We start from the raw sequence: 72,089 nt of genomic DNA, 5'->3' as shown, positions 1-72,089 counted from the left end.
GAGATACAAGGGATTTTTGCTCTTTTTTTGCTATTCATTAATGTCTCTTATTTTTTTTCAAATTGGTCTTTTCTTAATCATTTTTACACTCAAGGGCAATGGTAAATGAATGACAAAATCTAATTTTCTGCAATTTTTACTTGTATATCTTGAACGACAAAACTAATAACATCACTCATGCGCAAAATGTTCCTTTTTCTTAACCTACCAGGTTGATAGCCAATGAAATAACCCGTGATGTGGTATATCACACAATTAATTCATACAAAAATCTTTTATGAAAAATGCGTGCTGGAAATTGTGTTTAATTTCTTTTTCTTTCTCTTTTTGTTGATGCTTATATACTAGTAGACATGCGTAATATATACATAAATGTTAATAGTATAATGTATTATGAAATGATTTATATCCATATTGGTCCACTCACCTTATCGGCTAATAAATAAACTGAGAATGCATTATCAAAAGATAGATAAGGTTATCACGTTATCATGTTATTCAGGATTTCTCTTTTTCTTTGGTATTTCAAGGGTTTTTTGTTATTTGCTTGTCCCACTCTATTATGATTTGTCCATGTAACGAAATGCGCAGGAGCTATATTTGTCAACCACATGATTAAATGATTGTTTATGAGTACCGTGGATTGGGATTAGCATAAATGCTTCACTCACCGTATCGGCTTATGAATAACATGAGAATGCATTATCAAAAGATAGATAAGGTTACCATGTTATTCAGAATTTCTTTTTCTTTGGTATTCCAAGGCTTTTTTGTTATTTTCTTGCTCCATTACATTGTTATCAGAAATTAAGTAAATAAAATGATTGTTTTTATCAGTACCTTCAATGGGTATTATATAGCCTTAAAGGCTCACTCACCTTATCAGCTTATTGCATTAGTTAATGCATTATTGAATGATAGATAAGTTCATCATGTTATTCTTGTTTTCTCTCTCTTTGGTATCCCATCAACGAGATTAATTGTTTATGAGTACTTTCGATGGCATTTGCCTAAAAAGTTCACGCACCTTATCAGCTTATGATCTATATGCTTATGTATTACTGAAGTATAAGTAAGGTTATTATGTTATTCTTGTTTTCTCTTGCTTTGGCATCCTTGCTTTCTTTGGTTTTCTTTTACTTCGACCAGTAGGTGAGTGCACGAATATTCTTAATGTGTCTTAAGATGTTTGTATATGGCATCGACCCATTACTTTTGAGTCAGGATAGGAATGCTCTAATCTGTGACAGACTAATATAGAAACTTGGATGTTCCCCATGTATGAAATATTATATATATATATATATATATATATATATATATATATATATATATATATATTGTTTGCTTGTTGAGCTTGGAAGGGCCTTTAACATTTTCATTTTAAAAGTTTCGTGAAAAACTTCCCGAACTGAAATATTGCTTGAGGTGATTTCAAACTGCGTTAAGAACACATTAATGCGGGAATTCACTATCAACTATTTGCGTAGGACAAACAGTGGCGTCACCATTTTTTTTTTTCAAGGGGAGTGAGTTTTGACACCAAATACACGCGCGCGCACACACACACACACACACACACACACACACACACACACACATTACTTAATATAGATAACATATAAACTGATCATCCTAAAGTCCCGAAATCGCTGCCTCTCTTATTTTTTCTGAACCACAATGGATAACACCATCAAATTTACTGTTCTGTTTTGTTTTTCCTCATGAATATTCATTTATATTCATTTGTTTTGATTACCTATAGATTGTAATAATCATCTCAACACATGATTTTATTGACATAATTTATTAGGGTTTCACATTTTCATTAGAAAATATAATGTGTAATGTATTGTAATGTCGATCAGAATCACAAGAAGCCGTTTAGAATTAATGAGACATTTTAAACAAGTCTCAATGAACTTTGGTTGTTATATTTCCAGACACCGAGTATACTAGTATGTGGCTGCTAAAAGGTATCGTGACTTTTTGGTAAATAGGGATCTCTCTATAAAGGACAATGAAAGAAATGATAATAATATCATTTGCACAATAATGAATGATTAGCACATTTTAAGCACATGACTATGTCTTTTGTGTGCATAATCCATTCCAGTGGAGTCGATCCGTTTTATGATGGGGGAGGGGGTGCCAAAACTTGGAGTTGGAGTATGTGGGAAGGAGCGGGGCGACGGAGCGGGAGGAGGGTGTGGGTGGGAGGGGGGCATCCTCCCTCCCACGCAGGGAGATTTGCATTTTTTAGACCTGAAATCCAACGTCGTTCTGGTTGACACTTCCAGTGAATATTTGGGGTTTTTCCTATAAAAACAGAAGGAAAAAGATAACTGCTTGACTAACTCGCGGCATCTCAGCTCTTGTTCCACGTGTGCAACATGAAACTTGACAGTGTGAGAGTGTGGGAGGGAGCGGAGCGACCGATCAAGGGGGGGGGGGGTTGTGGGGAAGGGTATCCTCCCTCCCACGCCATTGAGACTTTGCATTTTTACTAGTAGATCTGAAATTCAATGTTCTGATCCCCACTTCTGGGTTTAGTTTTGTTTTGTTTTGGTTTTTTTTGTGTTTTTTTTTTTGGGGGGGGGGGGCGAGGGTTCTGTAAAAAAAGAGGAAAAATATAACTGCTTGACTAACACGCGGCTTCTCAGCTCTTGTTCCACGAGTGCAACATCACTGTGTATAGACAAAGTGATACATGAAAGTTGACAGGGGAGAGTGGAAAATGGCAAATGGAAGTCATTCGATCGCCTTGTTGGATAATTGTGAACGGATTGATTTCTTTGAAACATTGTTTCAAATATATTTGGAAGATTGTTTTTGTTATAGTTATACATAAATTGTCCGAAATTAAACAAATTCAAATATTAATTTCCAATATTTTATGCTAAAAAAATAGCCGGTCAGTATGGGACAAAAATGCAGTATGACATATGACATGTATGATACGGAGTGATTTCTTTTGTAATAAAATTAATCTATCTAAAAGTGTTTTATATGTATTTCCCCACGCGAGAATACCGTAATTTAGATATAGCAATATGTGAATATAATGTAAGCAGCAGGTGATGCCTCAGTAGAATGGCTAAAAAGCATATATTTAGTTTTTTGAAGATTAAGAGATAACTTATTTGCTTTTATCCACTAGGCAACATTTTCTCTTTCTGAATGTATTGTATTTACAAGGGTAAAAAGATTTATTGTGCGAAAAGAATAATTTTGAGTCATCTGCAAAGAGAATGAAACTGGAAAGAACATCTGATGATCTACAAATGTCAGTCCCCAAATGTGCGTCAAGTTCTATTCTGTCGGTGGGTAGGAACTGAGCGGGGGAAACATAATATTAAAGAGGATGCTGGAGTTTTTGAATATATTCGAATTCAAGTGACAGATATCAAACATGCTTTTTGATGATATATTCTGAAATTTGTCAATCCAACAAGTTTACTAAGTGTATGGATGGGGACCTAACGGAGTGGGGTGGTGGTGTGGGAGGAGTATCCCCCTCCCTCCCACGCGACATAGATTTTGCATTCTAAAAATTAGAATTTAAGAATCCGTTGCACAATGAGTGAAATATTCGGGCATTTTTCTATTCAAAAAGGAAAAGTCTTTTTCCTCATTTCCTAAATAGGGGAACAAAATTACTTTTTTTGCTCCCTTGTCCTCCAGGATTGATGCCCCTGCATGCGAGAAAGCTTTTGCATTTTTAGAATTCAAATAAAAACAGCTAAAAAAGACATTCCTTGAAATTTGGGAAACTCTCAGCTGTCCAAGACTTTTAGTGTACTAATAATATCAAGGGAAATCAAGTGGGAAAAGGGCTATTTGAAAGGATTATCCCCTCAGGCACGACGGAACTTTTGCATTTATATTTTTGAAGTGAAGTGACAGATCTGCATGGTGCACATTTTTTATGAAACATTTGTAACTCTGTCACACAAGGTGTGTTAAGTCCTAGAAAAAAGACCGAACGGGGGAGGACATGGGAAACAGGAAAAGGGTATCCCCTCCCACACGAGAGAGATTTTGTATTATTTCTTAGAACTGAAATTCAACAACCTGGTGCATACTTTGGGTGAAATATTTGGACAGTTTTATATCAAAAGAGCAAGAAAATCTGCTCATCTGGGGAATTATAATCATGTTAGGGGGATTATTATGCTTGCCCCTCCAATATTTCTATGGGGGCAACTTTTTTCTGTCAAAAAAGCAAGAAAATCTTCTCATCTCGGGAATTGTGTGTGTGTGTGTGTGGGGGGGGGGATGATATACTTGCTCCTCCAAAATTTTTAGGGGGGGGGGAGGGAGGGATCGGATCAACGCCCCGGTTACCATACCGGTATACTGTGCATTTTATAGACAAGTAACGTACATGAAGACAGGAGTTGTTTACAGTCAGGCACGCGAGGGCCTGGCAGTAGAGAGGCGTACTGAGGCCTGGTCGCCGCGGGCGCCGCAGCAGGTGAACTGAGGCCGAGGCTCGCACACTGGGCTCGCATTCTCAGTTTACATTGGTTAGAAGTAAAGTGCTGTACATAAACAGGGGCGGCGCAGCCGTGGGGGCCGTGGGGGCTCGGGCCCCCACACTTTTTGTGCACCACACACTTTGGAAAACACTGCGCCGGCCCTGATATAGACCGTACACGTCTACATGTACGTGTTTCATACTGTAGAATAGATATGTATAAAATCAGTGATGCCGAGCTGCGAGTTTGTTTCTTCTAGATTTTTTTTTTTTTTTTTTTTTTTTGTGTGCAGAATATCAACGAAAAAAGATAAGGATTAATTGTGACCGTGCATCACAAAACTAACAAAAAGTTGCCCGGACTGATTTGTGTGAGGACTGAAAATAGGTGAAATGGGTCAACCAAACCGATCTTCACTTTTTCATATTTTCTGGGCCCTGTTGCATAAAACCCTTACCGCTGGACTTACCGCTCCTTTCTAGCGGTAAGTCTTCAAATCAGCGGTAAAATTTACAATCCTTGATGCTGATTGGCTGTGACGACTAATTTTGACGGTAGTTACCATTGAAATTCAACGGTAAGTTTTATGCAACGGGCCCCTGAAAGAGCATTTGAGTTTTCTCCTACATTGTTCTAAAATGTGGGATCACGAAATGGGCAGGAAAGTGTTAGAAGTTTATCTCGAACATTTTTTTTTTTTTTGTAGAATAGTGTGATTAGGTGTGTCTTTTGAGTCCTCTTTTCTTTTCTTACAAAACCTTGTACACACTCTTCACTTTCAACTCTAATAACTTTTGAAGGGATGATGCTACTGCTTTGAAAGTTGGCGTTGGTTATGGTTAGAATGTGTTAATAAGGCATAATTAATTTCACTTTAATCTGGTATCTCTTCATTGTTGTTACTCTGGTGATTTACATCCTGTTTTCTTTTTTGTCCCATTCATCGCACAGCCAGCATAGCTTGGTAAATATATAGCGCTTGAATAGACACTGTACAGTAACTTCAGAGTCTCTTTTCTCAGTTCACACTTTTCGTGAGTGTGTGCTTTCTTTCCAATATTTAGATGCATGTAGGCTAGGAGAGTCCATTTGATTTGAGTTATACATCATTTTAAAGTTCTTTCGGAATATGCTCTTAACTAAAATGTCATGCCTGGCAACTTTCTGTTCGTTTTGTGATGTAGGGTCTTAATTATTTAGCGTCCGGCGTTGAGGTCGCTGAAGATTGATTTTTTTCCTAGGGTCTGAAGGGGGGGGGGGGGGGGGGGCGATGCGTTCGCACCCAACGCACCCCCCCCCCGTGACGCCCATGACAAATGCAGTACCAGAATCTGCTGAAAGTCACGATGAGAATTCCGAGAATACTACCTTTAACATCATTTTTGATCGTCCTTGTAGTGACCGTACAACTCTTTAAGGTTGTGCAAAACAAAACCAAAGGATAATAATGAAACACTGTATGAGGAAATCCTGCCGCAGCCTGTCAGGGATTGATATATTTAAAGTCCGAGCACCCTGTATTAAAATAGAAAAAAAACAACAACATTGATTTACTAGTAGCGCTTTATAGCAGCGCGTTGCCACGTTCAACTTTGCATGAATGGTCGTCAGCCATCGTCTCGGGATCTACATAACAAGCAAAAAAAAAAAAAAGAAAAAAAAAGAAAAGTGAATGTAAAGCCTCGTTAATGTTTCAGCATTGTTCACTCCACCAACCAAAATTTCTGCCCCTGTTGGTCATCGGCATATCAAAATCCTAAAAATTATGACAAGTAACAACAAAGAAGATACGAGATTAACTTTGATAATACATAGTATAAAATCCCAAGATCCTATTGTGGCTTTCTTTGCCATATGTTTAGCGTTAAAGGACAATAATTCACCTTCATATGTGGATAGAGTGAATGCAACAGTATCATCAGAACACATTAGTGAAGGTTTGGGGAAAATCAGACAATACGTTCAAAAGTTATAAATTTTTAAGTCATTTGCACAGGTACTGCTGGATGAGAAAACGTCATGATTACTAGTACCCTCGCCTGTGGATCAGTCTTACACGATATACAAAGGCTGCGGAAGGGGGTGGGGGCTGAAAGGCTGCACAACCCCCCTTCCTTCCCAAGCAATACACACACCATAGTATGTGTTTAAAAGAACAATACGTAGAGATGAAAAAGAACAACCAAAGTTTAATTTCCGAAAAGTTATCGCCCTTCCGTCTTATGGGGGAAGGGATAAGTACCATTCATGACAATAAGTCTCAGATTCTGTGTCACTTTATTTTGTCTATTAGTTTGTTTGTTTGTTTGTTTGTGTTTTAATGGCCATCGTCTTCTTTTGTTTTCTTTCTCTAGAAATCACACGAGAATGAGGGGAAACATACTGTTGGTCTGCCTCTTTATCGGCATGTGCCGGGAGATCACATGCCTACCATTCAAGTGTAAGTCAAATTAATGCTATATGTTGGTACTCTTATAGAGATGTTACTGAGCGCGGACATTCATATCCATTGTATTAGCGCCCCATTATTTTCATTTCTGACTTACTCGCAGGCAAACTTTCTTCCTTTCTTTCTTTCTTTTTGTTTGACAATAAGGCCAGGAGAAGGTGAATTGTTTTAGTATAAAATTGTTTTTTTTGTGTGTGTGTACTTGATTATGTGCATGTTTGTATTTGTATTCTTTTTTATGTGTGTGTATCTGCGTATACATATGTGTGTTTGTAATAGTGTGTCTGTTAATGTATTTGCGTATGTGCGTGTGGATGCATGTGTATACGTACGTGTGGCAATATCTTTGAAAATTGTATGTAACGATGCAATAATAATTGATTATCAATTTTTTTAATGTATATGTGTGTATAAATTTATACAGTTTCTAAAGCTATTATTTCATATTGTACTGTATGTACACTGTACATCTATTTGCTCTTGTTCATGTTCTCAAATTGTTTAACTGATCCTCTTAGTCCTTTACCTTTACCAATAAATAAATAAATAAATAATTGATTAATCAATTGATTAAAAGTATCAACTACTAATCAAGCCAAAGGAATGAAGGAGAACGATTTTCAGTCTACTTTTGTATGTTGTCTTCATCACCCTATTATACATTTGTCGAATTTGATATTCTTTATTAAAAAAAACCAAAGAAACAAACGGAAAAGAAAAACTAACACGAGCGCACACACATCAATACCTTTTTTCTGATTGGTAGTTTAGCAAATGTAATGACCTATGTAGTTTCACTATTAAAATCTGTCCTGGCGATAGAGTAACGTGTTCACAGACCTCTCTTCTTTGTTACTTTGTTTGTTTTTCTTTTTCTCATCCTTCTTGGTACTACAACTATTTCAAATGCTTTAACGGTACACATTAAGATTTATTTGGAAATATATATCATTGGTATATTTTTCTATTTCAAGTGATCTGCGTTTTACAGTCTTCACTTCTCAGTAGACCTTTACTTTCGTAGCATTATTCATTGTTGGTTACTAGTCCAAAGTGTGCTTTGCTTTCACGTTTTATGATCATCAGCACATATTTTGTGTTACATTTCATGACTTGTATTTTCTTTCTATTAAAATTGCTCAACAACATGACCTGACAAATTTGTACTTTGTATTGTTAGTTACTTTCCGTTAGATTTAAATTATACTTAAATTTAACGTGGAATTGAAATGAAATTATCTGAATTTGATTAATACTGTAATACATTTGGAAGGATATGAATATATCTCATTCTTATCATTTTGATGTCAAAACAGCACATGCATAGTGACGTTGTGAAAAGTCCGATTGAAAATGTATGATCTGATGACATAGACGCGTCTGCCACTCACTCGTTGAACCTAAAATCCCATGACTTCCTTTAAAGATTTCATATGATATTCCTTTTTTTCTTAATTTTGTCAGTGCTGTCCCTCTATAGTTTAACTCTTTTTTTCCCAAAAACCACTTGAACATGCAGAATTATTTAATGAAATAGTTTCTAGGTAAAGAGACAATATGTTAAGGACTCGGTCCTGTAACATTATTCTGGGGAAAAACCTGTCTTTCTTCGTCATTCCTTCCCCTCCCTGTTTCTTCAGAATTTATGACATCAAGGGATGTGGTGTGCACCACCGAGGCAGATACATCAAAAGCCTGAAAATAATATGATTGCTGACACTTTCTTAACATTATGCTCGTAAACATTCTGTAATATAGGTAGGCCTACTTGTGTGTGGTTTTTGTGGGGGGTTTTGTGTGTGTGTGACAGAAGATTTGCCCAATAGGATATATACAGCTGTATGATGAATGTGTTAGTCCTCAGTAACTTCTTTGGTTATGTCTCCACACTTGTTTCGCTCAAATTTTGCTAAAATGTCGGATGATATGTATACAGTGCGAGAAGATAAGGGTATTCACGGACGTAACTACTTCAACGTGTAGCTTCTTCCCAAGCTTTCGTTCTTTTAAAGACCATCATCAGGGCTGTGAAGTAATACATAAAAAGACTCACATCATAGCTGCGTCTGTGAGTGCCCTTGTCTTCTCGCAATGAATAAATAAATATTGACGGAGTTACACTGCTCGGTTCTGTACACGGTCGGGACCCCTTGTCGCACCCCCTTCTCTCTCTCTCTGTCTGTCTGTCTGTCTGTCTGTCTGTCTGTCTGTCTCTGTCTTTGTCTCTCTCTATGTATATATTATATATATATATATATATATATATATATATATATATGTTTATATATATTGGTGTTGTTGTTATTCATTGCAGCTAAGGTCGCATGTGAAAATACGAAGCTCGATATCAACTGTGGCTCATCAGAGCGTATCTTGATTCTAAGAGCCATGTTCGGTAGATTGTCAAGGCGTTATTGTGCGGGCAAGCCGACGGACAGAATCAAGTGCTTTGACAGCCGCAAAACCAGGGTCAAAATGTCTCTTACTTGCAACGGTAAACAGAGCTGTACCGTCCCGGCTGTTCGGTGACCCTTACAAGGGAACATCGCAGTACCTTCGCACGATGTACAGCTGCGTGCCTCCATTCAGAGTGCAGAGAAAATACGTCTGTCAGAATGGAAGGCTCAGCCTTAGCTGCCTACCAGGAAAACTGCTGCTTGTAAAGTATGCAACTTTCGGACGCCGACGTATGTCTACCTGTAACACCAGGACGTCATTGCGGATAGCTCCATGCCGATCTTCACGAACGGCTTTTAGTACAGTAAGGGGCTACTGTAACAACCGAAGGTCTTGCTCGCTGACCGCTACAGCCGACTATTTTGATGACCCATGTCTTGGCATTTCCAAGTACCTGACAGTTATAGCTGAGTGTAAGTATCAAGAGACAGTGCATTCATGAACTGAAGCAGACAATCAAATCTCAAAGCCCTGATAAACACATATGCCAGCCTGAGCATCATGGGATGAGCACTATCCCAAATACCGCATATTTAAAAAATGATATTGAATACGAAGTAGAGGAATACTATATACTTTTTTCAATCATGGCACTTTTCACATTTATTCACAATCGTATTTATTCATTCAGTAGAAACAACAACGGTTTAGATTACCATGCAACTGTGTGACAATGGCACCAATCTTTTCTAACATGGGGTCAATAAGCTTAAAGAAAGGACGCGAGAAGGAAAAAAACAGTCAATTACAAGCATGAACATTTTTAGTCTTTAAAAAATAAAAACAGTAACTTCAAAAGCAGCATCTATATAGCATAAAAAAGACACAAACTGCGAAAGAAAATCATACATGAAATTGGTATAATTTTAGTGGTTCATTTGGATCAATCGCATTTTTTTTTTTTGGGGGGGGGGAGAGAATCTTGATTTGACACAAATACCTCACTCAGCATCATTACACTAAGATAGTTAAGAGAGAGAGAGAGAGAGAGAGAGAGAGAGAGAGAGAGAAGGGAGAAGGACTTCAACGCATGTTACTATTAGTCCATGGGCCTGGCCAGATATTGGTACCACCTGAGGTGGCAAAACCTTTTTGGTGTCATTTTGTTTGTCGGGCATAGATATGCTTGTCAAGCTATGGTAGCATTTCCAAATGAGTAGCTTAGTCATAATAAATGAATTTTTAACCAATTTGGTCTCGTTGTTATATCGCTATACTTCTGAATCGAAACTAACCGCTATACAAAGAAGAGCACTGTTTTCTGTATGTTCCATAGAGCTGTAAAATGCAGCTCTATGGTATGTTCACAGGTGTTCTGTTGTAAACGCGGTGCGCTTAGTCTTTATTCAAGGCAGCGAAGGGAATATCCAAAGGTTATTTCATTGGCTATCAACCTGGTAGGTGAAGAAGAAAGAATAGTTTATGCATGAGTGAACATATGCAGTTTTGTCCTTGAAGACATAAAGGTACAAATTGCAGAAATTTTTTCATTCATTTGCCTTTGCCCTTAAAGGTAAAATGATGAAGAAAAAAACAATTTAAAACAATAAGACACATTAAACAAGAGCAAAAAAAAGTACATCTAAATCAACGCGTCTCTATACATTCTATATCATAATACATACACACCAACTCTTCCTCCACGCTTAGTTTTTCTATGATTTTCCTCAAATCTATAATTATCAATATTATACAAAGACAATGGAATATTCTCATGAAACCATGTTTCAGTTATGCCTACAATAGAGGGTTGTGCAGATAGAGAGTCTAAAAACAATGTAACCTCATCATAGTTATGACACAAACTGCGGGTATTTACATGTACACAAAATATCGTATCATGAAATTGTTTGAATTCAAAATTACTGTCTAAAAACTTATCAAATTCATTAATTGTCAAATATCCCTGCGAGAAGACATTCTCCTCAGAGTCAGAAGGAGTTAGATAGTCCTTAAGAATACTTAAATCAACATTGTCAAGGCGCTGAAAATGACGGTAATTATTCTTACTGGACATTACAATGAAACAACGAAAATACACACAAACATAACTACAGAATGGTTGAAATAACTATCACACTATTGGCAAATTGAGGAAAAACAAAGGAAAAACAACGCAAAAATTAGAATGGTATAGACCTAGATCGTATTGTGATTGTAGTCAAGAGCAAAGAAACACCTGGAGAAATCACCATTCAATTATTTCATAAGACACTAGACTTGTGCGATATACATGTAAGTGGTAGTGTTTAAGTTCGGATCGTTTATAAGAAATCAATCATCAGAACCAGGTTTACATAGAATCGGTAATCTATTAATTACTTCATATGTTGGGTGGATCTTCAGAGCTTTTGCAAGTCAATCTTGCTGTAGATTCTTTTTGTGATTGTTTTCCCATTTGATGCCTTCATGGAAATGATGCCCTCATGGAAATGATGATCCTGCCATCAATGGTCCAAGCTTATTTTATTTTATATAACGCACTGATTTTATACCATACATCACATACTGCAATATGGTATGGGCAAATTCTAACAAGACAAAAATTCAATCAGTTCATCTTCTCCAAAAAAGAGCACTCCGCATTTTGTACCAACTCACATTATCTTGCAAATTCTGAACCATTATTTTTTAAATTGAAAATCCATGATATTCACACATTACAAAGCGCAATATTCATGTACAAATACAAATCCAACACCCTCCCTTCCTCGTTCCACAACCTATTCACTGTGAACTCCAGCGTCCACGCTTACCCAACTCGACATTCTAAAGATTATCACCTCCACAATCCCAAGTTAATGATAGCTCACAAGTCAATTAGACATCATGGACCTGACGTTTGGAATAATCTCCCTGAGCAAATTAAGACAACCACCAAATTATATTCTTTTAAGGCACTTATGAAAAAAATCTTTTATCGAAATATAATGATGCATGAGTGATAAAAAGTTTTTTGTTTTTTTTTACGTTCACTCACAAACAGTTTATATTGATATAGTATTAGTTTTAGTACTTTGCTGCGTATCAAAATTGTTGATATGTAGAAGTATGCAGAAGACATGCATGTGACACAAAGAACAAACCAGAATCAATTTAATCAGGTATAATATACCCAAACATTAAATTAACAAAATTGTATTTCATCGCATGCACAGCTCAGCACAACACAGCACAGCACAGCACAGCACTCCACTCACCTCAGCACAGTATTATGGTAAAAAATGCCTATTGATAACAAATAAACGAAAACTATTTTGAATTTTCCCTTTATTTTTGACCTCATAAATTACTATGATATTTTGGATTTGATTATTGATTCTATTTTGTAGACACGTTCGTAATACAGATATGTAAATCGATTTTAAGTCTCGAATTTTACCCCGAGGCCTCGATCCATGTCAAGCTGCTGCTTATGATCGCGGTCTCCTGCTTTTCTGTTATAATAATAACCAAAAAAAAAAAAAAAAAAAAATTGAATTTTAAGAATCAATTTATTCAAATCCCCTCTGTAATATTCTTTTTTTTTTTTTTTTTTCTAAAATTCGTTTAATAAAACGACGTGATACACTCCGAATGAATAATCACTTATTATCTACGGTATACTCTACAAGTGTTGAATTAACGATTCGCCTCCGAACTTTGTTTTTGTGTGTGAATGATTATGCTACACGTCTTATACATCGAATACTGTCATGTTCATAGTGTGTGTGTGTATAATTTATGTACCTTGAATTAATTTGCAAGACAGTATAATGCTTGCTTAAATGTTAACGTTGATTTCTAAATATGTGTATTCTTTTCTTATGTGCATGTGATTTGGAAAAAGGCAGAAATAAAATCAATCAATTAATCAATCAAAAGCTGACAGGACCTGTGTACTAACACCTGAAGGGGTCGGTGCAATATAGTGCTAACCCACACAATAGTCATTTTGAGATAATCGCTGTTGAATGTTTGGAAAGTCCATACATTGTACATTAATAAAACATGAATGCATGCATTTTTACAATCTTATTGGTTGAATTCTAATATAATGTTTTCACGGATGTTAGAGTGAAGGATATAAGGATTATGAAAATGCATGTAACTCAATTTTTACAAAAGTGTGGGTTAGCACTATATTGCACCGACCCCTTTTGGTCTTTTCATTTCAGCGAAGGCATCCCAGAGAAGTGCACGATTTGTGTCAGTAAGATCCTCATTATGCTGATTCCACTTTTTTTGTTCCTTTAGCTTTTTCTGTTTCTCAGTAGGGCCTGTCGATGGCAATACGATGCCAGTTTGACGATGATCGCACGCGGTTTGGGTGTAGTACCATCAGGTGGTGGGTGGCGACGACTGATGCGATGGCATCGATCAATGTCTCCTTGTTGAAGGCCAATTCCCAGGTTGTCGTTGGCACAGTGAAGTCCAACGGTGAATCCAAGCCAATTAATGTCATCACATCAAATGACAACTTGAAACTTGCAGTAAATGCCTCCATATTTGTCCAGTAAATAAGATCACACAAACTATATAATTCTTTCACTAATGTTTACAACACGAAAACACACAAAATGAGAGAGGAAACTCCACACAACATAGAGCAGCGCAGTTTGGGGCTATACCTGTCCCCTTTGCCCCCCCCCCCCCCCCCCCCCCCCCGAGATAGATTCGACGCGCCTGATCATTCCTTGGTATGCTTATAGATGTATCAGAGTCATCATCGTAGTGATTCAGAAAATGGAGGGGGTTCAATTATGGCGGTATAATTTTTGTTGTTGCTTGCTAGTTTTCGTACATAATTTGCAAATGGTCCCGAGTTGCTCGCAGCATAGGCCTACAGCCCACAATCCTATTTGACGTTGTCAACATCTGGACCATATCTTATGTCGATATTACCTTCGAGCGCTTACCTTCGAGCGCTTAAACTTGTCTTAGTTTCTTTGTTTCATCCATTTTCAATGTTTATCAGTCAATCGATCATATAATTTCTTGTATTACGTGTGGGGGGAATGCAGCCTACAAGCTCAGCTTTTTAGCATTCCTCCCCATTTCCAACATTTTCCTATACCTACAAGTTTTCTGTAAATTTATCCTTTACTTTGTATGATGAAATTTATGCACTGTATTCAATTTTTTAAATATATTTATATGTTTTTGTTGGAAATGAAAAATAAATGAATGAATGAATGAATGAATGAAAGAAAATTATGTATATAAAATTATTATTATCCTACAAGATAGAATACTGTTCAGCTCTAAATTACCTGTCTGCAGGCGGGCGTACGAACGTCATGCAATATGCCAAAGTTGATACAATCACATTTCTCCTTCCTCCATTTTTTTCTCAAATTTCAAGGGGGGGGGGGGATGATTGTACAGGCCATCCCCTCCCCCTCCTCCATTTCGGGGGGGGGGGGGGGATTTACGCCCATGCTTAGGATATCGTTTTGTCATACAGAAGTATCATTCTTGTCTAATCCTGAAATGCATTTGAAGAAATGTCATTTATTTTCCAATCTGCAGTCCCACCACGGATTGCAAAGTAATGACATTACTTCATTTTTTTTTAACGCATCGACAGAAAATATACTTCTTGTGATATTCTTAGGTCTGAAGCACAATTCTACAGCTGTGTACCTCCTTAAAATGAGGAAAATGAAAGGAAGGTATTGAATTGAAGGTACCTGGCTCGCTCCAAAGGCTCACGCTCGCTCGCGGTATTATTACTAAAATGACCGCCGTCGGGCTCGATGTGGGGCTCCATGGCGTGCTACACCAGTGTCGTATATTAAGAGAGTCTGGCCAACTCATAAATTGGACGCCATGTCGTTACCCAGCGTACAGTGCGCTAAAGGTTTTAGCGTATGTGCTTGGGGGTTAGCGTAGTACGCGCAGGCGTCCAAAAGGCGCAAGGCACTGTGTTGCTTGACTTTTTTTTTTTTCATAGAGAGAGAGAGAGAGAGGGGGGGGGGGGGGTGTAGGTTGGGGGAGGGACATTCTTTCATTCCATCCATGTTGAACAAAGCCAACAATCAATCCTTTTTACACATTTTAATAGACCATTGTAGACACAAGCACCGGATAATAGGGAAGCTGTCTAAAGGAAAATTCCTGAATATAAATATGATAAATTTTTGCTGTAAAAATAAAAGAAGAATGCACAGTATGCCGTGTCGTAAACTTTCTCTAGACTGCACGCTACATGTATATTGTATTTAACAAGATGTCCAAAGAACAAGAATATTGTATAACAAAATGATATATAAATTTTCAATGTTATTCTAGCAGTGCACAGGCTATAGACGAATTCCACAGCTATTACTGTTTTGCACGTAAATAACCATCAATTACCATCCTATTTAGTACCATATTATAATATAGTTATGTATGAAACTGACATGAAGGCCTACTAGTATGTAATTCAAAAGGAATACGCCTATGTACAATGTACAGCCTGTACAACATGAAACGTCATCGGCAAGCGCGTATTAAGGCATGTAAAATGATCTAAAGTTGTTTAGAAATAATTTTCAGAAAGACCTGTAATTGAACGAAAGCACAAATACCTGGATAACATGATAATGAGGGATATCCTCAGTGACATCCGTACCAAATATGAATTACGATCAAGACCATTAAATAGATATGAAATAGGTTTAAAAAAACAAATGAAATTGTCAAAATGGCTACCGGTATACCTTAGCCATATTACATTGTTCTCTTAGCAGGTGTAGAGTACGTCTTGACGATATTACACGATAGTTTCATATAATTGACAGAAAAAATGGCATGTTTGTCATAAAATTTAATGCGTCGAGTGTTTACTTTCCTTGAACTAGGTGTGAATGGATGACTTTTATTGTTTAAGAGAGCAAGTATTAAGGAATTTAAGCATATTTTCACTCGTAAGTTGACCTATAAAGATCTATTTTCATGGCAATACTTTGAGTGGTTGTTTTAACAATATGTGGAAAATCTTGTCATTTTACTATTTTTACTTGACCTTTGACCATCAGGGCCGATATCCTTCCCTACACGTAACTGTGTAGTTATGATGGCATGAAAATTACGTGTTTGGTTTTCAGTTTTTACATTGGGTAATCTCCAAGGTATGGAGTAACCGGGTAATAACATTTCAACAATGGATAGTAAAATTGTAACATTTTACCTGACATTGATCCTTGACCTTTCCCCCCTCCCATGACCCCCCTCCCAAAAAATAATAATAATAATAATAAATAATGATAATAAATCACAAGAGAATCAAAGTCGCCGCAGTAAGTTTCGTCTGGAAATGCACGTACTTACCTTCAAAAATTCCATATCTATTTATTATATAGATATGGGGGAAATACATGTAGTAATATCTTAAGAAATTAACCATTATGTACGTGATTTTGACCTTTCACTTTGAACGTGTTTACATAAAAGTTTATAAGCTAAAGACAAAACTTCGTCCTCTCACACATGCATACATGTCAAGTTTCATTACAAACGGTATCCACAAAATTGATTACGGAATGAAGGACAGACGGAAGAACGGACGGACGACCAAAACAAATGCCTCGGCGACACTTCGTACGTTATGGCTGTGACATACAAATGTAAATCAAAACTTGGATAGTCTGAAAGACACCGCGAGTAATCCAAAGAAAACAAATCATATAGTTTCCGGACGCACTCTGATTTCCCACTTTTTTTTTTTTTTTTTTCCTTCGTTTTGGATCTGTCGGAAAGCGGTGCATCATTACGCTTGAGTCATGTCTGTTCAAGCAACGCCATGCTGGGCAGGAATAAAGGCATGACAGATCTTCAGTTTATCGCAGAAAGATATCAAAATAATTTTAAAATATATTATATATACCTTCTACTTCAATAAAGTAGACAACGGCAATGACAATTCATTATCCCCAGTGCACCATGACTGATATTGGGGATTTCCCAAAGGCAAACAAAATTAGCGCGTAGCTGCGCGTAATCAACAATGGGCACTGCGTATGAGCTTTGCTCGCGCCCGCGTGATTGCCTTTGCCTTTGGTAACGACATGGCGCCTGTAGATCACGGGACCAGCTTTTGACCAATTACAGGCTTCAAAACACGTAAGCCAAAAACTGAGTTGGCCAGACTCTGTGCTACACCAGTGCCGTATATTCGGCACTGCATGCTTTGGTTTAATATAAACCGTCAGACTCTGAAAAACCGTCTGCTCATTAACGCTGGACTGGTCTTCGTGACGATGAACAGCCAAATCAAATCCACTGAGCTCAAGGTTATCGAGGAAAATGGAATTAAAGTCTATGTAGCCAAGGATCATTTATCACCGGAACGTACGACGACGTTTTTCAATCCTAAAATGAGCAAAAACAGGTAAAACATTGTGTTCAGTCCCACTCGTTAGAATGCTTGCATGTTCTGTTAAATGTTACTACACGTTGTAGATCTATATGAAATTGGTACGTTAGTGTTACTGCTGCTGCGCTGCGCTGCTGACGTATAGACCGTCTATTTCTAGACTCTGTCTCAAGAAAATCTAGATTTGCTTAAACTACGGTTAATACTCAGTAGAATCTGCTTAGTCTCCCTTTCAAATACGTCATTGTATTCAGGCAAACTCCAAAACCACATCAACAAAGGTAGGAACGAACCTGTTCCTAATCCTACTAGACATACATTTGTATTCCTATCTTTCTTGATGTGGTTTGTTCCATGATCCTGATCCTGATGGATTTTTAAACTGCTCAGCTCACTCAGTTATAGCCCCGGAGACCCGCCGCTGTGACGTTGAATTGGGGCTGGTCGCAGTTAACTCAGTTAGAAATTAAACTTTAGATCTCTTCTAGTAGACCGTGTATACACCATCATTGACCATGTGGCGTAATTTTAATCTGCACCTCCCAAAATAAAAAAAGGGCCATTCTGACTGTTTGACAAGATGCAAAGCTTATAGAGACTTAGCAATTCGAATTTAGCAATATAAATGTTTAGTGGTTAAATTTATGATTTGTAAATTCAGTAAAGTTATTTAATGATATCATAATACATGTAACTACATGAGCCATTTTGGCATGTCTTTCTCAGTCACATGTGGCTGGATGATGTTTGCTTGCTTAGACTAGTGTAACTGAAACATACAACTTAACAAGTCAGTGGGCCTATGGTTATGTGAAGTAAATTTAAGATGAGAATAAGATTTCTGTCATGAACACTTGATGAACAAGAAGGTAACTATCCCCAGCCCAGTTACTGTAAAAACGCGACAGGGCTGTGCCAGGATGGTCCACTACACAAAGCAAACACAAAGTGAACTTGTGGATCGATCGCATAGAGTTAAAATTGATACTTCAGTGACTTGAGCTCAATTTAGTTGACATTATTTTTGTCACCTCAAACTAATGAAAGACAGTCTTCATTAACAGTTACTTAGACTTCATGTGGATGTTATCGAGATTGACATAGAATACAAACAATTCTCAACTACCAAAAACGACAATTTTATGCCGTGTGTACCAACAGTGGAGTACATCACCTTTCAGGCACTGATGGCCATTTTGAATAATCTGGAGTTCGCGCCATCACAGCTGCACTACGGTCAACAACGTGACCTTTGAGAGTGCAGCTCCAATGGTGTGAACTTCCAATTATTCCAAATGGCTGTCAGTGAAAGACGTACCGAGATGTACCGTTCACACAAGCTGCCTAATCTTTGTTTTCGGTAAGTTGGGAATTGTTCATGTCAATATCAATAACATCTACATGAAGTCTAATTAATAGAATAAAGCTTATCTTTATGGCCAGGGACTTTAATGAGTTTGAGGTGACAAAAAATAATGCCAAGTATCAAAACTCATTGTGATTGAAATGTTCACGTTGTGTTCACTTTGTGTTGTGGACCATCACGGTATAGCCCTCGCATGATATTACACTGTACAGTGACTGGGCTGTAGTTATCGTAAAGGCAAATAAGATTGAACAGGCTTGACTTTGAGTCAAAGTACAGCAGAAAGTGTTGGACTTGGATGGTGAACATTGCAGACTGAATCATTGAATTATTCTTTTCCCTCAAAGAGTGTGGCTTGATTGTCCTATAGTGGATGTTAATATTGTTATTATGAGACTATCAACAATATTTGATTAAGTGCAATTGATTACAGTGCACTCCCGTTATAACGAAATGCTCGGGACCGCCAGTTTTCTTTTGTTATAACGAAATTTTGTTATAACCGAACAAATGCCATATATAACGAAAACAAGGAAACCACGTATATATTCTGTTTGCTAAATACTCATCATACACTGCAAAGCTACTAGCAGTATGTGAAATGTGATGGGATAACTATATTACAATGATAAACGCAAGTTCCCCTTAGAAACTGTGCGTAGCGTAGGAGCGAACACACAGTGGTGTGAAGCGTTCACCCATGCAGAGACGCTATAAATGCTTGTTCCACTACGTATTTTCGAAAGCAATTCGCATGATATTTTCGTTATAATGGAGCACATTTCTTTTGCTTTTCTTTGTCTGTGGCACTCGGAAAAGACTTCGTTATAACGGAAATTTCGCTATAACCGTGTTCGTTATAAGCGAATTTTGTACCATAGACTTTGTGTGATAATTTTGGAACCAGAAGATTCACTTCGTTATAACGAAATTTCGTTATAACCGTGTTCGTTGTAACGGGAGTGCACTGTAATCAATTAATTAATGAAAGTAATGAACTGCTCTCAGTGTTGCTGTCTTATTCAATTGCAGAATGCTGGTTCTTTGTGCATTAAGTGCAGCAATCCAGGAGAGAAATCAAGAAAAGAAGGGAACAAACCGAATGAAATGTCTTGATGCGTTTGGAGCCACTGGTAATATTTTGTTTATTTTGTTTAAATTGATCTTGCTTCCTTAAAAAAAAGTCTCTCAGTCTGACTGAGTTGATGCAAGTAGTGGTTCTCGAAATGAACGTATGTATTGAATTCTGGACTATCCCCAAAGATACTAGAAAAAAAAAACCCCATTTAAACACAGCAACAACAGTGCCGTGGGGAAAGTCAACAGAAAATGTGATTGTCTTAGGTTATATCTGTTTGTCTGTAAATGTAAGATGGTTTGTGATGTCAGAAAGATGATTAGAATTCATGGGAGAATTGTGCTGGAAAGTATGGTATTGTTGGGGGGAGGGTGGATATGGTTGACAAGAGAGCAAATTCCCATCTGGTAACATGTTTAACGGGATGAAAATATTCTTTTATTCAATGATATGGTGTACATGTATTCATGCTCTGATTCTCTCCCCCCCCCCCCCTTCCCCCCACCTTCCTAGAAGAGTGAATGCACCCAAGTGTCAAATCAAAATGCCTGCAATTCATTTTTTTTTTTTTTTTTTGTCCTGTCAAGGGATACATGTACAAAGTCTTGTCTGCGTAAGTACTTCCCAAATCATATGTGGGATAACTTCAGGCTAAACCATGGCATACAGGAAACTTGGGGATTCTGCACAAAGTCTGTTGGAATTTGAAAGTCTTACACATGTATAGAACGTGTTAACCTTTTCCTTCAGCATTTCTCCGAGAATGGTATGCCCCCTCCCCCCCCCCAAAAAAAAAAAAACAATAACAATAACAAAAACAAAAACACAATTCTTTCTGCCTGTTGCCAAAAATGGGTATATTGTAGGTTGGTAATCTGCCTAGGTGTGGAATCAGTCAAGCAGTATATATTCTCATATGGTCAGCTACATGTGCCATTAAACTATCCAATGCAATTATAGTTAGTACAATTGTACGTAAGATATGTACATAGAGGGTTCGCTAAGCAGGCTATCCTTTTGTTATAAATACACTATAAGGACACCCAAATGTAGTCAGTTAAGGAAAATCAGACCTCAACTTCGATAGCCACATACGTCTACATTTTGGGAACTGGTGATATTGCTCAGTTGGTTGTGCATCTGCCTCTAGATCTAAAGGGCCCGGGTTTCAAACCCGGGTCTAACCAAGCTATGCTGTGTGTAATCATACCATCCCCTCTGGCAAGAGGCAAAATAATCTGTCCCTCAGATAGGACATAAAATGGAGATCCCGTGTTTGAGAGAGTCACAACTCATGCATGTTAAAGATCCTGCTCCATTCATTCATCACTCAGAGCTGCATGGGCTTTTAAATCTGGTGAAGGGGTCCACCTCACATCCAACTGGACCCCATGGGATGCACATGTAGACCAGCTAGTACAGCTTTATAATAAGGGGATGGTACAGTATTGGTGGAGGCGAGAACTGGGCTTCTAACTTTTTGCGAGATACCAAGAAAAAACTTATGATATAGTACAGAGCACACCGTTTTAAGAGAAATTTAAAGTTTATTAAATGAAAATCGGGTTTGGAATGACTGAAACATCCAAAAAACAAAGTAAAACAAAGCGATCGTAGTGCACAGTGTGGGTCCCACACTTTATCAGAATCGCTCTTTTTTTGATATCTCAGCCATTTCAAAACCAATTTTCATCAAATAAACGTTGAATTCCTCATAGAATTACATGCTCTTTCATATCTCACAAGAGGTTTCTCATTATCTCACCAAAAATGTTAGAAACCTGAAATTAGGTCTCAACCAAAACTATAGATCCCTTTAATAATCTGTTGAAGATGGTTTGATTATGCTACAACATGCATTTCCCATAGACACCTGCCGAGTATACATGTACTTGGGACTCGCCCTCAACAGGTTAATATGGGCTTACCAGCCATCTTCTCAGATGAAAATGAGACAAGCAAACAAACCTGGCTTACCCATTTTCCCATCTTTAAGTTGGCACTACAGAAACCTGGTACAGTACTCTCCGCATAATCGGGTAGGCTCGGGCAGAGCGTTTCTTACCTATTAAGCGGAGTACCTGATTAACAGAAGAACACATCTCATTCACAATTGACACACACAATGTGTATTTACATGAATTGTATACTGCACCAAACACCTACACTGTATGCTTGACACCTGTGCTTGCACGGCACATTATAAATACCGGTACCTTACACTTGCTCAGTCACCAGCAATATAATTCACACTCTTTTTTTATGGACAAATATGTTTTCAGAACACTTTGTCGTTTCACTCCTCGCTAACACGCAGACGTTTTCCGAAATGAACACATCTCTTTGCGTGCACAAGTCACGTAGAATGTCGGGTTAGGTGACTGGGAAAAAGCAAAATTATATGGAGCTGGCCAGATGGTGCATGGTCTGATTTTCGTTGCAAATTTCTTGTATTGTGAATGTTGTTGCAGAGCAAGGCAGGAGCGCAAGTGTGTTCAACTCCTGTCTGTCTATGCAGTTGTGAGTGCCAGCTATATTTGTGATGTTTGTTTTTGTGTGGCAAGTCGGTATGTGTACAAGTTTTTGCATGTTTAATCACTCCCAAAATGATCGGTCTTCTTTGCAAATTAAGCAGAATATGTGATTAGCCGTGAAAAGTTTGACATGCTTGATTTCTTAAAGTGTATATCTGCGATAAAATGCGGGTAGAAATTAGATTAGAAGAAAATTTTTTACCCTATTATGCGGAGAGGCAACCCGATTATCAGGTAATTTTAATGTGCATTGGAACTGACTCTGACATTACTACCCAATCAAATGGAGAACCCGTTTAAACGATACCCGATTATGTGGAGAGTACTGTACATGTAAGAAGATCTAGGTTCCTGGAATGAATAGGTGAATGGCAGTCCAAATTTATTCCAAGTTCTTAATTAGACTACCCAATTTGAATTTTATCATTGAGGTCTTTAATAATTGAATAGTGTAAGGCAGGCCTGGTAAAAAGAGGTATACATACACCTTTGTAGAATACCATACCCACTGGGTGAGTTCCTATTTTCCATGTACAGGTCCAGTGTATTTGATGTATCGCTGTTGTTTTGGCAACATGCAGATTGTAATGCTTCAGTCCACATCACCTTAAAGTCTTACAGCCTTTCCCATAATGGGCGTAAATGCCAGTATAATTAGGACAGCAATTTCTACCAATGCTGATACAAGGAAGATTTTGGACGCTTACAGTATGTTGCGTAATCTCTTTCCTTTCTTTTTGTTTTCCAGGTATTATGGCGCTTCAATGGAAGATCCATCTTGGAGGAAGCATTTCTGTAACAGTTGTAGACAAGAACCCTGCAGCAGTCAGCAATGTCAAGAAGAATTGTGCCTTGAACTCTCTAATGGCTGCAACCAAGTTCTCCTCTTCCCATGGAGAAAGAACTGAGGATGAGGTGGAAAAAGTGACGATGACAAATAGAGAGGACTCCAAGAACCCCGTTGAGACCAGCATCGAGAGGCGAAAAGAAGTGGATGGTGAGAACTTTGTGAGAACCGAGATGTGCGGAGCGAGTGATAGGGATGCGGACACTAAGAGCAACATCAAGGGAGATCTCAACGACTCTCTGAGATCTTCCCAAAAAGAAAAGAGCGGATTAGCCGCGGATGCCGTTCCCGTGGCTGCAGCCAGGAAACTGGAAATCATCTGCTGTGATGCCAATCTGGTCATGAGGCAGAGATATTTTGATTTCATGTAAGTTCCTCAATTCTCAGCATAGTGTTGTGTAGTGGGATAAGTTTACTTTACCGAGGTACATGTATACTATATGTTCAATGAAATATCATGGCACACAGTTGAGTATAATATTTTGGAGAGCAGTTTATTTGAGAGGTGTCTCACAGCATGACATTTCTCTTCCAGCATCAAATTCCGAGTCTTCTTGAATGTTACAGTTCACTTCATACACTAAATTATATACATTGGTTACAACATACTATGAATGGGTGAATGGGGGTGGAGTTTTCATGTTAAGGGTTTTCAATTGGGTAAAACTTTGGTTGTTAAAGAAAGAAAGGCGGGACTAGTTTTAGGAAGGAGGTAGTATTCTTGGATTTTTATTCAACAACAATTCTAAGTAATCAATGGGGGAAGGGCAGGATGTTTGGGTTGGACTCAGCCTGGTCATGAATTAGATGGAGCTACAACAACTTTCACCATTCTGTTAATATGGTCATGGTATATTCGAGGGAGGATGAAGGTCGGTGACTTTCTGAAAGAGCAGACTTTAAACTTTCAAATGATGTATGACTTAAATAAAATGGATTCTCCTAACCTATCTACACTGTAAATATTTGAAAGAAAGCACACACTCAAGAAAAGTGTGAACTGAGAAAAGAGGCTCTGAAGTACAGGGTTTATGAAAGCGCTTAATCTTAACCAAGCCATGCTACCACTAGCTGTGTGATGAATGGGACAAAAAACAGGAATTAAACCACTGGAGTAACAACAATGAAGGGATTATCAGATTGAGCTGAAATCAAGCATGCTTTACTAACACATTCTGTCCATGATTAATGCTAACTTTCAAAGCCGTAGCATCCTCCTCTCTAAAGTTATTAGAGTTGAAGTGAAGTGTGTATACAGGGTTTTTAAGAAATGAAAAGGGGAATCTAAAAACATGCGTAATTACACCATTTTACTCAAAAAAGTATTCGAGATAAACTGCTAGAAAACATACTTTCCTGTTTCTTCTATGATCCAATAATTTAGCATAATGTGGAAGAAGACCTGCTCTTTCAGAAAATATGAAAAAGTCAAGATTGGCTAAGTTGACCCATGTCACCTATTTTCAGTCCTCACACAAAATCAGTGTGTGCGACTTTTTGTTCGTTTTGTGATGTATGGTCACAAATGAAACCGTCCTCAACGGGTTATATGGATGGTGTAGTTTTGGTTGAGATTGGGATTCAGATTTTAACTTTTTATGAGATAATTAGAAACCACTTTATATTAAATATAAAAGAGCATATGATCTAAGAGGAATTAAAAGTTTATCTGATAAAAATCGGTTTTGAAATGACTGAGATATCAAAAAACAAAGTAAAACAAAGTGGTCCTAATAGAAGGTGGGTCCCACCTCTTATTTGCAATGGATCACTTTGTTTTGGATATCTCAGCCATATCAAAACAACTTTTCACCAAATAAACTTTGAATTCCACTTAGAATTATGTGTTCTTTTACATTTCATAAGAGGAAATGGTAGTTGTACTAGTATACTTTACTAGTACTAGTGTACTTTTCTTTACCTTTTTGGTACCGGTACTTTTTACTTTTTATACTCCCTTTCTGTTTTCATTTTGTCTTCTCATGATTTCTGGCAAATTAGCAGACCAATGTTCACAATTATGACGACATGCAACAGAAGTACATTGTAGATGTAGCAACCCCTATAGAGCAAGTGCAGTGTGCCTTGTTTCCAAGGTGGATGCTGTGTTGCTGCTTTGTTATGTTGCTCTGGCTTTCAATGGAGAAGTAATCATACACAAAATCATCTTCCCAGTCATGCTATTGTAAATGAGTCATATGGCATACAGTGTCTTATAATTATATGAAAATAATATTATGTACATGTACATGGTATATCTTGACAATTGATATTGTGAGTTTACACTGAACATTTTTGTGTGTGTGTGCACTACTGCAATTTATCGAAATGACTGATAAAGTTTGAATTTTTTGAAACTTTTTTCTTTTAGGTGGGTCGCGTGTGTTGCCCTTTCTGCTTGTAATTGTTGAAATCTTGACATAAATATGGTTGTCCACATCTGCTTGCCATTTTTACCAGCCATTTAGATCCATACGGATGCGCTACACCTTTCCTGGATTCTGCCTTCTCCAACATCAGCAGCGGAGGGGTCTTGTCCATCACGTCCACTGACACGGCGGCTCTCTACGGTCAGTGCCCTCAGGTGACCAGGAGGCATTACGGAGGCCAGGTTGCGAAGTGTGAATACTTGAAGGAGCTGTCTGCTAGACTGGTCATTGCTGCCGCTGTCGGGTACATCTCTGATTTTAGCAAGATGCACTGCTGTCGTTTACATGTTGAAGACTAGTCCCAGTATTGGGCAGGTGTCTATGGTTTTATGCGTGTTATCACATCCGGCACTGTGTTTTTAAAAGGGAGGGAGGCCCAGTTTATGTTGCTGGTTTCTCAGCTGACAAGCAAAAAAAAAAAAGACCAAAAAAAAAAAAAGAAAAGAAAAGAAGGAAAGAAAGAAAATGTATCATGATGCAAACAAGGCCCCTCCCCCTGGCCCATACGCTGGCCCTGGTAATAGCAAAATAGACCAGCCCTAAACGGGCTAATGGGAGAATAAAATAATAGTGACTGTCTGGCTCAAAACCTCCGAAAAGTATGCCAAAATGAATAATTATTCACTTTTCTACATAGTTTGAAAGAGAAAGTTCTAATCTTGAAAATGATTATGACTAGTTAAAATTACACCATCCTAACCCATATAAAAAGTGATCGAAATAAATGAGAGTTGGGAGATGCAGTTTCATAGGAAAAGGAAAAAAATGATTTAAGATTAGGGTAATAATTGCCTATTTTTATATTGCACCCTCATGTAATATAGTGAATTATAAAGACTACATGTGTATATTTTTTTCAACTCAAATGATTCAGTTCAAAAGTGATTTCATTTTTCAACAGAATGTAAATTAAGAGGGTATGCAAATGAGATGACATTACAGTAAAATTAATTGGATCAATTGGCAGTTGATATCTTTTTAAAGGAAATATGCTTGACATAGCAAGTGCAGGTGACTACTGTAAAACATGATATATTCACGGCATGAATATTTTGCGAATTGGAGCCGACAGCCTTTTTCGTGGCATGAAATTTTCGTGAAGTGCCACTGGCGTTCAATGCATATAGTGTAAACATTGACTTTCGCGTGCATTTTAATTTCGCGAATCTTGGCGCTCGCGAAATTCGCGAAATTAAAGTGCACGCGAAAATTCCTTGTTTTACAGTATGCGACTCACGACTATACGACCTTGAATAGAACCATTGGACCAGGTTGTACAAAATGGCAACGCGGAAATACGATCAGACCACACAACTAGGCTTATGACTGTACAGAGTGTAGCACATCTAAACAAGAAGTGCACACATCTTGCATTTTACTGCATTGTGATTTGCGAAAGCCCACTGGTCATGGAAATTCAACATGTCAAATCTCTACAACTGGCGCTAAGACTCAATCGTATGACTGGAAACTGGCAAGACTGGTTACCTCACACTTCTGTTCTTAAGATCGTACAACGTACAATTGATTGGGTCGTATAGTGTACGGCGGGCTATTGTACGAGCTGAAATTTTCGCGGTGGTTTATTTTCGTGAATTTCATAAATCGCCTTTGAACTGCAAAAATAACAACACGCGAATAACTAAGTTCAGTTAGACCCTCGCAACCGCGAAATTAACAACACGCGAAAATGTTCTCCAAGTAGCAATTTGCGAAAAATATCTGTAGGCAAAAATTTCAGCTTGTACAGTATTTAAAGGACAAAAAAAGGAGGGACCCTCTACTTTGAACTCCTAAGTAAGTCTCACAAGACTTCATAACAAAGAATGATAGCTGAATGACCAGGGATTCTAGTGAAGTTAGGTCACTTTCTGATCATCCATTGTGAATGTTCGCAGGGCTGCCGCGAGGTGCAACAAGGGGGTGGAAGTCCTGGCCTGCGTTGCCGTGGAACACTTTGTTCTGGTCATCCTGAGGGTGAGGAGAGGTGCTGGTCAGGCTGACCGCTCAGTTGGACTGGTCAAGCATGTCCTCCACTGCCAGATGTGCAAAGAGAGGTGCTTTGTGGACAACTCCCTCACAGTGCCAAGTAAGGAGCCTGAGACATTTTTCATTACACAGATGAGGCACAGGTCTAATTGCGTCTGTCAGAATTGTGTGCATAATAGACAGGGCAGAGCCAGGCAAAAACTGCCTTTTTTTTCAGTCAAGGTTTTCTCACTTGATTCTGGTACTTTAGACCATACTTAACAAAATAAGCTTCTGCGCCATCTTGAAATCTGTCCCGAATCCAAGATGGCCGCCAAAAATCCAAAATGGCCGCCAGAGGACCTAAAAAGTGCCTTCTGTGGTTAAGATTTGTCTGGGGATGGGTTTTTTTTTTACTCTATTTGATGATAAATGGTAAGAGAAATAAGATTCAGTGGATTAAAATTAGAATCAGTTTCTTTTTTATTGCGAAAATCCAACATGGCCGCCAGACGCAGCTCCCTAAATTTATAAATGTCATAATAACCGGAGGGCCAAACCCTTAAAACTCGCTTACTTAACGAGTGAGTTCCACTCTCTCTACAAACTAAGTAGACCATGCTTATTTTCAAATTTTTATTTTAACAAACAATATTCCACTGGTCTACCTCAAAAAATTTGTTGCGAAAGCCTCCAAATCCAAAATGACGTCCAAGATGGCCGCCATATTTACTGAATATGCTATTTGAAAGATAGCATTTAATAGAAACATCAGATTTCAACAAATGTGATGTCATATGAAAGAGAATAAAATTTCCTACAAGTTGATACCATTTTTGTGGGAGATTGTGATAACTGGATTGAGATTTTAAGGAAAAATACTCATTTTTTGATATTTTTCTGAAAAAAAGGAAAATCATGAAAATGCTTGATTCAGCATAAATCAGAAAAAGACTGAAGGATCATCTTGAAACGTTTTTAGAATTTTGTTTAACATATAATTAATATTTGGAGAAAATTAGGGGTCAGTACCATATGCGGTTCAGGAGTTATAATGTCTCAAACTTGAAAACTCACTATGTAAAAATTTCCACTTTAGCTGTGACAAGACCTTGTTGGTCGTAAAGAGAGTCTGCACGCGCCAAGACTACTACACGCACCACTGGCACTGACGCTTGTAGCAATGCCAGTGGTGCGTGTAGTAGTCTTGGTGCGCGCAGACTTTTTTGACAAACAAGAGTTTGTGCCTGCAAACTAAAGTTTCATACCAAGTGGTAGCTCAGGTGACGCCGATCGCTATCATTTCAAAGTAGATTGTTCTCGAGCAGATGAGATAAAGCAAAAAATGTCTTTCAAATAGAGGTAGAAGCTTGAAACAACCATGCTATAGAAAGTTTAAAACAAAATTTGGATCAATCACTCAAGAACTTCAAGATTGCAGGCCATCAAAGCTGACATAGTTTATTGCGCCAAATTAAATGTATTATTTTAATTTTGGTACAATTTTGTCCGTTGTGCTCTCTATTTATAGTTATTATATATTTCAAACATTGTAGTGCTATTTCAAATCGTCATGGGCTTTTATGGAGATATTTTTAAAACCAGTGATATTCTACTCCGAAAAAGAAAAAAAAAAACGAGTGGAAGTTTCATTTTTGAAGGAGTAAATAACGGAAATCAGTAAATTTAAAGTACAATTGGAGTGAATTTTGAGTGAAAATTTTCATTTTCACTCATTTTAGAGTGACCTTAGGGATCACTCGTCACTCTTTGGTGATCCCTGAGATCACTCTAAAAGGAATGAAAAAAGAACATTTCCACTCTCGAGTGATCCTGATATCTAAAATGTGAAAGCATCTACCAATAGCATTAGTTCAATTCAATTTTGACACTATAACCCACATGAAATCAGCCTAAACCGATGTAAGAAAAATCTATTCACAGCGAATACACTTTCAGCATGCTTACTTGTAAATTCAATTCAATTCAATATAATTCAATGTTTTATTTCATTTTTTGACAAGAACATATAAACATCACTTCTTCTTTTTTTGGAAACAGAAAATCAGGTGCTCAAAACTATGTAGGATGAAAAGAATACAATAATTGTAGCACCTTACAATCATTACAGATTATCATAAAACTAGAGTGATTTGAAGTAAGTAAACATTGTGGATAATTCGAAAAATGGAGGGACCCACTAAAGAGACAAGTCTTGTAGAATGTGGGCCCCTCAGAAATGTGAATATACAGCATGAATAATCATTTTGGACAGTGTTAGTTGAACAATATACTGAAAAGTAATTTCGCACAACACATTTAAAAGCAACTTTGAGAAATTGCCGTCATGTCGGATTTTTCGGCGGGGGGGGGGGGGGGGGGGGGGGGGCGCTCGGATCAGAAGGGCTTTCAAGGACATGTACGGATCAGATATTATTACACATATGCCATCATCATTCACGTTTCTACAACAGCAGAGTAACATACAAGTACAAAAGCATATCTTTGATACAGAAGCATTTCTTTTTTAAATCAAAGATCGGCCCTTACCCAAACACTAAAATGAGCTCCACCCCCGCCCCCCTCCCAAAAAAATGAATAAATAAACCCTCAATATAGACTAAACAAGGACAATATATATGATAGACAGCAATACAAGAAATTCTAAAAATATATCAAATTATTAATCAAGATTTGACTCTGACGCAACACACTAAAGGTATCGTTTACCATTGGAAGAGATATCACATTCGATTTATATGTGCAGGTTAGTTGTATCACAAAACATTCTACCATGTTAAAATATATATATATATATATATATATATATATATATATATGTACATATGCATATATTATATACATATATATATATATATATATATATATATATATATAATGAAGCCTAAAGCATACGGAGATATCACCATTTCTTTTCAAAAAACCATAACATTGATAACTGTTGACAGCTTAGTATAAAAAACTAGGTCGCTACGGCGACTGGTATGCCTCCGCCATAATGCATGGTTCTCCTAATAGGTCTATAGTACAATGTCTTGACAATGTGTGATGACAGTTTCACACAATTGGCAAAATATTAAAATGACAGGTTTGCCACAAATGTGCTGAATGTTCACTTTCCTAGAACTAGGTTCAATTGGATGAATGATTAAAACGTCAGAGTGCAAGTATTTGGGGAACTGATGATTTTTACTTGACTTTTGACCCTTTTATAAGTTTATGCATTGAGTAATTTTCAAGGTATTGAGAAAAAGTATAATTTCAGTATCAAATGGTAAAATAGCATTATCTAAACCCGGCCTTTGACCTTTGACGTCACAGTTCCAAAGAGAATCACTGTCAGGTAGAACATGCATAAGTATGTAAGTTTCATGATGATACCCTGAGTTACTTTCGAAATATGGAGGAAAAAGTGTAATTAAGCACTTCACTTGACCTTTGACCCTTTGACTTTTGACCTTTTGACAAAAACTTCCCACAGAATATTATATTTGGTAATACATGCATACATCAAGTTAAAAAAACAAACCTTCAGGCATTGCATAAATATAAGTAGTGATATTTTGAGGAGTTGACCTTGACCTTTGACCCCCTGACCTTTGACCCATGACCCCCAACTTTCCTAGATAATCACTGCCCATCGGTACAAGCATATATACTAAGTTCCTTGAAGATACCTTTAACCATTTGCGAGATATGGGGAAAAACATGAAATTTCAACCTTTTTTTCACAAAATAACCTGTGACCTTTGACCTCTGACCCTATGACCCTAAAATCCAAACAAATAAACTATCCCCCAGGATATACCCTCATACCAAGTTTGATGTAAAACCACCACACGGTTCTTGAGATATCGACAAAATCAAAACGGGACGGACGTCCGGACGTACGTACGGACGGACGGACGGACGACCCGAAAGCATAATGCCTCCGGCCACTTCGTTGGCGGAGGCATAAAAAAAATATCAGAACAATCTACTTTGAAATAATAACGATCAGCGTCACCTGAGCTACCACTTGGTATGAAAAGTTAGTTTGCAGGCGCAAACTCTTGTTTGTCAAAAAAGTCTGCGCGCACCAAGACTACTACACGCACCACTGGCACTGCTGCAAGCGTCAGTGCCAGGGGTGCGAGTAGTAGTCTTGGCGCGTGCAGACTCTCTTTACGACCAACAAGGTCTTGTCACAGCTAAAGTGGAAATTTTTACATAGTGAGTTTTCAAGTTTGAGACATTATAACTCCTGAACCGCAAATGGTACTGACCCCTAATTTTCTCCAAATATTAATTGTATGTTAAGCAAAATTCTAAAAAACGTTTCAAGATGATCCTTCAGTCTTTTTCTGATTTATGCTGAATCAAGCATTTTCGTGATTTTCCTTTTTTTTTCAGAAAAATATCAAAAAATGAGTGTTTTTCCTTTATATCTCAATTCAGTTATCACAATCGCCCACAAAAATGGCATCAACTTGTAGGAAATTTTATTCTCTTTCATATGACATCACATTTGTTGAAATCTGATGTTTCTATCAAATGCTATCTTTCAAATAGCAAATTCAGTAAATATGGCAGCCATCTTGGACGCCATTTTGGATTTGGAGGCTTTCGCAGCAAATTTTTTGAGGTAGACCAGTGGAATATTGTTTGTTACAATAAAAATTTGAAAATAAGCATGGTCTATTTAGTTTTTAGAGAGAGTTGAACTCACTTGTTAAGTAAGCAAGTTTTTAGGGTTTGGCCCTCCGGTTATTATGACATTTATTAATTTCGGGAGCTGCGTCTGGCGGCCATGTTGGATTTTCGCAATAAAAAAGAAACTGATTCTAATTTTAATCCACTGAATCTTATTTCTCTTACCATTTATCATCAAATAGAGTAAAAAAAGACCCATCCCCAGACAGATCTTAACCACAGAAGGCACTTTTTAGGTCCTCTGGCGGCCATTTTGGATATTTGGCGGCCATCTTGGATTTGGGACATATTTCAAGATGGCGCAGAAGCTTATTTTGTTAAGTATGGTCTAAAGTACCAGAATCAAGTGAGAAAACCTTGACTGGAAAAAAAGGCAGTTTTTGCCTGGTTCTGCCCTGTCTATAAGTAAACCATTGAATGCTTAACCCACGAGGCGAATCCGAGTGGGTTTAGGCTAAATTCCATATTTACCGCGTGGACACAATTCCAACTGAGCACGAAAAGACTTGTACGTCATCTGTGTTATAGAATGGGGACAGTTTTCTTGCCAAAAATCCATTTTTTCAGTCATGTTCCCCGATGGCAAATTTACTGGATGCATTTCCTTTTGGCTTGCCATAGATGAAAGCCCGAAAACCATGCATCCAGTACTTCAAAACCATGCATCCAATAATTACTGGATGCATGGCAAAAGTACTGGATGCATGGTTTTTCAGCCAATAGGCATCTCGTACTGAGTGCACAAACGCTTGCTTAGTGCGCGAACCTTTGTTACAAGTGCACATACTCTTGCTACAAGTGCGCGATAACATGTTTACCACTGTGAGGCAGCGTGTGGCCAGTAGAAAATCCACACACAGTTCTCGACCAATGAGAAAGCAGGATTCTCGCTACCCATTCTGTAATTGCTGCAGTCACACTAAGCAGAGTGTACATGTAGTTTACTTCCCAATAACTTCCAGACGTTTTAGCAAACGATCACAATACAGTAAACCTCGGATAAGTCGACGTCGAGTGAGTCGAAAATCACTTAACTCGAAGCCAAATAAAAAGTCCCGATTTTTCCCTATGTATTTTCTCTAAGAAATATTTGGATAAGCCGAAGTACGAGAGTCGAATTTCGGCTGTGTCGAAGTAAAAAATTAAGTCCCTTTTGTACAAAATACACGTAGTATACATCACTTGAGCCGAAGAAGATTTGTCTGGCATTCTCATGAGAACAAAAAAAATCGGCATGTCGCAGAACCCCGTCCCTGCCCTGCTGCAGGTAAGCATGCACACTCACCGTACCGCTCCGCACGCATGTCGAATACATACACATGTATACATGTATACACACAGCACATCGATCCATACTTTATCCATACACACAGCACATCGATCCATACTTTATCCATACACACAGCACATCCATACTTCATCCATGTCTAGCCAGAACTCCTTGGTCAACCAATCGCTGCTTTGATATTTTAGTGACAGGCCAAGTGGGCGGAGCTTGTTTGTGCGTGCCCGGCTGGCTGTATAGTTTTGTTCAATGGAGGTGGGATGGGCCTGGGAGAGTGTTTGTCTCAGGGTAGGTTGACAGAGATGGCTACCTATAGCTATGTTGCACCATAGACATAGCACATGCACATTGCCACGTTAGCGCAGACATTCTCAGAACTATGTTTAACTACTAGTATTGATACAAATTCCATGTTCAATTTAGAACAAAATAAGAATGTTATCTTCAAGAACAGACAAATTTGAATTCAAACACACACACGGATGCACAAACACACACACACACACACACACACACACACATGCATGCAAATGTACTATAATACATGTACATAACTGTGAGTCGAAAAAAAAATCGACTCTCGCGAGAGTCGAAGTTCACTTAAGTCGACGCATTTTTGTCAGTCCCGAGAGCTTCGACTCATGCGAGGTTTACTGTAGTAAACAAAATTGTGCACACCTTCAGTAATGCGGAAACTACCAAAAGTTTTGGTCTTAGAAAAAAAAAACGAACTGTCCCCCTCAAATATGAAAAACGCAAACATGTAAGAGGGCGCAGAAGATGGGCAATTTGCGCTTAAAACAACATGAATAGATCTCTTGTCACAATATACATGTCACAAACTTCTCAGAGTTTCAGCCACGTGGTCATACCACACAAAACTCCACAACATTTTGCGAGAGGTGAGAAACTTCCCAAGTGCAGGCAAGAAGTTGTTGCTGGTAATGTTCTTCTGGAGAAGTTTGTGGTCAAGCTGTCAAAGTTATGAGAACCAAAATACCAGATAGTGCAACTACACATAGTTTGCCATTGTGTGACCATGCCCCTAGTGTAGGAGAAAGAAGAACAAGAACAACAAAAAGGACAAATTTTTGAAGAATGATTTTCCACAGATTCTTGTAGTGATTTACACACTGCTTCTACATGTAGGTCCAAACTCATTGTTCATACAAATTTGTAAGCAAGGTGTACAGGGATTTGGCACTTTTAGAGAGAACTGTGTGTAATAGTATTAGTGTAGTGATGATTTTGATCACAGTAAAAATTAAGATTTTGATTACGATAATGGCAATGATAATGATAGCGTTCTAATGATGACAACATGATAATTTCATCTTCAAACAGTTTGTGTATTGGTCATGTATGTATTACTCAAATGCACAGCATGACATCGTTTGTTTGAGTAAGTCTAGGGCCTACCAAAGAATTAAGACCATGCAACTATTATTAACCCGTTGAGGACGAGTCCCGAGTATACTCGGGCAGGTGTCTACAGGAAATGCGTGTTGTAGCAAAATCAAACTGTCCTCAACGGGTTAAAGGGAATCTCTCCCCAAAAATTCAAATCTGAGAGGTGTGAGAGCTTGTCCTAGCTAAGAATTCTAGAGAAAATTTTATCACAAATGGCAAAAAATGCCCAAAACTGTTTGATATTAATCTTAATAAATCAGTACGCACTAGTGCATGCTGCAATAGCCAGATCTGAAAATAGTAGCCTTGTGTAGACCATTGGTGGGTACACGTTTCCTTTGTTTGCCTCCGTCTGCACACAGCTGTATCGAATACCGTCTATCGGTATGGCCTCATCAAGCCATATGCATCCGCATGAGTAGATCCTGTTCCGGCTGCCTGGTCAGTGGCCTGGCGCGGCGCGCAAGCACTAACCTAGCTGCGTACGTGGACATTTGCGTGCATTTGTGTGTTTTGAGAGTACTGACTGTAGTACACTGATTGTACAGAAAATTATCGAACTACACAATCGAATGCAGTCAATAACGCCGGACGACTACTCTTAGATCAAGGCGAATGTAATATTTGGCATTTTAGAGATTGCTCTATGTCTCTTTTAATATGGCTATATCTCTGTATGTGAGTAACGTTGCACTCTTACATTTCATAGGGATATTACCAGTACAATGACCTACAATGTCAGAAAATTATATTTCTGTGTACAGATACACTCTAAATTACTAGCAAAATTAGACAAGTTTGGGGATTTTTATTGTATTGCATTCCTTACTAGCAAGAAACAGGTGTGCCATGTACAAAAAAAAAAGAAGAAAGAAAAACTTGAAAGATGAGCATAAGCATATATCCCAGTGACATTGGATTAAACTGATTGGTAAAGAGTGTAACTGATTATATTGCTGTTGCACGTTGTATTTCTAGCATATTGCCATATTCAAAGACCTGTTGGTTTTTATACAACACCTAATTAGAATGTAGCTATCCGATTGGTCAATTGCCCATCACGTGACATTTAATTAAAAGTTCCACTGCCGTGTTAAACTCACAATTGGCTCAAAACCTTTGTTCCATCGCAAGGTTCTGATGTCACAATAAACAAACATTTGCCGCACGCACTCAACAATAACAAGCGTGCTTACAAGCGCGTACCTTTGTCACTCGTTTTTGTAAACAACTTCAGCTGATTGGCTTCATGAACATACGTACACGTTGGCTGTGACTGTGCAGCTACACCGATCATTTGTCTTTCACGGAAAATGGTTGCCATTTCTGTGCTAAGTCCAAGAATCTGTGTGGACCACATCTGCTGACGTTCAAGGTGTTGTATAAAACAAATAGTGTATGGTCTTTAATCATGCAGTGAAAACAAGATTTCACACTCGGTGAAAGATGAGGCGCAATATTCAACTCAGCTTTGCCTCGTTGAATAGAGCGCCTCTATCTTTCACCTCGTGCAAAATCTTGTTCCATTGCACTCATGACCATTTATGATTTGTGAAAAATTGCATAGAATTTGTTATCAGCATGATATTTTGATTGCAAAAAATATCTATTATAAGCAGCTATTAGCTCTGTGACGTTGCTGACATTGTTTGTAAACACACTTGCCTCCATCTAGGTAGCCTGTACCCCTTGTTGTCATGCTCATGTCATCAGAACTCACCAGGAAAAACAGCTATACTATTGGGACCGGTTTGGTAAGTTGTGGTGTTATACAATGCTTACTAACTAGTCCCACAAATTGGTTTACATGTAGTGTAGGTGTGAAGTGTAGGGGGGTCTGACAGTACAGAAGGAAATAACTTCTAAAAACTTCAGAGACTGACCACAAAGAATTATATGCCATTATATTGTACACATACTATAAAATACACCATATAGTTAGCGAGTCTAAATTTTTTGCGTATCGGGAATTCCCAACGATTTCGCGAGTGGTTAAATTCGCGATCGTTGGGGTACTGGAGTGCTGTACTGAACGGAGCGAAATGTATGTGTGCATCACATTCATATCGGGTTCAGAGTAATTATTTTCGCGTCCTTTAATTTCGCGAATAGCACCTGGCTCACGAAATTCGTGAAAATAAAAACCTCGCGAAATATTTTTATGCATGAGATTTTCATGACTCGGTGTCCTCGATACGGATGCATGCGAGCGGGGGGATCAGGAGCACGGTACGGAGCTTTTTCAATTTTTAGCTCTTAACTCTTTATGTGCCACGTTCGCACGTCCGACTCAGTCGACGGCGTGCCAACTTCGCATATTCTGCTCAACAAACAAAGCCGCCAAAACCAATCGATAAATCACTAATCACTGCTAATCCCGCGCTACAATGAAAGCGGTTTTTTGTACTTTTGTTCCTTTCATATACGGCTCGCATTCTATGTGGTAATTGACTATGAAGCGATGTTCCCAACTAGATTTGCTTGTACATTCTTTAAGTTTCTGTCACAGTTTTATGTGCAAAAGTCATGCCTTTACAGTAATGTTGTAGCAACTTGTCATTCTTAAGAAAAATTGAAAATAGATTCGTCATACAAATTTATATCAAAACAAAGGTTGGCATTCCTCTTTAACTATCAATGCCTACTATTAGGCCCATCTTAACAGAAATTTTTAGAAGTTGTACAAATTGGAAAAACAGAATTCTTTCTTAAAGCATGATTACCTTAGTGTCTCAGAATAACGTGGCACACATGAGGTTTCCACCATGGCACATAAAGAGTAAATGGTGCGATCTGGTGCATACTTTTCTAAAGTTACTATTTTTTACTTACTTTGAAAGACAAAAAGGGGATATATTCCATCAATTGCAACTATCATGTTAATCATTTGACCTATGCTTCAGATGCGTAAGAAAAATGGGTGCCCTAAATGCATGGGTCTCATGCAGAATGCGTGGGTCTCACGCAGAATGCGTGAGACTTGGTAGCTCTGATATGTACAGTACTTTGCAAATACACGAGTTTATCGAGTTACCTCAGTGGAGAGTTTAACGCTGTTGAAAGATATTTTATGTTGTTATAGTATCAGAAATTAAATTGAAAGCAAGGTCTTTGCAGATGTTTCTGATATTCATCATTTCTGTTTCATACTGTGGAAACAGATTAATTCGTCACTCGATCCCTGTTGTACTCCCTGTTGTCAATGGTGGAATGTTCTAGAACATTCTGATTCTAGCTAAACTCACATATGGCTGTAGGCAGGGTATAATTTGTACAGTGACACAGCATTTACTCCTGCGACAATTGCTCCGGTCTTAGGGTTAGGTTGTGATAGGATTTTAGTTTAGGGTTGTGATAGGATTTTAGGTTTAGTTTGATGTGAGGGTTAGGATTAGGGTTATGTTAATGGATAGAATTTATGTTTGCCTTTAGATAGCATGCAGATATTTCTTGGGAGTATTTGTTGCAGGAGCAAACGTCACGGTAACATTGTGTACACAAATGTCAAATACACTTTAAATCTGACTGGATAAACAGGGTAAACAAGAAAGAAAAATGCCTAGCATGACCTAACCAGGAAATTCATGCCATCATTTAGTAGAGTATATTGCTCAAAAGCTTGAGTTTTGTTGTTGTTGTGTGTTGTGTTTATGCCTGTCTGCTTGTTTGTACTGTCTGTGTCCAAGAATTCCGTGTGGCCATCAGTTCCAGATCTCGTTGTTTTTGTTTTTCCTCTTTCTGCTTTATACTGGATCCCAAGAGTCGACCTCTGTCTAAACTGTGATGAGGTCATGAGACCAGTTTTGTGACAGAAGCCATACGTGCAGAAGATTTCTTCTCTTGGCCTCATTAGGTCCCAAGGGATTCTTTCGTCTTGTTTTCCTTCTGGCAATCATGCGTTTCTATATTGTTATTTTTTTATTTTTTTTTGTTGCTATTTGATTAATGGTAATTACCCGGTAATTTTTCTTTTTCATTCCCACTGGTGATATCCTTACAAGATATACGCAGCACAGGGCATTTTAATCTAGAAATACTTAACACTTTTGCAGTGAGGGGCAATTAGCAGAGTTATCGTTTGTTGTGCCCATTCTCAATTAAACAGTTAAGGCACATAACTTCCACTACCATTTTCTTTCTGTCACTACAAGATGCCTGCCAGTTAGTCACATGTTTTGCTGGTTTTCATGTGAGATTATTATGCTGCCTCCCCTAGTCTCTATGAATTTGTAAGAATTGCTGTGTACCTTATCCCCCTCCCAAAAAGAGGAAAAATGAAAATCTGTCTTTACACATAGACATTTAGTTTGACTGACTGAATGACTGATTGATGAGAAATATAAAGTCTTTATGTTTCATTGATAATCATTACTTTTATTTTCCATCATAACCCTGCAACTTCTTTTATTTCTTTTTTGTTAACATAGAAAGACTCTGACATAGATACTTTCCAATTACGCTGTATGTCAGAATAGATTCTTACGAAATTGTGATCAAAATACACAGTGGATACATTTTTAGATCGTAATATTTCTGACCAGTTCCTTTACAATACATTAGTCTGATGAAATTCTATGGGATTTAAAAGTAGAAATTACTGAGGTTGCCACCATAAACTAAAGGTCTTGGATAAAGGAACCAACTCACAGTAACCTTTACAAGGTGCATTTTTGCTCTTTTAACTCTTTATGTGCCATGGTGTAAACCCCCTGTGTGCCACATTATTCTGAGACACCAACGTAGTCATGCTTTGGGAAAACATTCTGCTTTTCAAATCCTTGTAACTTTAGCAGATTTGTTGTTACCCTTGACATGTAATGAGCAAAGTTGGACAGAAAATATCTAGTTTTACTTTTGTGTAAATTGCATTGGCAAATCTATAATTATTTTCTCGCAAAAGAACAGTAGCTGCACTGTTGTAGAGGCATAACTTTTACACATGAAACATTGACAGAACCTGGGAATTTACTTTCAAATCGAGTAAGGAACACCGATTGATATTTAATCACTAAATAAAAAGCAAGCTACGTGTGACAAGAACTGACCCGTGAGAAACACTTTCATTGCGTACTATGGCATTTGGCGATTTATTGATCGGTTTGGGCGGGTTAGGGCATTTGAGCAGAATATGCGAAGCTGTCACGCCGACGACTGAGTCAGGCGTGCGAACGTGGCACATAAAGAGTTAAAAGCAATTCCCATTGTGTGCCACATTAATCCTGTCCATCGGTTTGTGTGCGAAATTTGTGCACATTTTCATTGGCATTCACTGGCATAGAAAGGGGTATATGGGACCGTGCACCACAAAACGAACAAAAAGTCGCACACACTGATTTTGTGTGGAGACTGAAAATAGGTGAAATGGGTCAACCTAACCCATCTTGACTTTTTCATATTTTCTGAAGGAGTAAGTCTTCTTCTACATTATGTTACAATTTGGGATCATAAAATGGGCAGGAAAGTGTGTGTTTTAGCAGTTTATCTTGAACTTTTTTTGGTAGAATAGTGTGATTAGGTGTGTTTTTAGAGTCCCCTTTTCATTTCTTAAAAACCTTGAACACACTCTTCACTTTAAACTCAAATAACTTTTGAAAGGATGATGTCACTGCTTTGAAAGTTGGCATCAATTATGAGCAGAATGTGTTGATACGGCACTTTCAATTTCAGTGTAATCTGATAATCCCTTCATTGTTGTTACTCTGGTGATTTACATTCTGTTTTATGTCCCATTCGTTCCACAGCCAGCACGGCTTGGTACAGATTTAGTGCTTGAATAGACACTGCACTTCAGAGCCTCTTTTCTCAGTTCACAATTTTCCTGTGTGTGTGTTTTCTTTCCAATATTTAGACAGGCTAGGAGAGTCCATTTGATTTGAGTTAAATACATCATTTTAAAGCTTAAAGTCTGCTCTTTTAGAATATGTTCTTAACTAAAATTTCATGTCTGGCGACTTTCTGTGCGTTTTGTGATGCAGGGTCACATATGGGATGAGACATCATAAGATATTTGTGCACTGTTGAAACTTTCAATTTATGTGTACACGTCTATTCAAATTCAATTGATGTACTAATGAAACTAGCAGTGTGTATTTGTAATAGTGACCTTTTGGCAGTCATGTAATCTATGAAAAATGAAGGAGTACATGTATTTGATTTTAATACTGCCAAAAGTAGCTACCTGTATCGGTATACAAGTGTATGTATAGATTATTACATTTTGGCGGTCATGTATTGTACATGAGTGATTTTAAAACAGTTTCTTTAGATTTATATGCTGGACAGTGCATCACGGTCTACTTAAGTTGGCTGAGCCAAACCTGAGCACTTGGTGAAATGTGATGTTCTTCACATACGTGTACATACTGATTCATGTCGCATGGATTTTGGCCGTCAAAAGAGGACCCCAGCATTCTAGGTTTTGCTTTCCTGTGGACCATTGATAATGAGAAAAAGGGGCTCTGTTGACATGCTAAGGGTTAAATCAAGCATATTCTGTGTTCCCATTTCTTTTAATAGGTCAGGTGGTATCTACGACCCAGAATTTGTGGGGGCCATGAAAACGGCTGGGACCGCTCTTAACCGGAAGGGCAGTCACGTTCACTTGCTGCAGACTCTGTACAGTGAAGCGGTATGTTCTTCCTTGCCAAGTCACACCGACGCCACCTCTGCTCGAAGGTAAGGACGGCAAGTTCTTTTTTCACCCTCTCAGTCCTTTCTCAGAAACGTCCTGGTATGAGAGGAAACCCTTCATGATTTCAGCCCCCCTCTCATATTTTGTTTTTTGTTTTTTAATCCATGTTCCGTTACACCCACTCCCTATCATGGTTTTCATCTCGCATGCCTGGAATTATAAGTTGCAGTTATTCCATGTATGTCAGGGGCGGATCCAGGAATTTTGTAAAGGGGGGGCATAACTATTATTTTTGGTGCCACTTCCGGGTTTCATATCATTTTTTTCTCTTTATTTTTTTTATTTTTAACGATAAATAAAGGGGGGGGGCGTGCGCCTCTTGCGCCCCCCTCTGGATCTGCCACTGTATGTGACCCAGTATGGCGAAACGCCAGATTAATTTCTGTTTTAATATATGGTCCTGCCTGATATACTCTTGGCTCAAAAAATATATGTCATATTGTTGAGTATGGACAAGTAAAACCCAGTGAGACATCTCCAGTTGAGGCAAGGACTTTTGGTGCCACTTTTGGTGCCACTGTTTAATAGAACAAAGAAGAAAAAAAAGACAAAATATTCAATATTTGTGGTTGTTCAAGCATTTTTGAAAGAGCAGTAATCAGTACCACATTTATGCATGGCACAGAAGATTGAAATATGATTCCATAGTAACTTTTTTTTTTTTTTTTTTTTTGGGGGGGGGCACTATTTTTGCACCATACAAAGGAAAACATAAGTTGTTTTTTTTTTACCCTGGAAGTGCGTAAGTGGCACGAGAAAGAAATGGATAGAAACCTTGAAGTGTGGTTGCGGTAAGGCTTTTGTTTTTGTGCTGAAGACCTTTTTCTTTTTTTTTTTTTTTGGCTTGTTAGCTGATGAAACCCCGGAAGTGGCACCAGAAGTCTGAAGTGGGCCCCCCACTTTTGAAAGCATGGCACCGGCCATGGAAAAGGCTTGGCAAGTTCAGCCAATTGTGTGGGCACATAAAGCATTATACTTTGTGCACTTTGAGAGCACAGAGCAAAACAAAACAAAACAAAACAAAAACCAAATAAAATCATTGATATAAAATAAATCCTGAGTGCCACAGGCAATGTGTATGGAGAGGTTACCCAAATGGTGATGATGCATCACAAAAACAACAAAATGTCGCATTACCTGTATTTACTTGATGACTAAAAAATCAGTGAAATGCATCAACTTAATAGTAAATTTAATTTTTCTGTGTTTTCATACACAGCAATCCCTCTCCTATGTATTCTAAACTTAGGGCCTTGAAATGAATGGGAAGGGGTCTCTTTTTTTTTTCTCTGTGTTTTATTTTTTGTGGGGGGGGGGGGGGGGGGGCAATTGTTCTTGAAAACTGTTTTTCCAGTCTATGTGATCAAATATGTGGGAGGGGTCCTTAAATACCCTTTACTTCCAACTCTTAACCCGTTGAGGACGGACTGATTTTGCTACAACACACATTTCCCATAGACACCTGCCCGAGTTTTCTCAGGACTCGTCCTCAATGGGTTAAAAGCATACTAGTGTTACATTGAAACTTGGTTTTTGTCAGGAAAGAATGTACTTACTGCCTTTAATGAGTGTGCAAACTTTCAGCTTCATCTGAATAAACCTTCAAAGGGGTTTGCTATGGTATTTTACTTCCTGTCTTTTCTCCCATTCATTGCACAGAGGACAACTGGGTGAGATTAAAGGCATAGTTTACAATTTGCAGATGAAACAAAAACCCATCAGTAGTGCTTTAAAATACTTCTAAAATATGAAATAGGGATAGAAACTACCTTTGTGAAATTTTGAATTAGTAAAGTCATGTTTAGTATTGTTAAATATACAAAATGTGAACAACATTTATAATAAAAATGTTTCCAGACCAAACCATCTACAGTGACGTTTTATTGAGAAAATAGGCTTTATTGCGAAATTTTTATCTGGTAGGATGTTTTGTGGTACAACAGACCTGTACATATATTGCATCAAATAATATATTTTGGACATTTTTTAAATCACTGCTCCCAAAGGTAAACAGGGCCTTTAAGCACTTGAAATAGACCATAAACTTTAAAAGATACAAGGTCTCTCTTACCAGTACACACTTTTCCAGAGGGTGCACTCACCAGTATTATGATAAGTATTAAAGAAAAGTCCATTATGTTGAGAGATGTATGTCATTTAAAGCCTGGTGTCTGCTCCTTCAGAGTCTGCCCTTAACTGAAAGTTCATGTCTTGAGACTTTTTGGTGGTTGTTTGATGCAGGGTCACAAATGGTAATTGTAATAGCAGAGTTAACTAGTGAAGCACTCTGAGAGTGCAGACCTCTTCCAAGCAGCTTATTTCCACCATTGATCTTGTTCTTCCATAGAAATCAGTCATTTCCACCCATACCTGCATGCTGAAAATTGCCTGAATTCTGATGTTCCATGTAAGCCTTTTGTTATATCATCAACTGCGTGGTACGCTTTGCCCTAGCAGAAACTAGACCCATTTTAGTGCACGTATGCAAACCTCAAAAAATGCACCGCTTGATCTCCCAAGGTCATTGACCCAACCTGCCAAAATTTTTAAAAATCCTTCATAAAAATCCATAAAATTCCTGGGATCACCACCAAAGTTTAATCATCTGCTACTTGTGTCGTTCTCAACCTTTCCTGGCAAGTTTCATCCATATCCGTTCACAACTTTTTGAGTTATTTTGCACACAGACAAATAAATGAACCAACCATGCAACCAACAAACAAACAAAAAAACACAGATGAAAAGATAAACTCCTCCCTTGGCGGAGGTAATAGCCATATTCAGACATATTTCTAGTCGGAGTAAAATCTTATGGCACAGCAATTAAAATTATTCCAGTTGATACTTATCTTACCACTACCCTGTGTGCACACAACGGTCATGGAAAGAAACTCTGACCAATTTGCCACTGCCTTTGTGGCTATCACCGTTGAGGGTCGGTGTAACTTCTGGAAGTGGTAGTGCTGCACACGTTGACCCTACAATTGTTTTTAACAGTGGCATTTGTCTTCTCCATTCTTGTTCATGAGAATTTCTGAGTGCTAGCTTCTTCATCATGATTGGCTAGGTTAGAATTGTACTGCACGTGCATACTTGCAATATGCCAACATTGCGATTTGACCCTGAGAAGTTTTACTAAGGTCGTAAGGTTTGTATGATCATAGATACTCCGAGGGCTTGTCCGCACGAGCAATTTACTCCGACCTGCTAGTCATGGTAGCAAGATACTCCTGAAAAAAATGCAGGAGTATCTTGGTCGGAGGAAGAGGTCATGGTATTGTTCCCCCGACTGGAGGAAGTTACCACGACCTTGTTCAGACGGGCACTACTCTGACCTTTCCTCCGTCCTTCCTCCGACCAAGCCTCCTCGGACTCTACCTCCGCAGTTACTCCAACCAAATTTGCCTTCGTCTGAAGTAAGGACAAATTTTATCCAAGGTTTACCCCCAGGGACAAGATGTTTTGCTCACCTATCAAAGGAGAGGGTTTGCTACCTCAAGGGAATTGTGAAGGAGATCCTTTATCCCTTTCAAAGATGCACATTATTTCTGAGAGGTCCAAATGTTTTTGCTGGAACGACTCTTTCATGATGCCTGAAATACTAAAGTCAGTATGGGCAGGAAATAATCGCTTGAGTTGTTTGCTTCTGGCAGACCCTTCTCATATTGTGTTCATTGGCTCATCAAATTCTGTTTGATGTCAAAACAGAAACAAAAACAAAACAAATGAGATAGAGTCCCATTATTTTTATATTTTCTTGGAAGCAAATTTCACATGAATTGCAATACAAAATTGTATGTGCAAAGATAAACTGTTATTTATGAGAAACAAAGGACTAACAACTTGTTTAATAGCTCTTTAAATTTGTCATATCCATCCTAATGCATTGATCTGAGCAATGAAGAAATCATAAATCATAATACACTCCAGTTCTATTTATGCTACCAAATAGTATGATTGTTTTCATGTGTAGTAGGTACTGAACCAGCTTTTGTTTTCTGTTAATTTGTGGATTCGTGCATTGGTCTAGATATGCAGTGCGGCAATCTTGACCCATCACCAAAAATTTGTCAGTGGTTTACAAATGTATAAGACTGAACATGTGTACACAATACCTGAACCCCCTTTTGGTATTACATATTACTACCCATACGAGGTAGTTTTGCGGGGCAATTGCAGTTGGTATTTTGCTCGGTCGTCAAGGTCAGCAGGTGATATTAGTGCATATCACCCTCCATCCGGGTCTCGCCATTCACTTTATGCAAACATTGCGGTCAATCACAAAGAGGAGACATTCACAAATCTGCGACACACATCGCTCGCGGAGAGGTTTTGCGATGCAAATTCCCATACGTTAGCACGTAAAAAATGAGGATGGTCGCTGCGACTGTGTGAGCGCGCGGCATACCTGATTGTGCATGGGGTTGTGTGCAAGCATGTGGGCGTAGTTGAGCACAGTGGGGTAGGGTTCGACCTGACGCCGAGTGGATTTGTTACCGTAAATTGGGAAGTTTACATTGTAAATTGTAATGTAACTGCTCGAAGATGCCTGAAATACCTGAAAATGGGTAATAATAATAATATGGACTGTCCTTTTGGGGATACAACATTCATTGCCCTCACTAGAATAGTATTGCCCTTGTCTTCGACTTGGGCAATACAATTCTAGTTCAGGCAATAAATGTTGTATCCCCCTCAAGGCCAATCCATATTACTAGTATATTAATATGTGTCTTCATGTTTACATTGTACATGGACTGAAGTCGTAAATTTTTTTTAGACGCCAAGAATAATTTTTTTTTCTTCTCCTCTGCAGTATTTATTTCTAGGATCCACCCAAGCCCCCTCTCCTTTACTTCTTTAATTTCAATTTTCTTCCTGTTCTTCTTCTTTTCTCTGTTTTCTCTCCCCCCCCCCCTCCCTCTCTCTCTCCCTTCTCTCAACATTGTCTCATCTCTCCTGGACTTACCTTTCCTTCGCGGGATCCATCCTTTCTCTATTGATTCCGCATTCCATAGTCCACATTGTTTCGCCGACTTCGTTCTTCTCTTGGCTTCATGAATCTCCACTTCTCTCTCCCATCTCCATGATTCTCCAACATTCAACTCCTCCCTCTTCCTCTTCCCTTCTATTTCATCTTTCCCCTTCTAACGATGTCCGAACATCTTACTTGATTCTCGCTCTATTCTTCCTTACCACTCTCTCTGTTCCTTTCTCTGCCGTCTCCACTAGTGCAACTTCGACTTCTAGCCCATCACTGTCCCCCACTCTTCATTTTTTGCCCTCCTTACAACCCCCATATGTCGCTTCCCTCTTCAATTCTCCTCTTTCTACGCTCTTCTTCTGCCAAACAACAATCCGGTTAAGGACTACATACACATGGTGTCACCACAAATCTTTCTCCCTCAAGAATAAAATCATTTATAACTGAAAGTGGTCACAGAATCGAAAAGTTGAATGGATTTGAAATTTTGCTTATTTGAAAGTGTTTAAGAATGTTTGTTATAATTATTTGTTGGAGTCAAAAGGGGCCTGAGCTTTCGATCCTGGCAGAATCTTCATCAGAGGCAAAATGACAAACAAGCAGGGAAGGCAATCACATATAGGACTTCACACAAGAACAGACAGGGACAGGCAGGGTACACAGAACAAAGAAAACAAAGGAGAGGGTGGGAGGTCATGGGCAAGGAGCCCAACAGGTAAAGGGAGGGGGATTAGAGCAGGAGGTGGACAGACAAAAGGCAGAGGAGGGGGACAGACAAAAGGTAGAGGAGGGTCAGTAATGATCATGAGGATCAAGGGGGGCAACCATTGAAGGAAAAGGATGAATAGGGAGGCAACATCAAAGAAGATAAGGAACACCAGAGGGATAAAGAAAGGGAAAGAGTGAAAAAGCAATTTTGATTATAATTAAGTAAATAATTATTTGTTGTTGATTTTTCCCAATGAAGCTTATCAGCATGTTGTTCAACTTTCAAATTATGTTTATAATTTTTATTTTAATAAGCAGAGCATTATATTTTTCGTTAAATGTGTGACTGTGTATGCAAGAGTTGAATGGCTGCATAAGATGAGTATGTGGGTTTATCTGTATAGACATGTGGATATGATGTGCACGTGTAGGTGTGTGTACCGGTATATTATGTGTATGCGTGTGTGTGCGTGTGTGTGTGCGTGTGTGTGCATATGTGTGCGTACGTGTACATTGATAACTATCATAATGGCTATCATTTGAAAGTAATATATTTTGTATAATGATTGGTATGAACTGTTTATCATTTTAATATGATGCTGTGTATTTGTTATGTTAATGTAATTGGTATTCGTCATCGTTGAAATGTTCATGCAGTATATGTTGTTTGATGTAATTGATATGTTTTTCAATGTGATGCATTATAATTTAGCCTTCAGGCTACTTCTTTGCATGTTTGTTTCAGTAAACCATTACCAAATCAAAATCAATTCAAATTCAAATTTGGCAGGACCGAGGGTGCGAAACCCAATGAGGAAACCGGCACAGAAGGATGTGATGTTGTAGAGCGCCCCCTGGCTGCTCACGCTGCACAAGAAGATGTCAGCGGGGCAAGAAGCGTGGAGAGCGATGAGGAAGACCTTCAACCAAAACGGAAGAGGAGGAAAGAAGGCTGCAAGGAGGATTGCGCCGGACAGCCGGCTTTCTTCTTCAGCATGCCGTCACACAGCGTGAAGGATACTGACTGTCCAAAGTAGGTTTTCTCATGTCACCTTTTTGCGGGGGGCTAGTTTCTTCGAAGGTTTCTTACTCAATCAGATCTCATTCTGACAGGGTTCAACTGTCTTGTTTTTGAAAACTTGGGAGCTCCTATACTGAGTAGAGACCTTGGCCTATTTACGAGGTACTATCATAGAAAGTCACATTCATAGCAGATTCTATGGCTTCTCCTAAAAATAAACCAAGGTGATTGGTTGTGTGTATGCCATCAAATATGTTTCCTTGCTCTTCACCATTCCATCTCAGAGGATACCTTTCTGCTGTTTGTTGCTGTGCAAAAAAAAAGTTTCTTATCATGTAGGTTGGTTATCCTGAAATGTACATATTCCCTATACACTGTACCTGTTTACCTTTCAATCGGAAAATGAAGTAGGGTTTGTTTATCGACAGACATTTGTTTTTCTGAAGGTCCGTACAGCCTAAAATGAAACGGGGTTTATATTTTCCGAAGGTTCGTTAGACCTAAACTGAAATAGGGTTCATTTTTCCAAAGATGTATTAATCAGAAACAAAATAAGGTTTGTCATTCTGAAGATTTCTTCTGCCAAAAACGAAGTGAGGTTTGTAGATCCAGAACCGAAATAAGGTTTGTTAATCCAAAAATGAAAAGAACATGCGTAACATTACAACAAACCTTTGAAATGCGACAAACCTTTCATCATTTTCGGATTATTGAACCATCAGAAGAACAAGCCTTTGGAATAATGAACTGTAATCTTTTGTTACTATTATCCATGTTTAATGTTTTATGTAGAGCTGATGAAAATGTCTTTCATTTTAATCCTTTGATGTTTATAAATAAGTGGGTGTTGTGGTTGTTGAACTTTCATAAGTTTCTTTTATTGCTGAACTGATTGTTGTAAAATGACAACACATTTTAGAATTATGGAGTTCCTGTTTGTCTCTGGATTGGGCTTTGTTTTGTTGTTAATTTCTGTCTTATGTCGTCGAATGAATTGACTGTGCATGCGTGCGAGTGGGATCTCATATTAACGAACAACGGAGATTACGAAAAATGATAATGATTCAGTATGAGATAGGCAGTGAAAAATTTGGATGTGCCAGATAAAGTTTAGATGCAGGTAAGTGTGTTTGGGAATAGGTATTTGAGCACAATATATCAATTCAAAGCAATGTGTGATTTACTTTCTTTTTTAACTTTAAAAATTCTTTTTGAATAGACTTTCAAAATATGGACTCACAGTCAAACTTTGTCAATACTTCAAAGTGTTGACATTTTTTTAGTTTCTTCGCAGTGTCCTCAGATTTCATGCCTACAGCTTTATTATGCTAATCTTGCGATGATGAGTCGCAAGTCAGGTTGTTCCTTGGGTAGAGACTTACAGGATGGCAAACATTAACGATTACTATATGCTAATTTCTTTACGGGCTCTTCAGGATCAGCCACCTGATCAACTGTCTCCAGGAGAAGGGTTTCCGGGCTAGCCGCACCCACTTCGATCCACAGGGTGTGAGGACGGATGCAGGACTGGCCGAGTTCCAAGCCATCTTGAGGGAAATCTCTTCTCCCACCCAAAAGTGATGTCTTGGACGAAGAAATTTTGATGATGAGAATAGAAATATATGTTCCTTTGAGAGCACACAGCTCAAAACCTATAGAAAATTGCTGATTGTTATTCTCTGTAATGGACAAATATATGTCATTTGGGTCAATTGACTCAATTTTTTAAATATTTGGCTTATATACATGAGAGACTATTCTTTTCTCAACCTACTTTTAAGATTGGATGGCTTAAATCAAGAACAGAAGTGAAGATATTAGTAAAGTTTTAAACAGGTGCTGCTTTCACTTGGAAATATGTTATATTTTCAATCAAACTTCTGCACTGCACGCCTGAGTGACCCTAGTCTTTAAATTCTCTTTTTTCCATCTCTATGAAATTGAACCATCTAACTTTTTCATGTAAATATGCCTTCTCTTTTTTTTTTTTGATAATTGGGTTAGGATGGATCAATTTTTCTATTAAACTACAAGCGTTGTATGTAGAAAAGTGGCAACAAATTATTGTGGCCTTCCTTCTGTTTTGAGCTGGGCAGTCACATACAGTTTATACGTATTTTTGACTTTGTATTATCTTGTCATTGTACATGAAGTGCCAAAAATGCAATGTGCAGCACTCTTGTTCATTTGCACAGAACAGCTTGCCATGGTCATACCATATTCTATTTGCTGACAATTTCTAGTTGTTAGGAGTGGGGGGGGGGGGGGGGGGGAGGAGCGTTGCTTGGTCAGAGGCATTCACCTGCTTTCTGTTATGTCTGTGAGATGGGCCATTTCTTCAGGTTTGTGAGGAGTAGATTGGGATCTTTTGCGTGCATGAAGTATTGTAGATTTTTTGCCCCCCCCCCCTTTGTCAGAGGAATAAACTGCTCTTTGCCCCTACAGAGAGTGTAGCTGGTAGATGGTCACATCCACCTCAACTGCACTTCTCCAATCATTCAAGCCAGACACCAATATGTTGACACTGAGTCGACCACGCAGAATAGTTCACATCAGCAAACTAGTACACGCCTGCAATTGGTATCTAGCAGCAACAAGCTGCCAGTGGCAACCCAAGCCGACTGACAAGAGAGCGTTCAACGGTATTGGGCTTGTTGAAACTATCGAGAAATACAGCTGGATGCATGACAAGAAGTCATCTCCAACGACACGTGACTGTAAGCAGTAAAAATACAACACCCTCTACGTGTGAAATTATGCAATGCGCCCAGGCCCTCGCTTCTGACGTCATACGTCTCTTACATCCCGGCCCCTTATGTGTGAACCTACGTGAACATATACCCAATCTATTATTCCTAATGCCTTTCAAACACACATCATACATCATGTGCCTTTAAATCTGACCAGCTATTAACACATCCTCTAATTATGATACTCATCAAACTTGGTACTTTCTGTAACAAACACATCTGCACACATGCGTCAATCTTATGAAATGAGCATGAGCCTTTCTTTCAACACCTTATGCGTCTAACAATGCAGATAACATCCAAAATATCAAGCTGCATCAAACAATGCATTTCTATAAATTCCTGTAAATACTAGTTGCATATAACATATCAAACAGAACACAAAATATAAACAAAGGAACTATCCTCCGAGAGGAAACCTCTCTCTGTCTGTCACACCAAACTGGAATAATTACTTGTACTGGTATTCCTTACCTTGTACTCATACAGTTTCACACACTGCGATTAATACAGATTCAACGTCATACACTAAATTGGATGCTACATGTACAGTATATTCCTTTTCTCTATATCTGACCAACAAATACGCTTTGGAGATAACTTCCCTGTTGTATGACCATATGACATCCTTACTACAGTAAACCTCGCATGAGTCAAAGCTCTCGGGACTGAAAAAAATGCGTCGACTGAAGTGAACTTCAACTCTCGCGAGAGTCTATTTTTTTTCGACTCACAGTTATGTACATGTATTATAGTACATTTGCAAGCGTGTGTGTGTGTGTGTGTGTGTGTGTGCGTGCGTGTATGTGTTTGCATTCAAATTTGTCTGTTCTTGAAGATAATGTTCTTATTTTGTTCTAAATTGAACATGGAATTTGTATCAATACTATAGTAGTTAAACATAGTTCTGAGAATGTCTGCGCTAATGTGGCGATGTGCATGTGCTATGTCTATGGTGCAACATAGGTAGCCATTGCTGGCAGACATTCTCTCAGCTGCGTGCTTTCATCTCTGTCAACCTACCCTGAGACAAACACTCTCGATCTCCCAGGCCCATCCCACCTCCATTGAACAAAACTATACAGCCAGCCGGGCACGCACACACAAGCTCCGCTCACTTGGCCTGTCACTAAAATAATAAAGCAGCGATTGGCTTGACCAAGGAGTTCTGGCTTGACATGGATAAAGTATGGATGTGCTGTGTGTATGGATAAAGTATGGATCAATGTGCTGTGTGTATATGTATACATGTGTATGTATTCGACATGCGTGCGGAGCGGTACGGTGTAAGATATTGAGTGTGCATGCGCAACATGCATACCTGCAGCAGGTCAGGGACGGGGTTCTGCGACATGCCGATTTTTTTGTTCTCCTCTAAATGTAATGAGAATGCCAGACAAATCTTCTTCGGCTCAAGTGATGTAAACAACGTGTATTTTGTACAAAAGGGACCGAATGTTTTACTTCGACACAGCCGAAATTCGACTCTCGTACTTCGGCTTATCCACATATTTCTTAGAGAAAATACATAGGGAAAAATTGGGACTTTTTATTTTGCTTCGAGTTAAGTGATTTTCGACTCACTCGACGTCGACTTATCCGAGGTTTACTGTATGTAATTGTATATTATGCACAATGCTCTGCAGAAACAATCAAAGTATGCACTTTGAATACCACTGCATGTTGTGATCGCTACAGTAGTCTTAAATCAGACCTCAAAATATCTTGTTAAGGTAGTCTTAAATCAGACCCCACAAGATCTTATACTACCAGAGTTATTACAATGCTAGTAGTCTTGCTCAGAGACCTCAATATTACAAAAACTTAGTCTTGACTTCAGACTCACATTTGACGATGCTAGTCTTTGCTGTCCAGACCCTACATATACCTAGTCTCAAATTCACCCCCTGAATCACCAACATTTTTTTAACTTAAGTGCTAGTCTTAATTCAGACCTTACCCTTTCTACCTTTACATATAATCCAAATAATCAAAAGAGAAGGTATATCTTTACTCTCTCTCCTTTGCTATGATACAAATATACACGAATGATGAATCATACAGTGTCTAGACCAAAAAAGGGTGTTTTCCTCAACTCATTGTTATGAGTCATCCCTCAACTCTAACTTAAAGGAAGACATCATGCAGGATATGTATTTACTCATGAAATAATAACTTGCACCTTAACAACAAACATAATGTGAATGCTCTCAAATGTTCTCCAGAGCTGTTCAGAGTTTGTTGCTTCACGCATCGGTTAGTATCAATGTCCGACATTGCAGTCTAGTGTTCTCTCTACCTCTGGAAACTGCTCGCTTGTAAGCTCTGTCCACGATGTCAATCAAAACTGTGACTGAGGAAATCCCACTCGAAGATTAAATGCACATCGTTATCATTCGCGCTGTAGTACTAATGACACACTTGGCATCTTGCAGATGATCAAAATCGCAATGAACCACTGAACATTGAGGCGGCACTTGGCTCGCACCTCAGATACTCCATAAGGCACGTATTAAGAAAATAACCAAAACTTCCTGCACCGACTTTTCCACACACTCCAGAAGACACAACTTGCTTATGGGTCGCGTCACCACTCCACCTGATGTCTTCACGTTTGCAGACCGCACCAGGCCATCTCCACCGACGTGGGTTCCCGTCACTCGTCCCATAGGCCACTTGTTCCTCGGTGTGACCTCCACAACCAGAACGATGTCACCTACTGCAATGTTTCTGGATGCACTGGTCCACTTCTGTCTCAGCTGCAAAGTCGGCAGATACTGCCTGATCCATCTCCGCCAGAAGAGGTCTGCCATATACTGCACCTGCTTCCAACGTTTGCGGCAGTACATGCCCTTCTCGTCAAACACACCAAGAGGCAGTGTGTTGTTAGGTCCCAGCAACAAGAGGTGGTTAGGTGTCAAGGTCTCAGGATCCGCCTTATCTGCAGATACCACAGTCAGTGGTCTACCATTGATGATAGACTCAACTTTGCACATCAGTATAGCTAGGCTGTCATCGTACAGGCTCTGCTGCTTTTGCAAGGCATTCATTACCTACAAATTGTTCGGATCTGGCATTCCCAACATCCTCCCATGTGTGATGCCGATGGTGGGTTAAACTTCCACTCAATTTCCCTCTGCAGGAGAAACTGATGGATGTATCGCTGATTCCACTGCTGGATCCCTTCTCGCAGCTCCCTGTCTGCGGCGACAAAATTAGTACCGTTATCAGACCAGATCACTTCTGGCCTACCTCTGCGTGCGATGAACCTCTCCAGGCCATTGATGAAAGCGTCTGTCTCCAAGGAGTGAAGCACTTCAATATGCACTGCCCTCACAGCTAGGCAGGTGAAAATGCACCCATATCTCTTCAACTGGTTTCTGCCCTGCTTGACATAGAACGGTCCAAAACAGTCCACTCCTACAAAGGTGAAGGGCGGCTTGCTGGGCCTGACTCTCTCACTTTGTAGATTACCCATCTTCTGGACACCAGGCTGGGCTCTGTGCCTTTTGCAAGTCTTCTCGCAAGACTTCTCTAACTGCTGCACGTGCACCCAAGATCCAACACCGCTCTCTGAGCAGTGACATCATGTGTTCCCTTCCCGAGTGACCACATTGCTCATGGTAGTAACGAATCAGCAGCTTCACAACATTGTGCTTCTTTGGAAGTATGACTGGATGCTTCAGCGTCGTAGCAACAGTACTCCCTTGCAGCCGTCCACCTACACATAACAGTCCACACTCTGTCACTCCAGGGTCCAAGTGGGCCAGAGGGCTGGATTTGATGACCTTTGACCTACCATCTGTCTCATTCACTAAACACCTGTACTCCTCACGGAAGCACTTCCTTTGAATGAAACGAAAGATGGCTTTCTCTGCTCTGTCCAGCTCCTTCACTGAGAGTGGCTTACTCATGTCAGCTGGGTCAAAGGCGACGTTGTGACCTGCTTTCTGTCTTAGAAAGCTTCCAACTCTTCTCAAATACACCACAGCTTTCTTTACTCTTGTCCATGAAGAGTATCTACTGAGTAACTCGTCAATCGTTGTTGCTGACTCAGCTTGGGTAGCGAAGACTGCCTCGCTTTTGACTTCTGGGTCGTTTTCACCATCATAGTTCCCAGTCAGTTGGTGAATTGGCCATTCACCCTTTGGTTTCCACAGGAATTTGAGTCCCTGAATCCACCTGTCAGATAGTTCATCTGGTTTCAACCCACGAGAGACATCATCAGCTGGGTTGAGATCTGTACTAACATGTCTCCACTGTCATGGTTGTGAACCATCGTGTATCGTAGCTCTCCCGTTTGCCGCGAACGTACAAAACCGTTTGTCCACATTGCAAATGTAATGCAATACGATAGTGCTGTCAGTCCAAAAGATTGATTCAGACAGCGGTAACTCCAACTCCCTTCTGATCATTGCATCTACGGTGACTGCAAGAGTCGCTGCTATCAGCTCCAGCCTGGGAATTGTCACCTTCTTCATGGGAGCCAACCTTGATCTCGCCATGACAATGTTGCAGCGGGCGTTTCCTCTGCTATCAGCTGTGCGGAGATACGACACAACACCATACCCCCTTTCAGAGGCATCGCTGAAGTGATGAAGTTCATAGTCAGTCACTCCTTCCAGTTCTGCTGGATTAAGACACCTGCTGACTTTCACCTTACTCATTTCAGGCAGACATTCCTTCCATTTCAGCCATCTTTCACGATGCTCGGCTGGTATTGGGTCGTCGAATCCCAACTTCAAGGCAGTCAGTTCCCATAGAAGCATCTTCGCATTCATCACGAATGGAGCTGCAAATCCATAAGGATCATAGATGGAGGCAATTTCGCTCAGAATCCCTCTTCTCATCAGTGGTTTGCAACGTGGGATTATCTGATACGTGAAACAGTCGTGCTCCGTATCCCACGTAACTCCAAGAGCTCTCTCCACAGGTAGGGCGTCATGGTCCAAATCTAAGCCAATGACAGTCTTGGCTCTCTGCTCTACTGACACCGCCTGGATTACACCTGGGCGGTTGCTGATCCATTTCATAAGCTTGAATCCCCCCTTTCTCTACGAGGCGAGTCAGCTCATCTACTAGTTGTATTGCCTCTTCCTCAGTCTTGCTTGACACCAGGCAATCATCCACATAGAAATTCTGCTTGACAGACCATACTGCAGCTACAGAAAATTCCTCCTTGAACTCCTCAGCTGTGCGTCTCAAGGCATAGCTGCAACAACTCGGGCTCCATGTTCCTCGGAAGAGATGAACGCACATCCGGTATGTCCTGGGACTCTCACTCAAGTTTCCTTCTGGCCACCAAAGAAACCTGAGCGTGTCTCGTTCATCTGGAGGTACTCTCACTTGATGAAACATCTCCTTTATGTCTCCCATCACAGCTACTAGTTCTTGCCGAAACCTCAGCAACACACCCAAAAGGTTATTGGTCATATCTGGGCCTTGATGCACTACATCATTCAGTGCCTTCCCTTCACACTTCGAAGCACAGTCAAACACAATTCTCAGTTTGTCAGGCTTGGGGCAAGTACCAAACAGGTCCTCGTGCGTTGGCGTCTTCATCTCGCACCTCTTCTGCATAGCCTTTCTCCAATAAGGCAGCTACTTCACAGCTGTACTTCTGGGGGTGCAGCTGTACATTACTCTGTAGTTTCTTTCGCAGAGACTCCAGTCGGCAGAGGGCGACATGTCGGTTGTCAGGTAGCTTTACTGGTTCCTCCTTGAAGGGAATGGGGAGCTCATAATGCCCATGACTCATGGAAATGGTGTCATTCCATACCTTCAGTACCCTTTTGTCATTGACTGACATGGCCTTCTCATTACTGCACAGGCTTTCAGTAGATTCCAAAGTCCAAAACCTCTTTACTTGTTCTTGAAGGGCTGTGTTCGAAATGAAATGTGCACACACATCTCCCATCTCTCCTGTCTTCAAGGGACCTTGAAGTGCCCATCCAAGGGCCGTCTTGGTGGCATATGGCTCTCCCGGTCCACCAGAGCGCACCTCTAATGGCATCACCGCCTCCGGAACATCTTGACCGATGAGGAGCTCAACATTGACAGGATGCACACAAGGAAAATCCAAGTCAGAGAGGTGTCTGTAGGCGTTGACATCCTCAGCTTTTGTGATGTTTGCTGTGCTGATGTTCATAGACTTCCTTGTGAAGACAGTCGGTAGATCTACAGCATTCGACGTGTCTGGATTTCGTACCACCAGACTTATTACCATGGTCTCCACTTGGCTGCGGGCCTTCTCGAGTGTTGACATCGCCAGCACCTGTTTCTTGCCTGTAGCCCCAAGCTGCATCGCAAGCTCTTCTTCCAAAACTCCCAATACCTCAAGGGTTTCCATCAAACTTCATCAGCTGCACTTTGAGGGAGCCAAAGGGTATCAACCAGCTGCTGTTGACCTTGTTGCAGCATCTGAATAGCAGACAAATTCGTTACTCCACCAACTGGGTAAGGCAATGTGTCATCGCCTCTTCCTTTCGCATCTGGAGATTCAACAGGCGTACTTGACGCTTCAGCCTGCTGGTATATATCCTCCGCTTTAGCGATGTGAAGCTCAGTTCTCACCTTCAGTTGATTCTTTCGCTGCTTCAACTGGAGTTCCTGCAACTCCAGTAACTGCTGCTCCTCCAGGGCAGCTGCTTCTGCCTCCAATGCAGCTCTCCTGGCCATGGCTTTCAGTCGTGATGAAGTGGAGCTCGCCTTGCTGCCACACTGACTCACTGAGTCCTCTGGACGTACGTCATTAGGCTGGACACCACCACCTGAGGGTTGCGGGCTCCTCTCCTCACCACCATCCATGTCATTCATCTTGGATGACTTCAACTCCAAGCTTTCATTGAACTGTGTGTAGCTGGTAGATGGTCACATCCACCTCAACTGCACTGCATTTCTCCAATCATTCAAGCCAGACACCAATATGTTGACACCGAGTCGACCACGCAGAATAGTTCACATCAGCAAACTAGTACACGCCTGCAATTGGTATCAAGCAGCAACAAACTGCTAGTGGCAACCCAAGCCGACTGGCAAGAGAGCGTTCAACGGCATTGGGCTTGTTGAAACTATCGAGAAATACAGCTAGATGCACGACAAGAAGTCATCTCCAACAACATGTGACGGTAAGCAGTAAAAATACAACGCCCTCTACGTGTAAAATTATGAAATGCGCCCAGGCCCTCGCTTCTGACATCATACGTCTCTCACAGAGAGGGAATGACTGTGATAGTTATGTTCAGACATTGACCCTTAACTTCAAATTTAGCTAACTTTGAGGATAAGCTCATAGTTAATCCATTGAGGACGAGTCCCGAGTATACTCGGGTAAGTGTCCATAAGAAATGCGTGTTGTAGCGAACTCAGCCCATCCTCAATGAGTTAATTACCGCGTAGATGCACTTGAAGGTACAATGTAAGCGAGCTTGAAGTTCACTCGATAAGAACCACAAAATTTCTCAAGGTTCACGTTCTATCCATGAGCTGCGGGGAGTCCTCACTACTCCAAGTTAAGCATTGGGTGGACATAAAATCAACCACACTTAAAGGAAAGAGTGACCTGTGTGTGACCCGCCATTCCTGTTCTGGGGTCATCACGAACTTCCAGTTCTGTGGCTTAATCATCAAGGGGGAATCACACGTATACATGTAATTGCGAGGGCAGGAGCTTCATCGATGATAAGCTACCTTGGAGTATAAGCTTCGTCGTGTGGACACGGCTCAAAGTTAAGGACACACGAGCTAATTCTGGAAGTTAGCTTGGTAACTTAAAGTTAACCCACTTGGGACAAGTCCTGAATAATATGTGACCCTGTATCACAAAACCAATAAAAAGTCGCCAGACATGGATTTTTAGTTAAGGGCAAATTCTGAAAGAGCAGACTATAAGCTTTACATGTTATTTAAGATACAGCGGGGAATGGTGGGGATATCAGCCAATAAGTACATCACATATTTGCCAAAAAGGAAAACAAGGAGGAAAAATGACATGCAAATTCAAATACCATTCGCAAGAACGGATACATATAAGAATTCGTTTTTTGTAAGGACTCCCATGGCATGGAATAAATTAGAAAATGATATAGTTAAGGTATCATCGTCAGAGAGCTTCAAGGGGGCACTTACAGCATAACCACGCAAGTGTATTCAACACCAAAGTCAGCGATATGCAGTGTGCTGCCCTGCTGGCTATAACTTTCAGAAGGTTCAGAAGGTTTACAATTACATTGTATGTATAACTCAATTCAAAATACATTGCATAGAAGTAATTCTTACATCGCCACTGCAGCTGCGTCTTCAGAAGAATTACTTCTATATAAATTGGGCCAAGTTTTTTTTTTTTTTTATGTATGCTTTTATACTCGTCATTGTATTATGACGTAATACTACACTGTTGCCAGGATGCACGCTGGGTGCTAGGATGCCCCCAGCATCTATGCGTTAAAGCGCACATCCTTGGTATTTGATAACACGGTTGCAATATTGTTATGGCTTCATTGTTGTTGTTCTCTCAGTATCAACACTGGAGAAAGAGCGAATCGCTCAAAAATTTGTGTGCAGAAATAAACTGTTGGTGAATACAGCATGAACTTTGTTCCAGTTTTGTTTTTTATTTTATGTATATATATATATATATATATATATATATATATATGTAGTTGCTCCGCGTATTGGCAGTACTAGAAATAGCAATAATAATGTCACAACAGAGGAATGCATTAAATGCCAATCTTGATTTTAATTAAAAATCCGAATTTTCGGCGGTCCTCCCCCTTCGTCAGGGATGACAGTGCGAATGAATTTTCAGTGTTATTCATATCAAGATTGGCATTTAACTCATTCCTCTGTTGTGACATTATTATTGATATATATATATATATATATATATATATATACATGTATATAGATAGATACATGTATACATGTAGATAAAGTGTGATGCAGGGCATGTACCATGTAACGATGCAGTGTTGCCTCTTCTTTAATAGGCATACACTGTATATAATGAGAAGTCGGAAGGAGTGGTAGGTATAGCTATAGATTTCGATAGGTATAAATAGCGGCAACCTTTCAGTCCGTCAGTGGACCTATATCAGAACTGCCTTACAGACAAGATAAAGCAAGTCACCCCTTACAGCATCACTCTGCTTAAAACATTTCTTCTGGGATGTGAGAGCTACAATCAGTGTGAAATACACTTGAAATCATGAACTCGGGTTAGCTTTGAAAAGAAACATGATTATCCTGTACCTTGATATCACACACTTATAGTTAGCATAATATACATATCCTAATCATAATTAGGGAGCTTTAGATTTTCGCGACGGGACATTCAGAGGAAAAAAAAACAACTTCTGAACATGAGCAAAATCGCTTATCAGACGCGATCTATAACTTGCGTCGTTTTAAGATTTTCACCACGTGTTTTTAGCTATTTTTCCGTCCTCTCGATTCACGACGTAGAGAGCTCCTTCAGTACTTGACGCACCGATCATATGGGAGCGCCATTTTATTTTTTTTTTATCGGTTGGGTCCTAGCGTAATCTAAAGCTACTTTTCAGCACGACGCAATGGGAGAGGAGAACGTCCAACGCACTCGTCTCGAGCGTCCGCGCCGCAAATCTAAAGCTCTCTTATCCAGCCCTGATGAAGGTCCATTGACGGACCGAAAGCTCGGCGGCCATTAAACCTGTTGAAATCTATAGCTACGCCTACCGCTCCTCCCAGCTTCCCATTACATATAAAAAATGCAGTATATATATGAATACAGTATGTCAAATAAAGATACAATCAGCCTTTTTGCATTAATAACTTTCAAAGTTATGAAACAATCTTAGGGCTATTTCAGGGTATTAACTTTTTTTTTGTAGGTAATACATGTATTACCGACATCTTGCAGAAAACCCCATTCCATTTGGTTCAGTGGTCATTGAGAAACGTGGATCTTCAAAATGCATGTCGTGTACGTGTGTTCATTCAAATTTCTCCCAAGTAGATAGATAGATAGATAGATAGACATAGATACATGCAGATAGATATAATAGATAGATAGAATGATAGATAGATGCTATTGGCATTACTATGAATGAAAATTAATAGTTTGCTCAGTATACTGACAGGGCAGAGGACAAATGAATTCAAATTTTGCGCATAACATCAATATGTGAGTACAAAGTGTGAAAATATGTAGGTATTGCCGTCATGATCATCTTCATGCAAGAAGAGAGAGAGAAAGAAAACAAACACAAAAAGGAAAAAGATCTCAATCCAGTCTTCAATGAATTAATAATTTCATTTCTTTCATCATTCATTTTTCACTCCTACCTCATGTTTGCAAAACTCAGAAAATCTGCATCCTTGTTGACGTAATTCATTTTTCATTTCTTTAGTTGAAAATGAAAAGAAACAGGAGTCACTTTTTGAAAGAGATTTTTGTGAAAGAACACCATGAACAACTCAACTTGGTATAAAGGCATGAAGACAATGGGTCTCCTTACAAGACATACAGGGGAAATCTAGTCGAAATATAAGTTAGTCTGATGAAAAAGAGTAAAATCTTACGAGTTCAAGAGTACAGATTTGACTGAAATCTGATGGAAAATAAGGAAGTTATGACATTTTGAAGATTTGCTAAGTTCTTCAAAATAATTCTTCTACAGTCGAAATAAAATATATGCAAATGAGTGAGCTAACCATATCATAACCTCATATTTTTCCATTGATCCTGTACAACAAAATAACGAAAATTCAATGTTTCTGCCACTGAAGTATGAAAAATGACATTTATCCTGTTTGAATAACTCCAGAATAGTAATCAGTTGGATATACCAGGATTTGAGCCTAGGGGATAATTTGCGTTTGAATGAAAAACTGAACATTTCAAAATTGTATGCACAAACTGTATGGCAAGTTGTGAGATTATGACATGCACACTTTGCCATTTGCATAATTATTCATATTGACCGTTCAAGAACTGCATGTCGCCTGAAAAATTAGCGAAACTTCAAAATGTCATAATTTCCTTATTTTTCATCTGATTTCAGTCAAAATATTTACCGTTGAACTCGTAAGATTTTACCCTTTTTTATCAGACTAACTTATATTTGGACTGTTTATGTTTATTTCTGCACACTAGACCGTGTGCGGAAATAAACCGTTGGTGAATACAGCATGAACTTTGTTCCAATTTTGTTTTTTATCTCATTATCTTGCCAACACGTGGACAACCTACTCAATATATATATATATATATATATATATATATATATATATATATATATATATATGTATATATATATATATGTATATTATGTATATATATATATATATATATATATATATATATGAAGAGTTTGTTCGCAAAAACCGATAAGTCCAATTTTGAAGATTTTGAAGTACGGTCTCTGTCATAAAGTACAAAATAATACCTTTTAAATTATATATTGGTCACTACATATAGAGGTACATTTTTGAAGTTATGGTCAAAAGAAGCTTAACACTTCTTATTATTCTCTTTGTTTTTCTTGACCTTTAATCGCAAATATCTCCATTTGGCAAATATGGACTTATCGGTTTTTGCGAACAAACTCTTCATATATATATATATATATATATATATATATATGTATATATATTATATATATATATATATGTATATATATTATATATATATATATATATGTATATATATTATATATATATATATTATATATATGTATATATATTATATATATATATATATATATATATATGTAAGGGTCCACGGTCGAACACACGTCTGAAAAGGAGGTATCTTAAGGGGAATTCGTCCCAAAGGGGATATTTTTGATTCCTCTTGGTTTTGTTTTTCAATGCCTTATCATTGATCTGCATGATGCGTCAGGACTACTTTACAGTAGGGCACAAATGGCATAGTGTGTATAGATTGAGGACTGTGCCGTCAATACAATTTAGGTGAGATTGGCAGGCTGGGATGCAAAAAATGGGTGTATGTATTGGATGTGCATAGAAAACGGGTCATTAGGAGATTTGGGTATATCTGCATTTTTCTATAAAAAAAGGTGTATTTTCTCATTAAACATACAGAAATTAGTGGTATAAGATGCATTTTTGTGCTCTCAGCAGTTCAATTCTGCATTGAGCCCGTAATATTAATGCATATTATTTCTTTCAAAAAGGGCAATATTTGCATTTTTTTTCTGAATATTTTCATGCTTTTATTCAAAACTCCCCCAAACTATCATTTATTCCGCATTTCCCCTTATGGCTAGAAATAGCTTTATATATATATATATATATATATATATATATATATATATATGTATATATATATATATTTATTTTCTTTTTCCTTTGTACCTTGATAATTTAGTTTTTATATAGTTTCGTCGTTATTACTTTGTGTCCTATCTCCATTGAATGCATATCAAATTTACACTGGTATATTTTCTTGGAACCTGCGTTTACAAGCTTTGCTTTTGCGGTTCCATCATATTTCGCAAGTTATAGAGAATTGTCTTATGTACATTATATACGCTGACACACTTCCTGTCCATGACCCGATTTATAACATATTTTGTATCTTGCTTGGTTTGTATTCTTTTTTAATGTATTTCGATGAAATGTATCTCAAGTGAAATATGAAAATAAATATGCTGGAACTGTTTACTGTGTCTCGAGTGTAAGACCGGTGCAGTTTCAGTTATTCAATACAATTCAATATATACATAAATATATATATATATATATATATATATATATATATATATATATATATGTATATATATTCATATATATATATACATATATATATATATATATATATATATATGAAGAGTTTGTTTGCAAAAACCGATAAGTCCATATATTTGCCAAATGGAGATATTTGCGATGAAAGGTCAAGAAAAATAAAGAGAATAATAAGAAAAATTTTGCTACTTTTAACCATAACTTCAAAAATGTACCTTTATATTATGTAGTGACCAATATATCACTTAAAAGGTATAATTTTGTACTTTATGACAGAGACCGTACTTCAAAATCTTCAAAAATGGACTTATCGGTGTTTGCGAACAAACTCTTCATATATATATATATATATATATATATATATATATATATATATATTATACATATATACGTACATACATACATATTTACACACACACACACACACATACAGAGAGATGAGGAGGGAAGAGAGAGGTGGGGTGAAACGGAGTTGGTGATGTGGGAGTGGGACGATGCAAGACCAGGGCCCCGTTTCATGCAAAGTTGATATGATAGCACCTCTTGCTGGGATGGTAATTGTCATGGTAACAACAAGAATCCAGCTTCCTGATTGGCTGTTGCTATTGGAAGTTGCCATTCCAGCATCCTAACATCTTATATGAAATGGGGCCCAGGTGTGATTGCTCCACGGCGTCCCAGAAAACCAGGCCACTGCATATTATAATTGTGGGGATACGCAACGCGGTGTTACCAGCGCCGTGGGGTACACGAGGATGCGACGTCAGTTGCCAGTATCACATCATCTACACAAAGCCGAGAGCTGTGGTGTGCAATTCCAGAGAGAGAGAGAGAGAGAGAGAGAGAGAAAGAGAGAGAGAGAGAAGCGCCGCAACAAAGGCAGTAAAACATGTCTCGTTTAAAATTAAGTGATAGGATTACCACAAGTTGGAATATAACGCCTTACCCCTTCATAACAAAAAGGAAATAATGAACGGATAAACTGATAGGTAATTGAATTGGTTAATCAATCAATTTATTTATGATAGATTAATTACAATGTAAAAACAGTGACACGCTCGTCTTAGTCGTTGATTATCAAAATATTTAAAGGTGACATTCTTTAAATTAATTAAAAGATACATATACTGTATATGAATTATACTCCTACAAAATGACGGTGCATACTTTCATTACCAATCAATGGATTATTGTATTCTACATTATCGCTATCAAAACGATGATTTGTTGTGTTGTCGCCATTATCATTTGCGATAGAACGAAAAACTAAATGACGGAACAATACACTTTACCGTTACTCATAAAGCCTGCTTTATACACACGGGAACAAGTTTAGTTTGTCGGTTCGCTAGGCATTGACGTCTCTTCGATACATACCAGAATAAACAGTTTGTAAGTCCATTGCTTTGTCTCAAAGAAAGCCCCAAGCCTTTGCTGGTCAAAAGACAGGATTACGTCGGACATATCCTGTGGGCCGTTAGGCCTACATTGCAGAGGGTCAATTATAGTTCAGAGACCTGGTAAAAGACGACGTACCTTGCCGAGGAGAATTTCAAAAGTGACAAGTCCAACCAAAAAACAAGCCACAAATGTAACAAAAGATGTTATGCCCTATTTTCTTGGACTCCTTGCGGCAAAGAGTGCAAAGTGCGAGGAGGGAAAAAACACACGAAAGATAGCATATTTATCCTGGTTGTAGTATCGTTCTGTGCTCTTGCAAAATTACCCCATTGCCTACGGAAATGGCGTGTGATATTTGTCAGAGCTACCATGATTACCGCACCTCGGACACAACAGGTTAATCCCGCTATGATGTAACCCGATGTCCCCGTTCTATCGACCGATAAACAAACACGCGAGGAATTATAGAAAAACGGCCTTGCATTGTGTAAGGGGGAAATATTGGGAAAGTTTACGGCGATTACTTGAGCATTGCCAGCTGTTACCCAGTTTCTATATATATATATATATATATAAATAACGCAACAATAATAGACTGATGAGAAAAGAAGAGAAAGTTTAAGAGAAAAAAAAAAGTGCAGAAAAAATGCCCAGCAATGTTTACATTGTTCGATTTATTCCGGTTATATCATTTCGGCTATCAGGTTGGTTATGCAAGTGTGAATTCCAGAAAAAAAAAGCACCGATTGTTATGACATTTTCTTTTCTGATTGTATGGCCTTCATACCGATATTGACGTTGACTCGAACGCGGAGTGCAGTTTTCCAAAGTCCATACATATGGGGGCACTGCATGGGCTGATTAGACCATTGGGAATAGCATACTTCGATGTACCTTTGCAAACAAAACGGGCATTTCATTGAATGAGAAGGCTTCCCCCTGAAGTCACTGAAAGTTATGTCCTACCAGTGGTAGCTGTATTGTGATGAATGACTTGCTCTATTAATTGCCTATAAGATTATCTCGTATTGTTAGTGCTGTTGTTCTTAATCATTCCTGCAAGAGGAGATTATCACCATTTTTAGTCAGCGTTAGACATGAAATGAATACGAGAGGATTCAAAGAGATAGGGCCAACATTTTGATCAGTGCAACTAGGGATAATCAAACGGATGTTTTGTTTTTACGAGGGACCTAATAGAAGGGATACTGGAAATAGATGGAAACAGCAAGGAAGTGGAAGAGCATACTGTAATTAATTTAGTCATGGAACATATCATATAGCAGATGTGTTCGCATGATTGTCAGTTCATGATTAATAAATCAATCTTAAGGGCCCGGTCATACTACCCAAAAGTCACTTAAACGCATGAATCACGCAAGAAATTTGGTTGTGCGTGCTTGTCCGTCGAGAATTTTCGCTGATTTACGCGATGAAAATCACCGATGAATTACGTAAGAACTATATATCCCTAACAAAAAAGTCCTGTGGTACTCCCTGTGGTACTTGTCGGTACCACACAATGTACCACACACAAGCAATGTTACCACAGGAACTGTGTGGTACTGTACCACAGGCTTGTAGGGTACTCCCTGTAGTACTTGTCGGTACCACACAATGTACCACACAAATGTTACCACAGGAACTGTGTGGTACTGTCTTACAGGCTCATGTGGTACTCCTCGTGGTACTTGTCGGTATCACACAATGTACCACACAAATATATGTTACCACAGGAACTGTATGGTACTGTGTCACAGGCTCGTGTGGTACTCGCTGTGGTACTTGTCAGCACCACGCATTACAACACAAGCATATTTATGTCAGCACAGGCACTGATGTGTGGTACAGGACAGTACCACAGGACAGTACAACAGGAATTGTCCTGTGGTATTTTGGGACGTACCACAGGACATTACCACAGGGACTGTCCTGTGGTATTTTGGGACATCTACCACAGGACGGTACCACAGGACATTACCACAGGAAAGTACCACAGGACATTACCACAGGACAGTACCACAGGTCCAGTACCATAGGAACTATCCTGTGGCATTTTGGGACATTACCACAGGACAGTACCACAGGACCAGTACCACAGGACCAGTACCACAGGACAGTACCAAACACCATTACCACAGGACAGTACCACATGACCAGTACCACATGACCAGTACCACAGGACGGTACCACACGAACTGTCACGTCCTGTGGTATTTTGGGACAGTACCACAGGACAGTACCACAGGACCAGTACCACAGGACAGTACCACATACCCTTACCACAGGGCAGTACAACACAGCGTTACCACAGGACAGTACCACATGACCAGTACCACAGCACCAGTACCGCAGGACATTACCACAGGACAGTACCACATGATCAGTACCATAGGACAGTGCCACACGAACTGTCACGTCCTGTGGTATTTTGGGACAGTACCACAGGACAGTACCACACGAATTGTCCTGTGGTATTTTGGGACGTACCACATGACAGTACCACAGGAATTCCTGTGGTATTTTGAGACGTACCACAGGACAATACCACAGGAATTGTCCTGTGGTATTTTGGGACGTACCACAGGGCAGTACCACAGGACAGTACCACAGGAGAGTACCACAGGACATTACCGCAAGAACTGTCCTGTGGTATTTTGGGACATCACCACAGGACATTACCACAGGACCAGTACCACAGGACATTACCACAGGACAGTACCGCGGGAACTGTCCTGTGGTATTTTGGGACAGTACCACAGGACAGTACAACAGGAATTGTCCTGTGGTATTTTGGGACATTACCACAGGACATTACCACAGGAAAGTACCACAGGACAGTACCACAGGACAGTACCACACGAATTGTCCTGTGGTATTTTGGGACGTACCACAGGACAGTACCACAGGAATTCCTGTGGTATTTTGGGACATACCACAGGACAGTACCACAGGAATTGTCCTGTGGTATTTTGGGACGTACCACAGGGCAGTACCACAGGACAGTACCACAGGAGAGTATACCACAGGACATTACCACAGGAACAGTGCTGTGGTACTTTGGAACATTACCACAGGACAGTACCACAGGAGAGTACCACAGGACATTACGACAGGAACTGTCCTGTGGTATTTTGGGACATTACCACAGGACATTACCACAGGACATTACCACAGGACAGTATCACATAACAAGTACCACAGGACCAGTACCACAGGACATTACCACAGGACAGTACCACATACCATTACCACAGGGCAGTACCACACAACATTACTACATACGGGACTGTACCACATTACCAGCACCACAGGACTGTACCACAGGAACTGTCCTGTGGTATTCCGGTAGTATGTGTCCCAAAATACCACAGGAAGATCATATGGTACTGTTCCACACAGAAGTACCACACAACAAATTAACTGCATATTATCACACAGTAGTACCACATAGCAATACCACACAACAATACCACGAGGCAAAATCACACATATACAATCGAAAATACCACAGAAAAATACCACAGGATATTCTTGGTTTTTTTTTTAAAAACATTTTATACCACAGGACTATCACATCAGGAGAATATCACACAGCAGTTCCACACAGGAGTACCACACAGAAAAATTGTAAGGCAGAACCAACTGAAATAATAAAAACATAAACAAAAAAGCACATATTCCTCAAGTAATTGATAGATGAGTTATGCTGTGAATTATAGCAATTGATTTTCATCACTTAACCTGTCCTATACTCCTTTACAGTATTACCTATTAAGTGAAAGTGCTGATGTAAAGCATGAGACATTTCAAGTGGTACTTCTGTGGTACTCCTGTGGTACTCCTGTGGTACAAATTTTTACATAGCTCATGAATATTCATGAAAAGCAATCTAGATTTTAGAAAATACGTAAAAGACTTAAAGAGTCCAAGTATTAATGATGAGACTTACTTCGAACTTAAAGATTGTCTAATTATGTCATGTTATTCCCAACATCATAAATATTGTTATGAAAGTGTAATTTCATATCTTGATAATAAAGTATTATCTAGTTAATAACCATGCCTGAATGCATTACGGATAGATGACCATATATATATATATATATATATATATATATATATATATATATGTACTGATACGACCGATGACTAACTAGGAATAGGATGACTATGTAGATCTATTTTAGGACTAGTATGGCACTTGGCCATATGAGACTCTCGTTTCAGGTTATATGTTAGGAGTCGGACAGGTTATTAAGTAGGGCCATGTTTGTTCTGAAATCTATCACTCGCCTATAATTCCTTGATATGTGACTAAGATTCTCCGAGATTTTTTTTGATCCATCCTGTGTGGTACTCTCCTGTGGTACCATGGTAATGCTGTGTGGTAATGACCTGTGGTGTCCTGTGGTAATGTCCCAAAATACCACAGGACAGTTCCTGTGGTTCTGTTCTGTGGTACTGGTACTGTGGTACTGTCCTGTGGTACTGCCCTGTGGTACTGCCCTGTGGTACGTCCCAAAATACCACAGGACAATTCCTTTGTTGTACTATCCCGTGGTACCATGGTAATGCTGTGTGGTACTGCCCTGTGGTAATGCTGTGTGGTAATGACCTGTGGTACTGTCCTAGCTGTGGTAATGTCCCAAAATACCACAGGACAGTTCCTGTGGTACTGTTCTGTGGTACTGGTCCTGTGGTACTGTCCTGTGGTACTGTCCTGTGGTACTGCCCTGTGGTACGTCCCAAAATACCACAGGACAATTCCTGTGGTACTGTTCTGTGGTACTGGTCCTGTGGTACTGTCCTGTGGTACTGCCCTATGGTACTGCCCTATGGTACTGCCCTAGGAATTCCTGTGGTACTGTCCTGTGGTACGTCCCAAAATACCACAGGACAATTCCTGTGGTACTGTCCTGTGGTAATGTCCTGTGGTACTGTCCTGTGGTACCGTCCTGTGGTAATTACCACAGAAGTACCACAGGACTTTTTCCGTATACGGAAAGATCACGCAAAAATCACTAACAAACACTTTCAGCGCATGGGCACGCAAAGGCCCCAAATGGGGCGAATTCGTGGTTGTGCGCGACGACTGAGGTCCACGGAAAACCACGCATTATCTGCGCTTTCTCACTAATGAACTGCGTATGAGTAGCGCATGATTCGCGCATGAGCGCAATAGCGGCAACATTTTCGCGAACGATCACAGATATTCCACGCTAATTTCGCGCATTGTTCGCGTAAGAACTACGCAAACTACGCAAAAATTACGTAAAACAGCGCAACACTGCGTAAACTTTTACGCGATCAAGCCGAGTTTTGAGCTGCTCTGGCCAAGGCCCGGTCACGCAGTGCACAAAAGTCGCGTAAGCGCATGAATCACGTAAGAAATTCGAGCCTTACGCGATACATGCGCGATTTGCGCATCTAAGATTTTGTCTGATGTGGCGTAGTTGTCAGCCGATGTACGCCGGATCGGCACTTTACGCGATTCCGGGTTTTGAGCAGCTCAAAACTAGGCTTCGCGTATGGTCAAATTCTCGACGGACAAGCACGCAATTAAAACCAAATGTCTTACGTGATTCATGCGTTTACGCGACTTTTAGGCAGTGTGATCACCGAGTCCCCATGGAATCGCGTAAAGCGCCGATTCGGCGCACATCGGCGGACAACTACGAAGGTTCCACGTCAGACAAACTCATGAAATGCGCAAATCGCACATGTATCGCGTAAGGCCCGAATTTCTTATACGTGATTCATGCGTTTACGCGACTTTTGGGCAGTGACCGGGCCCTATAAAGGTAGATAGGAATGAGGATGGAAGGTTCATAAATCTTTATAGTAGCTAGTAGACTTGCTAAGGGGGTAAACACTGCATTTTTTAGTACCAGTGTCCTACTTGGCACAGATGTTCCTTAGGGCAATTGAAATTTTTTTATCTAAAGAGACACTCTGTATCTATGCAAATAAGCCGTAATTTGCATAGTCTATGCAAAATTACATATAAAATTTGTCAAAAAATATATGTGCATCCAGCAGAAATAACTAATTTGGAAGAAGTATTCTACAGAGTATGCGGAAACAGTTCCTGCAAAAATTGATCTTATAACTATGTAAATAAACATGAAGTTTGCATAATTATGCAAGTTATTGTGCGAAAATCTGCATTTTTAAAAGAATTTCTAAGCTGTTAAGCACTGGATCTTGTAGTACACAGTTTGAACCAAGGATGGATTTTCCTTGGGTCAAATTAACAGCAAATGATTCATCTAAAGAAACAAACTGTCTCTATGCAAACAACCTGTTATTTGCATAATATGCATATCAATACCTATACACAGATAATCAGAACAAACAAAAAACAATCATGTGACAATGTCTTAATTCGCTTTGAACTCAATGTCCAAAAAGCTAATAGAATAA

At 39.1% G+C, this 72,089-nt stretch overlaps 3 protein-coding genes across 3 annotated transcripts; 1 reads left to right on the top strand and 2 right to left on the bottom strand.

Moving 5' to 3' along the window:
• The first annotated feature begins 17,565 nt into the window (after nucleotides 1-17,565).
• Nucleotides 17,566-50,934, top strand: LOC139735104 (TRMT1-like protein). The gene is made up of 9 exons (XM_071645875.1): nucleotides 17,566-17,743; nucleotides 20,127-20,227; nucleotides 23,455-23,920; nucleotides 25,984-26,226; nucleotides 27,881-28,071; nucleotides 37,034-37,112; nucleotides 41,875-42,033; nucleotides 48,532-48,774; nucleotides 50,199-50,934. Exons 1-9 carry the CDS (start codon nucleotides 17,613-17,615, stop codon nucleotides 50,341-50,343), a joined length of 1,758 nt encoding a protein of 585 aa, XP_071501976.1. The 5' UTR covers nucleotides 17,566-17,612; the 3' UTR covers nucleotides 50,344-50,934.
• A 3,067-nt stretch (nucleotides 50,935-54,001) lies between these two features.
• On the bottom strand, nucleotides 54,002-54,562 carry LOC139735103 (uncharacterized). Its single transcript, XM_071645873.1, has one exon. It carries the CDS (start codon nucleotides 54,560-54,562, stop codon nucleotides 54,002-54,004), a length of 561 nt encoding a protein of 186 aa, XP_071501974.1.
• Nucleotides 54,563-54,982: 420 nt separating this feature from the next.
• On the bottom strand, nucleotides 54,983-56,545 carry LOC139735102 (uncharacterized). The gene is made up of 2 exons (XM_071645872.1): nucleotides 55,899-56,545; nucleotides 54,983-55,694 (listed from the first exon to the last, which is right to left on the bottom strand). The coding sequence occupies exons 1-2, from the start codon at nucleotides 56,543-56,545 to the stop codon at nucleotides 54,983-54,985; spliced, it is 1,359 nt and encodes a 452-aa protein (XP_071501973.1).
• Between the last annotated feature and the right edge of the window lie 15,544 nt (nucleotides 56,546-72,089).

This window comes from Diadema antillarum, unplaced genomic scaffold (genome assembly GCF_040938485.1).
Source record: "Diadema antillarum isolate AM-2024a unplaced genomic scaffold, OU_Dant_1.0 seq00000563_RagTag, whole genome shotgun sequence".
NCBI lineage: Eukaryota > Metazoa > Echinodermata > Echinoidea > Diadematoida > Diadematidae > Diadema > Diadema antillarum.
The sequence above is the reverse complement of the archived record's forward strand: the minus strand, read 5'-3'. Positions and strand labels throughout refer to the sequence as shown.

Coding starts and splice junctions, on each gene's coding strand:
- LOC139735104 (XM_071645875.1), top strand. CDS start 17,613: ATGAACAGCCAAATCAAATCCACTGAGCTCAAGGTTATCGAGGAAAAT. Junction 23,921..25,983: donor CAGAGATATTTTGATTTCAT/GTAAGTTCCTCA, acceptor ACATAAATATGG/TTGTCCACATCTGCTTGCCA. Junction 28,072..37,033: donor CAACTCCCTCACAGTGCCAA/GTAAGGAGCCTG, acceptor GCCTCCATCTAG/GTAGCCTGTACCCCTTGTTG.
- LOC139735103 (XM_071645873.1), bottom strand. CDS start 54,562: ATGAATGCCTTGCAAAAGCAGCAGAGCCTGTACGATGACAGCCTAGCT.
- LOC139735102 (XM_071645872.1), bottom strand. CDS start 56,545: ATGAAATGGATCAGCAACCGCCCAGGTGTAATCCAGGCGGTGTCAGTA. Junction 55,695..55,898: donor AGGGAGTTGGAGTTACCGCT/GTCTGAATCAAT, acceptor ACTATCTGACAG/GTGGATTCAGGGACTCAAAT.